General features: G+C 39.6%; 1 long non-coding RNA gene across 10 annotated transcripts; it reads right to left on the bottom strand.

Moving 5' to 3' along the window:
* Window positions 1-2350: 2350 nt before the first annotated feature.
* LOC144323369 (uncharacterized) lies at window positions 2351-52575 on the bottom strand. Of its 10 annotated transcripts, XR_013388788.1 has the most exons (10): window positions 52448-52575; window positions 39926-40051; window positions 39493-39659; window positions 39082-39136; window positions 34107-34176; window positions 29553-30092; window positions 28541-28666; window positions 27583-27719; window positions 7704-7740; window positions 3818-7495 (listed from the first exon to the last, which is right to left on the bottom strand). It is a non-coding gene; the product is annotated as an uncharacterized LOC144323369 (long non-coding RNA). The 10 variants fall into 10 exon arrangements; XR_013388786.1 differs by lacking the exons at window positions 39082-39136; window positions 39493-39659 and adding an exon at window positions 2351-3777 and having other exon boundaries at window positions 7260-7495; window positions 52448-52574; XR_013388789.1 differs by lacking the exons at window positions 39082-39136; window positions 39493-39659 and having other exon boundaries at window positions 29553-29683; window positions 29964-30092.
* Between the last annotated feature and the right edge of the window lie 19514 nt (window positions 52576-72089).

Here is a 72089-nt window from a genome sequence, read left to right on the forward strand (position 1 = left end):
CCTGTGTCAGTTAGCTACTAGAATATGGCATCTCCCATAGCAGCCATTTGGATGAACAAAGGCAGGTCCTCTGAGAACAGAGCTTCTGAGCAGACGAAATCACAGATGTTCATCATCTTTCACTTAATCAAATTCCATTAATGGACATATAAAAGGCTTACAATTTTTAATTACTATAAATAATGCTCAGTGAATACTTTAAACTACTATGAACATTCTCACACATTTTACCTGATAATATACCTGATAATATCCTTATATTCCTAACATCGGGCTCATTTAACTTATTTATTCATTCAATAAATCGTTTTTTGTATCTACTATGTAGCTGGCTCTTTTCTAGGCACTAGGAAAGTAGCCATGAAGAGTTAAAAGGCTTTAGAGAGGAAGAGCTTGGGCAGCTTCTGTGCATATTTTGAAATTAGAGCTTTCAGGATCTGTTAAGGAACTGCACGTGGCATATAAGAGTCAAATCTTTCCCCGAGCAAATGGGGAAGACCAGGAGAGAAGCAAGTTAGAATAGATCTGTTTTGAACATGTTAATTTGAGATTCAATTTAGACTCCCATGCAGTTTTAATTCATGAAAGGATTCAAATATATGGAGACTCAGAGATTGGGGAAATACAGAGGACCAAGCAAAAGAGTCAATGGTGGTCACTGAGGTAGGAAGAAAACCAGGGAATAATGCTAAGGCAGTGAAGAAAATTCAAGAAGCAAGGAGTGATGAAATTATGTTAAATGCTGCTGATAGGAAGAGGGTGGAGAGAGGACCATTGAATGTGAAGAACCTGGCACTTATCAGTGACCCTTGTGGTGTAGTACAGTGGGGAGAAAGGCCGAATTAGAACAGGTTCAAGAGAGAATGAGAAGACTTGGGACAGTCAGTATAGCTAATTCCTTTGCTACGTTTCATTCTCAAGGTGAACAAAAATTGGGGATAGAGCTGAACAAAGAAGCGGGGTTAAAACTTTTTTTAAGATGGTGAAAATATATTTATTTGCTAGCAAGAATAAGTCATTATTAAAGAAAAAGGTTGTGGATAAAGGAGCAGGATGGGACAAGGACTAGAGCAGATCCCTGAGTCAGCAAGACAGAAAAGGGTTCAGTGCATGGGGTGGGGTATATGAGCACAGAGGCAGATGGTGGGAAGATGGGGTGTGGGAGCCGGGGGGGGGGTCACTTCCAATAATTCAGCTTCCCCAGTGAAAAGCAAGCAAGTTCATGGTTGAGAGTGGGGCCCAAGGAGGAGCTGTTGGAGGTAACTGGAGAGAGGGCAAAAAGCACCTGGCTATCTGAGAGTCTGGGGAAATAATGGACTAGACAAATGCAGTATGGCTGCCGGGCAGTCCTCAGATGCCTTTTGCAATTTTATGATCCCGGGCATAAAGTGAGCCCAGCCAGTGCAGTTGCAGGCTTTTCTTCAGCAATGTCCAGCTATGCTGGTGAAGGAGTGAAGCACGAGAGAATAGGATTTTAGAGGACTTGGGTTTTCCAGATGGATATGACAAGGCCAGCAAGAACCAGGAGAGTGGAGTGGGGATGCTAAAGAGAGACTTTAAATGGTGGCTCATGGCCAGCTCTCAGCCCACACACTCTTTAAAGGCCTCCCAAAGTCTAGCTGTGCAAGCGTCCCATCACTGCTAGAACCAACCACCATGAGTTTAGTGGCTTAAACCAATACAAATGTATGACCTTATCGTTCTACAAGCTGGAAGCCTGGCACGGGTCTCACTGGGATAACATCACTGTGTCGGCGACATCATGTCTCTTTATGGAGGCTCAGAGCAAGAGTCTGTTTTCTTACCTTTTCCAGTTTCTGGAGACCTCTTTCCTCCATCTTCAGAACAAGCAACACAGATAAAACCTTCCTCTTCTTCCAACTCCTTCTTCTACTTTTAAGGACCCTGTGATGACATGGGCCCACCTGGGTACTCCCTTTATTGGAAGGTCAGCTGACTAGAAACCTCAACTCCATGTGCAACCACAATCCCCTTTTGCCCTGTAACAGCATATTTATAGGTACTGGACATTAGGATGTGGACATTTGTGGGTTTATCATTCTGCCTCCCAGAATGCATAACGCCAAGGTATCCTGGAGAAGCATCACACTCCAATCTAGTTTGAAAAGGGATCTTCACCACTACCTTGCTAGCTCTAGGCATTGCTGGGTGTTTTGTTTTTTTCATTTTGCTAATTCTTCAGTGGACGATGATATCACATATGGTTTTACTTGTACCTACTTGATTATTATTTTTTAACCTACTCGATTATTAAGGAGTATAAGCATATAGATGAACTTTTATTCTTCTGTGAAGAAAATCTGCCCCCTTTGCACAATTTTTATTTTTATATATTTTTTAAAAGATTTTATTTATTTATTCATGAGAGACAGAGAGAGAGAGAGAGAGAGAGAGAGAGGCACAGACACAGGCAGAAGGAGAAGCAGGCTCCACACAGGGAGCCCGACGTGGGACTCGATCCCATATCTCCAGGATCACACGCTGGGCTGAAGGTGGCGCTAAACTACTGAGCCACCCAGGCTGCCCTGCACAATTTTTAAAGGTCTTTTTTGTTTGCCTTTCTCAGAGTCAAGAGATATTAAATATTTGCCTAGCATATATGCTGTAAATGTGGAGGTTTTTTTACAAGTCATCATCAGTTTCTCAACATTTTTTAATTACCTAGTCAAATCTGTCAAAATTTTTTTGGGAGGGTGGGGTTCTCTGGCTTTTGTGTTCTGTTCAGAAAAATATTCTCTACTGTATGGTTTTTTTCACTTCCCCTGGAAGGATTTTGCTCCATATTTACCATGAAAATTAGATATGTAGCCATTTGTCTAGTGAATTGCTCTAATCCAAGAGGATCAAATGGTTAAAGCCTGGGATAGGTACCCAGGCAAGCCTTCAAGGGGTCAGGAAAATGGGAGCTCTATTTCCCTAGGTAATTACATTCTAAAAAGGATGAAGCCCAGACTTTAAACACATTACCTAGCTTGTAAAAGATGCAGACACCCACCACTTCTGTGCTCCTTTAGAAGACATATTTAAATTCCAGAAGATTAGAGTAAGCACTCAGGACTCTTTCCATACCTTCCAGAAGGAGCAAAGGGTTTTTGTTTCCTCTCTCTCCTTTCAGGAGGGGAGAAGGATGGCTGTCTCTCCTTCTATACACAAATAAGGAAAATCGGTGTAGCTAACTCACTGCGTCCTGCTCTCATAGGAGTCTGACCTGGCTGGCCTGGTTTTCATCACATTACCCCAAGGATAAGGGCTGGGACAAGTGAGCTTTCTCACTTGTCACTACTGCAAGGTAAGTATAAGAAACCTCTCTTTTACCCAGAACATGTCATATGTACATTCAGGCTTAAATTAATAAAGAGAAATATTAAAAACCTAACAGCCCCTCCCAAATTATAAAAATATTCTAACTTCTGGTAACTTGCAGTTTCATTTCACATATTTCAATGTTGATTTTCTTTGTTTTGTTTTGTTTTGTTTTAAGATTTTATTTATTTATTCATGAGAAAGAGAGAGAGAAGCAGAGACACAGGCGGAGGGAGAAGCAGGTTCCATGCAGGGAGCCCGATGTGGGACTCGATCCCAGGACTCCAGGATCACTCCCTGGGCCAAAGGCAGGTGGCTAAACCGCTGAGCCACCAGGGATCCCCCTCAATGTTGATTTTCAATGATTTTCAGTGTTTTATTTGGTGTATAAGAGTGAGACATGGATTCAATTTTTTCCTCACAAATGGCTCTCCAATTGCCAGAAGCTCATTTCTAGAAAAAACAAACAAACAAACAAACAAACAAAAAACAAAAAAACACTTTATACCCTGTGACTTGAAATCTTGGTGGGGTCAGAAGTGAAGACAAAGACATTTTATTCCTATTTTATACTTAGGAAATCCAAAGGCCAAAAGAATTAAATGATTTAAGATTACTAAAAACTACTAGGGAAGCTAGAGCTAAATTTTTGGTCAAAGTTCCCGCTCTCTCTCTCTCTCTCTCCCCCTGTGGGAGAAAAGAAAGTGTTTCTGTAGTTTGTTTCTAGTAACGAGTGGGTCATTGCACCCAGGAAAAATCTATAGGAAAAAAAAAATGAACGGAAGATGATGACGTGGCCTGATATTTCACACTGATCATCCATCTTGGAGCAAAACACACCATCAGTAGCACTTTCTCCTTCCTACAGATTCTCAGAACCAATTCCGAAGTGATTTTGTGCCTTTTTCCTTATCTATATACTGTTTTGCCCAATGGTAAAATCTTAGAAAATCTGTAAATATATAAATAAACCATGATACCTTTTTAAACATTAAAGAAGAAAACTGCTGTCAAAAACCTTGACTTATATATATAAAAAATAAGCAATCAAAAAAAATTAACCTATGAATTATTTTTTTTCTCCCAAGGACCATTATTCAAAACTCCCTAAGAAAAAAGAATTTTCCCCATGACCAACTTCTTAAAGTCACAAACACATTACTGTCTTATTGTTAATCCTTAAAAATGTGTGTAGTAAATCTGATGAGTTTGTTTACATCATTTACTTCAGGATCCCGGGCAGACTTCAATTGAAATGGTTAAAAAAAAAAAAAAAAAAAAAAAGCATCTTGAAAATGACCCTGCCCCAAGCTGAATGCAAAGTTTGTAGGGGCCACCAACTGAGCAGAAACTCAGATATTTGTGTATTTAGAAATACCACAGGCAGCTGAATTCACTGGCCATAGAACTGTGGCTGTGTGAAGATCATCATCTATTTGCACCTCTGTCCTCTGACTTAACTTTAAATCACAAAATGCAGGCATGCCTGGTGAGTTTTTGCTTGCTTTTTCTATTTGTTTAAACAACTTTCAAACCACATAAAAAATATTAAATTTAAAAGAAAAACTGCATATATACCACCACCCTTATAACATCACATTTTTATTTCTTTTTGTTTTTAATTCATTCAACCAATATCATGGAACACATTTTGTTTCGTATTTATGCGTATTCATTTCATAAAATTGTAATTATAGAATAAATAAAATGTTTTGCTCATTTTCATTTAACGTTACTTTGAACATTACATTTTCTGCAGAGTTGTATTTTTTATTTGATCATAAATTCAGTGGTGATTAAGTAGTCCATTTCATTATAAGGTATAATTTGCTTAACTGTTTCCCTTTTGTGTTCATTTACATTGCTCTTAGGTTTTTGCTAATGTAAGAAATATCACAGTATGCATTAAGATATTGGCCCATACAAGTCATTTTTTGAATACTTAATTTAGAATGAATCTTTAGAAAGGCTATCAAAGGATTAAAAGTCATGCACATTTTCATAGCTCTCTTCCAAATTATTTCCCAAGGATAGATAGTAATTTGCAGAGCCACCACCAGAGTATGAGTATACCCATTCCCCTGGTAAATCCCTGACTTTGAATTTTAATATGAACTCTTGAAATTTTCATAAAATTCTTCATCAGCTGAGTTAATCATTTTTAATTACTGGCAGATTTGAATACCTTCCCAAATATTTATTTTCTAAACTTCTTCTTGAGTGAACTGTTGATGCCCTTTTTTCCATGTATCTATTGGAATATGACTGCAGTTCTTTAGTTGTGGGAGCTCTGCACACACCACAGAGCAGTTTCTCATGCATAGCCCTATTGATATCTTGGGCCAATTATTTCTATGGATCTGTCCTGTAATTATAGGATGCTGAGTAGGTCTCTATCAACTAGATGACAGTAGCAGTTTGTGACACTCAAAAATGTCTCCAGAAATCGCCAAATGTCCCCGGAAGGCAATTGCCCTAAGAACACTGTCATAGATCATGACAGGTATCGCTGTCAATTACTAACCAGTCACTACAAGTCTAACACGGCTCCAAGTGTCTGTTCTTATGCACTCATGAGAACTCATGTTCTCATGCACACTCATGCATCCGCATCTCCAACATTGCTACAAGTCGGATACTATTAGCCTCAAGAAAAAGAAACTGAGACACTGATGAATTAAATACCTTGAACATGTTTACACATGGAGAAAAGGCAGGATATGGACCCAATGGTCTGACGTTAAAGCCCCTGCTTTACCCACCCCTCCTGGACCTTCTTCTTTCCCATTATCTACTGCCATTTTTCCATTTTAGCAAATTCTTTTTTTGTTGTTGTTAGTTTGAATTTTATACCCAATTTTACTTAATCAAAATTGTCCATCTTTTTCTCTATGATTTCTTCTATTGCTTTAATTCTCTCAAAAGCATCTATCTCTTTGACATATCTGGGAATTATTCTCTTTAAAAAAAATTTAATGTTTTACTCTCCTATGTTGCATTTTGGCATATACCTCTAAACTTAATTTTTCTCCATATTGCTATCTACTTATTAGAACATTTAATAAAGTTTTCTATAATTTAAACTTGAGCACACATCTACTATTATAAACTAAATTGATTAGAATTTCTACTACATTCACTCAACAGATAATTTTAGCACTGATACACTGTTTATTATTATTATAACATAATCTACTATCTGTTAGGATTGGTCTTTCCCATTATTTTTCATTGTCTTTGAAATATGCCTTGATGTTTTTCTTGCTAATTTCCAATGCAATTTAAAAACCATTTGGTCTAGTTCTGAAAAAAAACGGTTAAAAATTTTGTTTGATGTTAAAGCTATTAACCTGATGAAAAATTGTCATCTTTACAGGATGAGGTCTTATCCAAATGTACTGGATTATTTTACAAAATAAAGAGAATAAATTAATGGTATTCACATAATACATGAACTGAAAATACGTATTATTCTACCCAGAAATTTAACGTCCAAAGTGAGTCAATACATAAATGCCATGACTTCAAAATTTGAGTTCTGAACTCTCATTTGCAAGTTGATATTTTAGACATCAAAATTTTTGTTATGAAGAAACAGCATTATATAAATGTTAATTGACTGGGTTGTTGGGTAGCCCCCCAAAAATAAATAAATAAAACAAAAACTCTCTTATTGTAAGGAAATACCCAAAGAAGACCATTACTCTATGAAAAGGGCACTCACTGAAATGAGTATTTAGAGGTTTCCAGAAATGAAAGTCACATTTTAAGACAGGGGAGCAGCTGGGATTCGGCTTCTATTGGCCCTGAAAACTCCGTGAACACGGCCTTAACCGGACATTTTAGAAACCTTCTCCCTCCAGAATCAAATCAAGGAGCAGAGTCCAATAAGGCTTCTGTTATACTCTCAGACTTTATTACCCCAGGGCACATACCTGGAGGTGTCTGTTATTCATAAGCTTTTTAATTGACTCGTATTGTATCTGTTATTCTCCAACTTCTCACTATTATGATTAGAGTAAATCCTTAAAATGAAGAGAGATTTTTACTGGAGCAACTATATCCCCCTTCACAGCCTGGTGAGAAGGGGCTGAGGGGCAGGTGAAGAACCTCTGGGGGCCGAGTGAAGAGTCGTCTCACAAAGATGGAAAAGTTGATGTGCCTCCTGGACCTGTGGCAAGCAAGAATAATAATACTTCCTAGGGTTGGGGTGAAGAGCAAACTAGTTAATATATGCAAACAACATGTAGAACAGAGCCTGGCACGTTAACTGGATCTTCATAAAGTTAGCTGGAGTTAATTAGGAGTAATTATGATGCCTTGAGGGAAGAAATATCTTCCTAATTCTCCCCCCTAATGTAACTGAAATTTGTACTCACCCTTTAAGCTGACCCAGAGGAACTGTGGCTTCTTAAGCTAGAGGAAAAGAAAGGCAAGATGAAGTCACACGTATTAATGTGCCCAGCTCTGTAGTAGGCACGGATAGTAGCTCATTAATTTTCTAGGTCTTTACCTCCCTAGAGTGCCTCATTTGATCTGATCTCTGAAACTTAGTGGGATCAGTCCTGACTGGCCTTTGATGGGGACTCAGTCTTACAGGAAGGCTATATGGCTTAGTGGTTAAGTGCAGCTGCGTGGTCATCAGTAACTTGCTAAACCTCTCTGTCTAAATTTCTTCATCTGAAAAGTAGGGCTAACAATGGTCCCCACTTTATGGAGCTCTTGTTAGCAGTAAGTGAAACAATATATATGCCTCACCTACAGTCTGTAGCCATTAGGTTAGCTACTATTTTCAATATCATCATTCTTATAATTCCAGGAGTTGGAAATCATTACTTCCATTTTAAGAAAACAGAATAGGCACAGAAAAGTTAGATAAACTAGGTCACACAGCCATTAGGAAGATAAAGCTTGTATTTTATCCTTAGACTGATTTTAGAATCCAGGTTTTGCATTTTTATATTTTTCTTTTCTTTACTTGACATTTCCTTAAGAGAAGACTTGGAGGAAGACATGAGAGCTGTCTGCGGATATTTTAAGGGTAAGCTCGCAGATGGGCAGGACTAGACTTTCCTTGTTGCCTTCAAAATCAGATCTGAATCCCAAGAGTATAGGCTGCAGAGAAGCTCTTTGGGGCTGACTATAAAGAGAAACGTTTTGCCAAGAGGGAAGAAATGCAAAAGCAGAGTGGTCTCTCTAAAGGGCTAGTAAATTCTGCTACTGCCTCAACGTCTTAGCCTCTGGTGGCACGCAGACAGGTTAGATGTCAGCTTGTTGAGGATATCAGAAAAGATTCCTGTAACTATCTCCAGGGCACCCTGACCTCCTGTCCTCAGCACTATTTTGGGGACCAACATTCTACTACATGAATATATCCTCTTTCTTTTGTTACGGGGCAGATGGACTTCTTAGCCAGCCTCTAGAACCAAGGATGAATGAGGCTTCCCTGGCATCTGCAGGAAGAGACCAGCATTTATCCTTTGCTCACCTGGGATTATTTTCACACGCCTCCTACCAGATGACTGACCTATTATATCCAAATGTCTAAAGATCCTCTAGGTCATGCACAGAAGTTTTTTATTTATAGCTCTATCTCATCAGCACAGCTTCAGAACCCTTCCTGTCAGCTACTCTAGCTTTGACAAGATCTTAACTCCAGGGAACTCTCTGGAAGGATTCCACAGCTCGCAGGACCTGTCTACTCCTATACTTGGCTCTCTCTCAGCTCCTGCTCGCAGCAGACTCTGCTGTAGGTGCAGAAAACACTACTGGGGTGGGCAGAGCTGTTTTCAGGGAATGACCATCCCGAACCAAATGGGGCAGGAAGAGAATGACCCAGAGCACAGGTCATTTGCCCCCCAAAGCAACAAATAGTGCTTGAGCCTAGCCTCTCAGAAGGCATTTTATTGTTCACAGAATGTTTCCAGATATTTTCTCTCTTATTCCTCTGTACCTATCTATTATGATTAGATCAGACATATGTAAGAGAAAATTCAACCAACAATAACTTAATCAAAATAGGATAGTATTTTTATCTCAAGTAAATAGAAGCCTGCAAGGCAAGGCTGAACTGGTGGCTCCACTGGTACCAGGAACCCAGGCTCTTCTTTTTCTGCTTCATCATTTACAATGAGTGGTTTCCATCCTCAAGGTGACCTCACAGCAACCTTAGGTCTCAGGAGTTCCGGTTATCATGAGATTGCTCAGGGTAGGAAGAAGAAGAAGGGTCTATCTCCCACTGAGCTACTTTCATTTAGAGATTTCCCATTGGCCACTCTAATCTGCAAAGAAAGCTAGGAAATGTATTTTGAATTTTTTTTTTCTTAATCTGGACACAAATCTAGCCTCATCAGCATACAGATCTATCGCTAAGGAAGTAGGGGAAAATGACAGCTGGGTAGAAAAACAATAACCTTCAATCAAAGAAATTAAGGCTAATTGAGATTAAATGACTTTGCCAAAGTAAAACGACTTGCTTCTTATATAGGTTTGTTGCTATACAACCCCCAGGGACCCAGTGGCATCATATTCTCTGTGAATGGAACCCTCCACACTTTACAGTGCAGTGATGAAGGGCACGACTTGTGCCTTCACATACAGTGACCTGACTCCTCCTCCTGCGCTTGGTGAAGTTTTATGTGTAAGACCTCTCACTGCCACCCCCCCGGAATCTCGCCTTCCCTACCCTAATCAGTGGGAGCTAATATTTATTGCTGCATATTCTCCTGGAGAAGTAAGGTCACTGTCCATCTCATGGAGGCCCTCTTCCTGCCCAGAGGCAGAGAGTCCTCCTCAAGTTTCTGCCTATCTGATCAGGGCCTTCCCTGATTAGGAGTAGAAATGGGAAGAGGATGCCGTCTTTTCACTTCTTCTAGTCGGGGAGTTTGCACTGCAGGCCTATTTTCATCAATATGTAGGAAAGTAAGTATATATTAAACACCAGTTTTTGAGGACCTCACTTGTTTATGAGAAGCTACCCTACTTTAGGCAGTACAGGGCTTTTGCTAATATTAATAAAGTAACACTTTGACTTTTATCCAAGTATGATCCTTGGGTGTATGTTCCATATGTAGAACCTTGAAGGATGGGAGGAAATAACTAAGAATACCACTTTATTACAAATAAAAGGAACTAAGTTTGGAATCATATATATTTTTTTTACTTAACGATTATATTGAACGGCTAACATAATAGAAAACTTTAAAAGTAAATAAATACATCCCCCAAACAGTTGTTATTCTGTCTTTTTTCCCTAAAAGTCAAATTGGGGAAAACAAGGGGGTGGGGGTACACTGGTTAATTAAAAATTTGGGTTTGGTTTATTGGAGGTTTCAGTGTAATAAGTTATAAATGCAATAAGCTGGGATCTCGCTTCCCCGATAGAATAGTGCATGGTATACTTCCCTAAATCTAGATTCCTACTTTCAAAGACATGATCACTACAGTCTGAAGTCAGAAAATGAGACCAGCAGATTGTCCTCGGGCCATCCGGGGGTCTGTCAGTAAACTGAAAGTAACTGAACGAGAGAGGAATCTCCAAGAGAGGCCAGGGGAGTGCCACCAGCCCACCACTACAGAGAATTTCAGAGCTAAGCCACTCACAGAAAGAAAAAAAGAAAAAAGAAAAAAAAAAAAAAAAGCTCAACCACAGGGCGGATGTGATGCTTTTCACACCCAAGTCATTTATTTGAAAAGCAAAGGCAGTAAATTCTTGAAGCCTCCGCTATGTTAGGATTGCTCCAGAGGAAAAGAAAAAAAAAAAAAATCAAGAAACACTGAGCTTCCCTTTCCAGTGTCTTCCTTGCTCACTTTTTCTCATAGGGAAACTCTTTATACCTTATTTCTTTTTGGCAACAGAAACCTATAAAATAAGACAGTTATTTTTAGCCTTTAGGAGTCTGCATTTAATTACGTTCACTGTTACCTCTACTGTGTGAAACCAGAACTCCCAAGGACATGAGTGTAAGTTCCACGTGGACCAATGGCAAGAGTATTAAATGGCCAACCTACCACTAAGGCTTGAGTTCTAGTAGCCTGTTAAATAAATGAAGAATAAGAGGTTCTAAGAAGAATTAGGCTAAGGCCCCTCAAAAGCTAATTTCAAATGAAAAACCAGAAATAGCCAAGTGTTCTTTGGTATGCCAATGCCATCAGGGTTTTACTGTGCCTCTTACCCTACTGCCTAAGAATTACTATGAAAAGTCTTTAAGGTCATCCCAACCCTGGATCTTGTTTAGCAAGAGCAGAAGTTTGCTTACTTAACCAGTCTGAATAAGGCGTTAAACCTACTCAAAATATTTCTATTGAAAGCCGACTCGAATGAGAAGGCACTGGAAAAAGTTGTCCGGACAGGCTGTTTACCTGTCAAACTGTCACTGGACAGTTTTGAAACCATTCAACTCCTGCTGTAACCACACTGATGGGAATGGAAATTCTATACATTCAGTTAAATAATTTGCATACTGGAGCAGTAAGCAAATACTGGAACAGAGGTCCCGAGCTTAGGTCTCTTGCATTTCTCACACTCTTCTCTGAACCTGTCTCACTTATGGTCAATACCTCACAGCTTACTGCTTACTCATGCGGCCTCTACTGTTTGGGCCCCCAAGCCGACTGGAAGCTCCATACATGACAGGGACCATTGTTACAGCTGTCACAGATCCCCCACAATTCCAGAAGTGGCCGTGCTTGCGAGCATTTATTCATCCATTTATTCAACTAATGTGCATTGGGTGCCGACTGTCAGGATCCATTGCACATACAGGCTATGGTCTGTATGAAGTCTCTACTCTTGTAGGGCTGAAATCTGAATGAGATGACAATATTTGTCACTGCTGAAAAAGACCAGCAGTGACAAATATGAGAGTCATGTGAAAGAGGAACTGAGTGGCTACACTGAACTGGGTGGTCAAGACCTCTATGAGGAGGTGACATCTAGATGGGGATCTGGTGAGCTGGGCATGTACAAAGGAACTAGCAGAGGCCCCTCGCGGCCAGGGCATACTGAGAGAGGAGGATGTGATAAGAGAGGAGGTGAGAGAACAGTAGGGAAGACTTTTCAGGGCTTGGGAACACAGACATGTGGATTTTATCCTTAGATGCAGCACAAGGTTTTACCCAAGAAAATTACATGATCTGATTTATTTTTTTAAGGAGAACTTACTATTTTTATGTACACAAAATACACAACAGCACATACCTCACCCAGTCTGATAGCCAGTTCTTTAGCCTTTACCTTTTCCAACTTGGCAACGTGAGCCACAGACTTTGGACCTTGGACATTGCCTCCTCAGTAACAGCAGATCTCATCACATCTGTCACTGTAATCAATGATTACAATTGATTGTAATCAATGATTACAATTGAAGTTCTGATAGCTTCCACCTGCTTATGCAGCGCTCCCTTTTCCTCTGAGTTAGCCTGTGTAAAGGCAGCAGTGGTACAGGTCTCCCTGGGTACTAGGTGCCCCAGCCTGGTCTTTCCCTCGATAATGCAGGAAGGAATCCCCATCTTAGGACACAAGGGAAGGAGGCAGACACCAACTCAATGGGATCCGCAGCATGTGCAGTCCCTACCAGCTGAGCCTTTTGGGTTTCCACCATCCTACCATGGTGGTGACAGTACTATCCCGAGCCCAAAGGACAGGCGGCCTCTTTGGGAGAGACATTCTATTCTCTTTGCCAGCAGTTTTCTACTCAGCCCGGGCCAACAACCTCTGCTTCTTCGTCTTGGTCTGTATCTGTGAGTCCACTTAAGCGGCTGAGTAGCTCTTTGACAGTCCAAGGCCTGGGCGAATTGGCTAATCACAGGAGGCGCTTCTATATTATTTCCATTTTTTACTTAAATTCTAGGTAGTAGAGAGGTCAGGGCAACATTCTTCCCCTCAGCCTTCTTTCCTTTCAGCATCTTCGATGGCTGGAGTGCTGATTTACATTTTTTAAATGCTCTAGCTATTGTGTGTGAGGGAAAGCAAAAAATGAAACAGGGAGAGTAGGTTATTGTAATAATGGAATACGACATGGGTATACATGGGTATAGTCTAGAAGATTATGTTCAAAGGCAGCATTAACAGAGATGGAGAAATACAGATTGAGAAGTTTTAAGGGTATCATCAAGATGATTTTCTGATGCATCAGGCGTGAGGGAATGATGGAAGAAGGAAATCAAGGATTACTAAGATTTGTGGCTTAAGCAAATGAATAAATGACAATGTCTTTTACTGATGGATGAGGAACAGGAGTGTAGGAAGTGAGGCTGGAGGGGGAATCTAGAGTTTCCTTTAGTAGTGAGATGCTAACTGAAGATGTCCAGGATGAAAGTTCAACCAAGCAGTTGAATACAGGATTTTTTTTTAAGTTTTTTTTTAATTTATTCATGAGAGACAGAGAGAGATAGAGATGCAGAGACACAGGCAGAGGGAGAAACAGGCTCCATGCAGGGAGCCTGATGTGGGACTCAATCCTGGAACCCCGGGGTCATGCCCTGAGCCAAAGGCAGACACTCAACTGCTGAGCCACCTAGGCATATTGAATACAGAATTCTTGAAAAAGGTCAAAGTGAAGTTGTATGTTCAGCCCAACCAGGGTACCTAAAACCATGGGACTGGATGAGATCTCACCTAATGGTTAAGTAGAGAAGCATGAAGGACCTGTTTAAAGGCTGAAGTCTCTTCTCGTTTCCGTTATTAATAGATAAACAAGTTAAATAAGAGGCCAAGGCAATGAGTTTTCACAACATCTACATTAAAAGGTAGAGTACGAGTATCCGATTTCCTACTCCTTTTAACAGAAAAGGACACTAATTAATGGGTGGCTGTTTGCTATCTTCATCAAGGCATTCAACATCAGAAACTCTGATCAAAGTCACTAAGTATGAGAAGAATGAAATTGTATATTCATTGGATTTCTGTTTCATTAAACATATGCATATGTTGCTCACAGTTCATAATTGGTCTTGAATAATCACATTATTTTAAATAGAAAACTGAGGGGATCCCTGGGGAGCTCAGCGGTTTAGTGCCTGCCTCCAGCTCAGGGCATGATCCCGGGGTCCTGGGATCGAGTCCCACATCGGGCTCCCTGCATGGAGCCTGCTTCTCCCTCTGTGTCTCTGCCTCTCTCTCTCTCTCTGCCTCTCATGAATAAATAAAATCTTTAAATAAATAGAAAACTGAAATGACATCTGCCTAAGAAAAGCTAGTTCTGTAATTATCTTGACTTATGAAATACAATATTAAAAAGTTCACTGGAATTTTAATGTGGTTCCCTCAAATAAACTCTATTTGTACTAAGTATAAAAATGAAAGGAAGGCTTGAAAGAGTGGGATAATGGAGTCCTTCCTATGTGAGAAAGTAAAATGCTTCTTTTTAAAAAGCTTATTTTCTAATTGCATAATATAACATATTGTAATTATTTAAAAAACAAATATAAAACTAAAGTCCATCTTGATAACACCCCTCAACCTCAAGCCTGTCTAGAAGTCACCATTTCACCAGTTTTGTGTGAATTCCTTGAGTCTTCTGCTTGTGTGTGTGTTTGCACTCGTGTAGGTGTGTATGTGTATACGTGTGCATGTGTGGTAGAGGCAGTTGCTGCCCCACCCAGGTCCCCTTTTCTGCTGTTGCCAGAGCTAATAGGAACTCAGCCTCCCTTTTCTCTGGAGAATTGCCTGTAGCCAACCGATGCTGTGACTACTCCCCGTATCCCTTGCAGATGGAGGCACGTCACATTTGCTCAATAATGGACAGACACGAGGATGTAAGCGGCCTCAAGGTAGGACCCACTTTGGTGCAATCAGTGCTCCAGAGCATCCCTGCAGAATCACACAGTGGTCTCCACACAGGACCACAGTCACCTCCCCGTGTCCTAACCTGCATCGTTCACTCCTGGGAGCATTTTCTCCATGAGTTGCTTGAAGAAGAATCATTTCAGCCTCGGCTTCTACAACTAAAATAGCGTATGTCTATATATCCATATGTGAGTATGAGAGTAACTTTTACATAACGTCAAGATAATATCATTAGTTTTCTGAAGCAATAGTTTTCCTGAAAGGTTGTTGTGTCAATATGCATAGATTTATGGTTATCTTTCAACTGCATTATATTACATTGTGAAAAAAAGATTAACTTAGCAAAAACTTCAAAAATGTTTCAATGTGGTAAGTGAATGTTATCAGTTGCATTTCCTTGATTACCAGTAGTAGAGTCATCTATGTCATCATAGACATAGTCATAGACATAGACATAGTCACAGTCATCAGAGTCATCTATGTTTATACTCCACTTGCAACTCCTCCTCTGTGAATTATTTTCATATTCTTTCATTTAGATTGTCCTTTCCTTATAGATGACTATTGGCTCTTTATAAATTCTGAGTATTTTTCATTTGTCTATGGTATGTTAAAAATACTTCTTCTTACTTATCACAGTTTATTACGGACTTTTTGATATGGCCTTTTGTATTATTCAGAAGTTTGCTAATGTACTAAAAATTATATTTTATTCTTGACTCATTAATATATTTATTTTAAGAGGATCACTGTACCACAAAGACAAAAACACATCCTCCTAGATTTTCTTCTAATATTTTATAATTTTCAGCATTATTTAATTCACCTGAATTTTTTAATGAATGGTATTAGGTATTGATATGAAATTATGTCAATGAAATTATTGAATTTTCTTTTTTTTTTAAAGATTTTATTTATTTATTCATGAGAGACACAGAGACAGGCAGAGGGAGAAGCAGGCTCCTTGCAGGGAGCCCAACATGGGATTCGATGCCGGGTCTCCAGGATCACGCCCTGGGCTGAAGGCGGTGCTAAACCACTGAGGCCCCTGGGCTGCCTCATTGTATTTTCTAAAATGGATAGTTAATTGTCCTTTATATACACAGGCTCATTACTAGACTCTCAATCCTATTCTATTGATATTTTGGTTTTTTTTTTTCCTACTTGAATATCATACTATTTTTACTACCACAGATTTGCTATGTATTTTGATTCCTGGTGGGAACCAAAATATGATCTCCTTTTTTTTGTTCATTTATGTTTCCATATTAATTTTAGAATTAGCTTATGACATTTCTTTTAGGATTTTGTGATTTTCTTGAATTCACAATGTAGTTGGGGTAGAAGTGATATCTTTTCCCACACACAGACACTGTGTATGTTTTTTATGTTTAATAAAAAACAGGTCTTCTTCAGTAATTTTATTAGTTTTTCCATAAATATATATTCATTATTGGGCTTATTCCTAGATATTTTATATTTTTTTTCTGTAACTGCAAATATTTTTTCTAATACATTTTTAATTGGTCATTGCTGGAATTTTTATATGTTGATTCATACCCCTTCTTAATCTCTCCAGTTTATTCTAGTAATGTTTTCACTGGTTCCCTAAGAGTTTCTATATAGACTATCAAACATATATAAATAATAATGTCTTGTATCTTTCTTGGTAACAATTTTGTCCCTTATCTATTTTTACCTTGTATTAGATTGCATAGGTCCTCCAGTACACTATCAACCAGTAACTATGATGCCTGGTATCTTGACATTGTTCTCACTATAACAGAAATGAGTTGAATGTGGTGTCCTTAAGCTTATGCTAATTGTAGGGTTTTAGTGTATTCTCTAAGAATTTTCTTCTGTTTCTAGTTGCTACGGAGTTTTTACTTAGAAAAATTGGATCAGTATTGAAGTTTAACAAATACTTATTTAATATTGATTAGATGGTTTTCCTTTTCTCATCTAGTTAACGTAAGGAATTTCTTTGGTAATTTTTTTCTTTTGATAAAAACGTTAATATAATTATTTATCAGCAATTTTTTTCAAGTCCTTACCATGGCATTTATGGTCTTTAAGTGATTACCCAAAACACTGCATTCCTAAAATGGTAATTATCTAACCCATGTAGATATGTATGTATGGGTCATTACTTGCCTTTTCTTATTTATTGCCTTATAGGAATTTTCCAAATTCCCTCTTGGAATAGGCACGAAGTTTACCACATGAAATGACTTCCCTGCAGGCAAGTGATCTGAAGAGAGCTTAAGTTATTAAGTTAACATTTTTACATAAAAATTTTAGTTTTAAATTTCCCATCAATTTATTAAAAAAAAATCTGTAAATTATATTTGCTTATTTGAGTAATGCTAACAAGTAATAACACCTAGAAGCAGCATAAACATGTTGCTAATCATGCTGAAGACAGCAAGAGAGGATTAATTTCAGGATCACTTAGAAATCTACATTCTTGGGGTGCCTACATGGCTCATCAGTTAAGCACCTGACTTCAGCTCAGGTCATGATTTAGGGTCCTGAGATCAAGCCCCATGTTGGGGCTCCCTCCTCAACAGGGAGCCTGCTTCTCCCTCTCCCTCCGCCATTCCCCTCACTTGTGCTCTCTGGCTCTCTCTCTCTCTGTCAAATAAATAAAATCTTTAAAAAAAAAAAAAAGAAAGAAAGAAAGAAAGAAATCTACATTCCCAGCAGCTTAGCCTCTGGGAATGAGCAATTCTGATATACCTGGTAAACAATTTCCAATTTCATCCAAATGGGTTAGTGTCTACAATATCATTGTTAAGACATATGCCAGCCATACCGGAGTCTTTCTTCATTCCCCATCCACTGTATTGTTTTTCATTTCAGACGTTCTTTCTAAGAAACACCATTTTCTTACATCCTGAAATGCATCCTTTAGATATTTACTTAAGAGTGGTCTATTGGTGGTAAACTCTCTCGGCTTTTCTTTTTCACCTTTAGTATAAAACTATAATTTTGCTTTCTTTCTTGCATCACCTTAAAGATAATACTCCATTTCTCCTGGCTTCCATTGTTGCTCTTGAAAAGTCATCTTTAAGTCCAATTGTTGATAATTTGCAGGTAACTTGTCTTTTCTATTTGCCTTTAAGATATTTACATTAAACACTGGAATGCTCAGGCCCCTTCTCCTGTCACCCCCTTTTATGGATATTTCAGCCAGTCTCATGTCTATAAATACCACTTATGATGACCCCAAAATCATACCTCCAATCGAGACTTCTCTCTAGCTCCACAATGGCATACCCAACTGTCTAATGAACACCTCCTCTTGAAACATCTCAAACATAAAAATGCCTAAATCTGAGCACATGGATTTCACTCCTTTCCCCAAACATGTTCTTCCCTATCTCACTAAATGACAACACTACTTTTCCATTATCTTAAGAAAAAAAGTAATCATTTTCCTTAGACTCCTCCTTCAGTTCTTCAGAAATTTCATCAGCTCTACATTCAAAAATAATTTTTTTAAAGCTGTCCTTTCTTAAGATTTTATTTATTTATTCATGAGAGACACACACAGAGAGAGGCAGAGACACAGCAGAGGGAGAAGTAGGCTCCATGCAGGGAGCCCAACGTGGGACTCAATCCCGGGTCTCCAGGGTCACACCCTGCACCGAAGGCAGGTGCTAAACCGCTGAGCTACCCAGGGATGCCCTCTACATTCAAAATTTATACAAAATTCAATCCCTTCTTGCCACCCACACTGCTCCAAGCAACCACCATGTTTTGCTTGGATCATCACAATAGCTTCCTAGATGTTCTCCCTGCTTTTATACTTGGCCTTCCTCCAATTCATCTATTCTTAACATAGTAACAAGAAAAATGTTGTTACCCTGTTATCTCTGAATCAGATAATAGCACATATCTACTTAAAAGCCTTCAATGGCTTTTCGTTTGTCTCTGAGTAAAAGCAAAGTCATTTCAATGGTCTACACAACACTTACATGATCTGGCCCTCTCTACCTCTCTGATTTTATCTTTATCTCTCTTCCTCTTAATCATTTGGATCTAACCACACTAACTTTCTTGCTATCCCTTCAGCACACAAAGCATATTTATGCCTTGGGGCCTCTGCATATGCATTTGTCTCTCAGATAAATCAAATGACTCACTCACCTCTTCCAGGCCTTTGCTCAATTTTCAGGCTCTCAGGGCCACTTCACCTGATAGCTAAATTTAAGATAACAATGACTACCCCTCCAAGCATTCTCTACCTCCCTTCTCTGCTTAGAGTCTTACATAGCATTTATCACCATCAGATATACTATACCTTTTATTTATTTTGTGTCTAATGCCCTCCCCTACCACACAAACACCAGAATATAAGATCCATGCAGGGAGGGTTTTGCTTTTCTTTCTATCTTTTGATTATTGTATCCTTAATACTATAAAATTGTCTGGCACATGGTAAGTATCCAACTCAGTAAGTATTTGTCCAAGGAATGAATGAATGTTTTGCAGTTTCTCTAAAATGTCTAATTATGTATTTTTAAAACTTAATCTTTTCTTGAATTCTGAATGCAAATATGTATTTTATCAACATTACCAGATGATTTGTATGAATATTAAAACATACATAGCACTTCTCTAAGATGTATGCCTATGAGTATTTAGTCCTGGGCCACAGAATATACATGCTTTATAAAACGATGCTGAACTGCTTTTCAAAGTCATTATGTTGCTTCCTCCAATAAAGTATTAATAAACATTCTAAGAGTATCATCAGACCTCTTCAATTTTGTCAAATTAGTTGTGAAATGGTATTTCATTATACTTCTAACTTGCCTTTTCAGATTACTGATGAGGTTAAGCACACTCTTTTTTCATAGGCTTATTCACCCCTTATGTCAAATACCTACTTTTTTATTGTGTTAATTTACTAAATGAGTAGTTATCTCCTTATCAATTTTAGTGCTTTATACATTTGAGATACTAATGTATTGTTGGTAATACTGTGGTTAGCAGCTGCTCCCCTGTTATAGTCTATCCTTTTACTTTCTTATAGACTCTCTGATGAACAGTTCTTAATTTTAATGTAGTTACACATATCATTCTCATCCTTAATATTTCATGTTTTTATTTTAGAAATTTAAGATTTTAAAAATTCTCCCATATCACACAGTGATAAAAGTTTCTCCTAACATTTTAAATCGATTTTTCATATTTAAGCCCTTAATTCATACAAGAAAAAAACATTATGTATAGTGTGAGCTAGGAATCCAACTTCTTTTGTAAGCAATAGTCCCAGCACCATTTCTTAAGCAACTCTATCTCTCCCCAATGATCTGAAATGCCAACTCTGTAATACCAAGTTTCCATATATTGCTGAATTTGTGGCTGGCCTCTCTTCACTGGCATTGGTCTTTTTGTTTTAGTATACACAAATCCTACACTGTCTTAATTATTATATGTTTATAAGTTATGAACTCTTATAACCCACCTCGCTGTTGTTCTTCAGCAGTGCTGTGATTTTTCTTGGCCCTAATTTTCCATGTTGTTCATTTTAGAATCTATTTGTCAAGGTCCATTGGAAAAAAAAATCTGTGAGATTTCAATTAATATTTTATTGATTCTATAGATTAATTTGGAAAAGATTGGTATCTCTAAAATGGTGAGTCTTCTTATCTATAAATGTTAAAAAACACAGTATATAATATCTCCATTTATTTAGGTCTAATATTTTTCAATATGAAAGTTTATAATTTGGGCAGCCTCAGCGGTCTAGCACCGCCTTCAGCCCAGGGCGTGATCCTGGAGAACCAGGATCAAGTCCCACATTGGGCAGCCTGCATGGAGCCTGCTTCTCCCTCTGCCTGCGTCTCTGCCTCTCTCTTTCTCTCTCTCTCTCCCTCTGTGTGTGTCTCTCATGAATAAATAAAATCTTTAAAAAAAAAAGAAAGTTTATAATTTTCTCACATAGGTTTTATGGATCTTTTTAATGGTCTTCATACCTCTTACTCATCTTTATCTTTCCTGGCCATCAATATCCAACAACTATAAAGTGAGTTTTACCACATTAAACCCGAGGCTCAAAAATCTGTGGTAACTACCTATTGCCTATAGGATCAAATGCAAACTTCACAGACTGGGATTTAACTGGCTCTGTTTACCCAGCCATCATCACAACTTGCTAGGACTCTACATCATTTGTTTACTTATGGTGGAATTAGTGTAGGAATGAAGAGCCCATTTACATAATATAAATAAAATTAGAATCAAGCCTTGACTCCATTACTTACTAACTTATGGCTTAGACAGAGTGATTTAGTTCTTGGGGTCCTCTTTTATAAAACAAGGAAAGTATGGATACTCACAGCATAGGACATTGTAAACAATAAAAGAGACAGTGAATGGAAGTTATGTGGCACTTGTAACTTACTAGAATTGCTATTATTGTGTTAATGTTATTATTGACTAATTAAAAATTAACAGATAATAGCACGTCTTCTCTAAGTAAATAACCATCATCATACCTATATTAAACTATCTTTTGCTTATTAAAGTGTCTTTCTGCTTTTTTTCTTTCCATACATTTTTAAACTTAGAGCAGAATCTGGAAGAGGAAATGGTCATACTCTAGATGGTGTGTCCCCCACACTGGGCTAGTGGTGAAGAGAGGAAACTAGAAATATGTAGGCCTAGGGTTTGGAGACCAAGCTAGCTTATAAATAACTCCTGATATACAGGCAACCAGCATCCCAAAATCATAATTACAAAAGCACACGCATAACAAATGCAGATGCAGTCCAAGCTGATTTCAACATGTAAAGGAAGCCAAGAGTAATCCATTGGTCACCAGAATGCAGGAATCACCTGACAATCATAATGCTAAGAGCCAGGTAAGTGGTGATATTGCTAGGACCTTCTTGAGTGCTTTATCCAGTGTTGAGGGCTGCTAATGGCCAGCCAAGTTGCTAAACTCCCTTCCAAAAAGGGCTGGGTTCAGAGTAGGGCTCCCAAAAAAGGAAATCGGTGTACCATCTTTCTTTAAAGTGACAAGAATTCAGCCATTCAGATCAAACTATCCTAGCAAGGGTAGACAAAAGACTGCAGCTTCTGTAAGTACTAAAGTTTGTTATTCTCTTGCTTAGCATTTGACTATGAAAAAAAAATGATTAGTGAAGCCCCAACACTATTTTCTTTTTAATAATAACTTTAGCCACATAGTAGTAAACTCCCTATTTTGATGATATATGACATGACATATCATGTGAAATTATGTCAGTCTGACAATGGTATGCCTTAGGAAATCCGTCCATTTGTAATAGGAATTCCCACCAGATGCAAAACTTGAATCCTAAGGAAAGAGGACTTGTAAGAGCTAATCAAGCTCCTGGAGTTCTGGATCACCAGTCATAGAAGGAACCTTGAGCCATGTGGCAGGGAGGCAAGGCAGACTAGGATCAAGGAAGAAGCTTCAGTGTGCCGTCTGGGTTCACTTACCATGAGGTCAAGTAAACTTATTACTCAAAGACTATGAAAGTATGCAGGGCTCATCTCTGATACACGGATACACTAGTACAGTGGATACAGGGTCTGCTTAGCAAAATAAAAACATTCTTTTAATAGATAATGATGAAGTCACTGGTTTTGACATTTAAGACAGATACTATTAACAGGGTAAGTGAAAACTTGTAGGTGGATATTTGTTCATTTGCTTTTTCTCTCTATTGCTTAAGATTGTTTAAGAGGACACTGAGCACAATGGAGGATCAGAGGAATGATTTGTAGAGAATCCTGAGGAGGCCAGAGATGGAACTAAGGGCACACAGAAGAGGATGAGCCCTAAACAGAAGGGAAGAAACCCCAATGTCACAAGGGCTAATTAAGCATCACTTTATAAATCATTCTCACCACTAAGACTAGGGACGAAAAGTAGCTGATCAAGAATTGCAGCAGTATTATACAATGATGGCATTCTATCTTGGGTATAGATGGTGATAATTTCTCCTATTTGTCTGGAATTCAGCAGACAAACTCAACCAGAAATGCATTCTTGGTCCTTAGTTGATAACTTAAAACCACGTATGAATAGTGCTGGGGCAACAGGTCAGCCACGTGCAACAGGATGAAACAAGACCACTATTTTACACCAAACACAAAAATTAACTCAAGATCTGAATGTAAGATCTGAAATTATAAATTTCCTACAAGGAAACATGGGCAGTAACCTCCTTGACATTGGTCTTAGTGATGTGTTTGTGAATCTGACTCCAAAGGCAAGGAAAACAAAAACAAACAAACAGCTCATCAAACTAGAAAGTTTCTGCACAGTGATGGCAACTATAAGCAAAACGAAGATGGAACCTACTGAATGAGAGAAGATATTTCCAAATCATATATCTGGTAAGTAGTTAATATCCTGCATATATAAAGAACTTATGCAATTAAAAAATTAAAAAAAAACAACAATAAACAATTAAAAATAGGCAGAAGATCTGAATAGAGATATCTTTAAAGAAGACATACAGATGGCCAACAGACAAATGAGAAGACATTCATCTTCACTAATTATCAGGGAAGTGCAAATCTAAACCATAATGAGGTATCACCTCATACCCGTTAGAATGGCTATAATAAAAAAGACAAGAACTAACAAGTGTTGGAGAGATTGTGGAGAAAAGAGAACCCTCACACACTGTTGATGGGAATGTCAATTGGTGCAGCCTCTATGGAAAACAGTATTCAGATTCCTCACACAGATCTACCATATGATCCAACTATTCCACTTCTGGGTATTTATCTGAAGAATGCATAAATATTAATTCCAAATGGTACATGCAAGCCCTACATTTATCGCAGCATGGTTTACGATAGCCAAGATATGAAAACAACCTAAATGTCCCTGAACAGATGAATGGATAAAGAGGATCTGGTATATATATATATATATATAATGAAATACTATTCATTCTTTAAAAAGAATGAAATCTTGCCATTTGTGACATGAATGGACCTTGAGTATATTATACTAAGTGAAATAAGTCAGATGGAGAAAGACAAATATTGCATATTCTCACTTATATGTGGAATCTAAACAAACAAATAATACAATACAGAAACAAGCTCACGGACACAGAAAACAGGTTGATGGTTACCAGAGGGGAAGCAGATTGGTGGGGAGTGGGCAAAATGGGTGAAGAGGCTCAATTATATGGCAGTGGATGGTAACCAGACTTTTGGTAATGACTATTTTATAATGCACACAGATACCAAATTATGTTATACACTTGAAATTATATAATGTTATATGACAATTTTATCTCAATTTTAAACAACACATACATTTGAAAAACAGATGAGTTTCATAACATTCTTGCTAAAATATCTGTAAACAGAGTCAAAGTCAACGGTCTAACCCCACCACAGAGGTTAGGGATTTTCCTCTGTACCTTACTTTGACCATTTATCAGTAACATGATAACCTCAAGAAAAAAAAAAAAAAAAAGGAGAGTGAGTTTAAAAATCCCACCAGAACTTTGGTTTTCTTCATAGTTTACCTGACCTCCGTATTATTTCAATGACAGCCATTTAGTGACAATAGCCAGGGTGGTGGCTGATAATTTTTCCCTCCTGCAAGTTAAAGCCAAAGCACTGTGGTGGGACCCACTGAGAAGTTTGCTTCCTGTCAGTGCACAGTTTGCTATGAGCAACCCTTGCTCTGGGCTGCCCGGGCCTGTGGTCTGAACTGTGTGACACTAACATTCAATTACGGTAAAAAGTCTATTTAATAACTGACATTTCCAGTAACTTCTTGTGCATTCAATAAGCCTTGAGGCTAATTAGAAAAGTTCCAGAGGATACTAAGAAATACTTTATTGACAAATAATTTACACTCCTTTCCTGATTTATTCTGACCAAAAATATTAAGGATTCTCCTTGTAGTTACTTAAGACATAGCTGGGATAGATGTGGTGGGGCTTTAGTATTTAAACCCTGGGAATTAAGGAACCTAGAACTATTTTTGTTGGGCAGAAAATACTTTGGGCTGCTGAATCCAGGTCTAGAGAAGCATGAGAACACCCTTTAGGTTTCCCATGGTCTAGTGACAAATATACATCCTCTGGTCCTTATATGCACTTTAATCGAACCACAATGGTTCCTAGTAACATTCTGATCTCCAGTCATAGGCATAGCTCAAAACAAAGAGAATTTGAGGAGCTCCCAGTTAAGGTAATCACTAGGATTTGCTTCTTTTGGGAACCAAGGTAAGTTTTTCCACAACCTTATCAGGTTCTAGATATAAGTATTCATCTGGTTAACAAAACAATTAGATATACCTTTCCTGATACTCTGAGTTTTCTTAGAAAGTTTGAATCATTTTTCTTTTCTTTTAAAGATCTTAGGGTGGGGGGAATATCTCTTCTCTTTCAGTTTTGATGGAGTTAGTCAGGGCGTAAAGATTAAATCAGAACTGGCCACAGGAACCCAGGGTTCTTGGTTTCAAAAATCAAGTGTCAAGCTGGAAGACTGGGTGGGAGAAATTTAACACATGCTCATCCACTTTTCTATTCTTCTCCAGAGATATAGAGCTAATAACTTTAAATGAAAACACCCACTAGATGCATAAAATTTTGTGGATAAATCTGTGGAGTTTAAATATTACTTTTGCCTGATAGGTTGGGAATAGCATATTATATTACATCACTTCACAGTTCACTATCAAATATATTGCTTCATTTGATGTGCAAACATTCCTATTAGGTAACCAAGGTACATATTTCCAAATTCATTCACAGATTGGGAAAAAAAAACAAAAAAACAAAAACGAAAGAGTTTAGTGACCCGACCAAGGTTAGGAGTTGGAAACTAAGCAATAAGGAGTGTATCATAAGATTTAGTCTCTTCTGACTATTCCAAAAATGGGAGATGTAATCTTAGGGATTATGTAATTTTTAAAAACTTGAAATATCTTTTCAGTAAACCATCTTTTGTATCAAGAAAAATCTCCAAATCTAACTTCTTAAAAGGACAGGCTAAACTGGTCTATGCTCTACATGGGTACAGCTATCCTCAGTACAACCCCTATACTACACTGAAATTTTCTCAACAAAATCTGTGATGACCTTCTAGTTGCCCAATTCAATAAATCACCTGACTTTACTCACAATTTTCTGACCTAACCTTCAGTTGAACCCATGGTACCATGTTCACATTCACAAAATTTCCTTCTTCTCTTTTTCTCAGCACCATTGTCTCTGTGTTTTCCTAGGCTAGGTATGCTGGAGCAACTGAAAAATCATTGGATTTGGAGTATTATCTGGGTTACAAATCCAGTCCTTCCACCTCCTAGCTTGGGGTCTTGGGAAAATAGACCTTAACAAGCCTTAATAAAAAATAATTAGTATTACCACTACGAAAGGGCAGTTTAGAGATCAGAGATAGCCTATGAAAGCAGGCAGAGCCCAGCCCATTAGAAAGCCCTCAGTGGATGGAGGCACCTCCTCAGACTCTTTTTGTTGAGCTCTTTCAGTGACCACACAGTAATACCAGGGTGCTGATACATTTCACATCTCTGCTCTTTTCACTCTGTATACCAGAGCTGCCCAATGGGACTTTCTCTGAAGACTAAACTTTCTATAGTCTATGTGTGTCTAATACAGTAGCCACAAGCCACAGGCAGTCTTTGAACACTTGAAGCATGGCTAGTACAACTGAGAAGCTGAATTTTTAATTTTATTTATTTTGAACTAATTCAAGATCAAATTTAAATAATCACATGTGACTAGTGGCTCCCATATTGGACAATGCAGCTGTATACTTTTTCCCTTAGTAGCTTCATTCCACTCCATGACTTCGGCCACTACCCCATACACAAAAGAGTTCCAGCTTGCTGTATTTATTTTGGGGGTGGGGAGGCAGAGGGAGAGAGAGAACCTTAAGTAGCTCCATGCCTAGTGTGTAGCCTGAAGTAGGGCTCTATCTCACAACTCTAAGATCATGACCTGAGCCGAAATCAAGAGTCAGACACTTAACTGACTGAGCCACCCAGGTGCCCCGATTGCCAGCTTTCTTCCAGCCTTCCAGCCTTTCTGCCATAACAGGGCATCTCAGAGGCACTTACTATTCATCATGTTCACAATGGAATTCATCAAATCTTCCTTCAAACTTGATCCTCCTCTTGGGTCCCAAATTCAAATCAATAGCACCACAGTCCAGCATCCAGTTCAGTCCAGATAAGTGTTGCAGTCATGAGCCAGGAGTTACTATATGGAGTCCTTTTCTCCACCCAAATTCTATGCCTATCAGCCCATAATCATCTGTACATGTTAAATATCCTTCTCTCTCCATCTGTGCTGTCAGAGGCTTAATACAAGCCCTCATTATTTCTGACTGAGATATTATGATGGAGTTCTAATTAGTTGACTTGTTTCCAGTCACACCCTTCACCCCGCACTCAATCAGCTTGGTTGTGAGAGTGTTCATTCACTCACTTGATCTTGTCTGGAATTTACCCAAAATCTTCCAGTGGTCCGTCACAGATTCACAGTGGTCTGACCCCTGGAAGTTCTCCAGGTTCATGTCCGATTACACATCCCAAAAGGAAAAGAGAGAGAAAGGGGCTGAAAGCCTATTCAAAGAAATAATGGTTAGACACTGGGAACATATAGTTTTACAGGTAAATCCTATCATAATTTTAAGAAAAAGTAACTAGAATACTAATTAAACTATGCCAGAGCACAGAGAAGGAAGAAAAGCTTCTAAATTATTTCTGTAAAAATCAGCAAAGTGAAGCCAAATCTAACAAAACTCCTATAGACAAAAACAAAAACAAAAACAAAAAAACTAGACGCAATATTACTTATGGCTATTAGGCAAAAAAAATAGTGAATGTTGGAAAATATTCTGCAGCACATTAAATAATATACCACAAAAAAGTGATCATTATTATTATAACACTACAGTTCTAAACATCAATGGGTGTAGGAAAGAATGGTTCTACTCCACGACTCCACATATTGATCAAACTGTGGTCACTTCATTGTGGTCCAATCTCAATGAGAGAAATAACTGCATTGTTATTCTATCTGTTCTCAGCCCATTATTATTAAAAAATAACTTTTGGATGGGGTCCCCCGCAGTGGAGTGGCTAAGAGCACTGCTCAGGATTCAGAGACTAACATCACGGTCTGTGTAACCTCTGGCTATTATGTCCCTAATATACTTTCCACTCAAACTCCTGATACAAAGTCCTCCTATCTCCCTTCCATAAGAATTACAGTTTGGTTACTATGGGCAACTTCTCCTCACCTACTATTCACACACAATTGATGATTAGAATGTAAGAGCTGCTATCTTAGCCTGAAACTTCATTTTCTGGATTGAGAAAAGGAAAAGTATAGGTATTTTTAACAGTATGAGAGAAAAGAAGGCATAAACTCTTTTTCTTACCTTCCCCTCAACCTTCCTTATTTCTTTTTGTTTCTCTCTCTACCTCCGTGTTTTTCCTTTTTTCTATCACTCTGACAGGTGATACAAATGTTATCATTTTTCAAGGTCACTTGTGGAATAAAATTTCTAGAGAGAAATCAAACCATGTTTTATGCCTAGACTCAATGAGATCAGCACTGGTAGAAACTCAGTATGCACGTGAGGCTAGCCAAATCTGCTAAAATGATATATAGAGGTTTTTTTACTTATGATCCAAGCTCCCTCCCTCAAAGTCACAGACAGCCTTGGTGCTGTCCAACCTTAGAAAGGACAGACTAAAAGTCTTGTACAAGGAAATTTATAAAACTTCCTACTGGTGTTCCAAGTATAAACATTATATCAAGTGTTCTCTCAGATAGGGATTTATGACAGGATTTTGTTAATCTTGAAATATTATGGTATTTCCATGAGCCTATCACCCTTGCTTGTTGAGCCAAACTGATATTTATGAATTAAATTCTTTAGATTATATTGTAGTTGAAGATCAGACTGGTATATATAAAACTTTAAAATACTTTTTATTGGAAGCAATCTTAAAATGCTAAAGAAATAAGTAGACATTTAAAAAATGTTTATTGAAAGTGGAAGGAACAAGGAACTCATGTTTGTGCCAATAATAATAATGCCTAACATTTATTTAAGCACATTACATAGATTATCTTATTTGATCTCATAGGTCTGATTGGGGTAAAACCTTAGCATCCAAAATTTGCAGGTAAGAAAGCTGAAATTGAGAGAAGTTAAGAAACTCACCTGAAGTCACCCAATTGGGAAGTGATGGGCTGGAATCCAAACCCATGCACACTTATCCGTGGCACAGCTTATGAGCTCAGGTTTGAATTCTTGGGTTGGAGGAGATGCTAATGCCATCTACATCATAGAAGACATGCAGCCTGGCAAGCTTTAGCTTCCTTATCTTTGTCATATCACCCTTAAATGTATCTATGTATGTGCTTACTGATCATGTACGCACCTCCTTCTCCACTGCTGTCCATGGAGCTAATCCTTAAATATGTGCACTTGACCCATCTCCTCCTCTACTTGGTATTTCTCCGTAACCTCCTATACCTTTATCTTCACTGTCTTCTTTTCCAATGACTCTCCCTTGAATTATAAAGTGTGAGTTATAGTCATTTTGAAGGGAAACAGGCTTCTCTCTCTATTGACTGTATAATCTCTTCCATTCTATTTATGGCCACACTTCAAGAAATAATAGCTTGCATTCCTTTTCTCTACTTTTTGACTACCGACCCACTCTCAACTCTTCTTCGGTATCAGCCTTTACAAGTCCTCTAAAATTGTTCTTAATAAAATCTAACATTATCTTCTATTCACTTTCATAGTCCAATAGATTTCAGGCCTTATCTCATGTCTGTAGAAATACCTGACACCATCCTTCCTTCTTGACATCTTCTCATCTCTTTCCTTCAATGACACCTCTCATTCTTCCCTTCTCTGCCTCCTTAGCTGTCCATTCTTCTCAGATGTTAGAGTCTCTAGGGTTCTTTTTTTTCTGAAAAAAAAATTATTGAGGAATAATTGACATACAATATCCTGTTAGTTTCATATGCACAACATAGTGATTCCACATTTATATACATTATGAACTGATCACCACAATAAGTGTAGTTATCATCCATAGCCAAAGTTAATATATTACTGACTGTATTCCCCATGCTGTACATCCCACCCCCTATTATTTATTATTTATCTAGAATTCTATTCTTAAACACCTCTTCCTAATCAACATGTTCTCCAAGGATGACTTCTTTCTCATGGAAAATTTCCAATGGTCTCTGGCCTCACTGCCATAATGTTCCAAGAGCTACTCAAACAACATGGATCAAACTAAATTAATTGTCCCCTGGATCAATTTCTCATACATTCTCTATAGTTTAATTATATAATAATCCTCTATTAGAAGCCAAAAACTGGAGTCAACATTGATTTTTTTTTCTCTTTTACTCCCTAGTCCATATGGGAATTTTGTATGCCTCTTTCTCTCCCCAATGACGCATTTTGCCTCAAGGCTTTATCTGCACTACTGCAAAAGCCCATTGTTTATTTTCCTGAACTTCTATGTCACGCTTCTTAAATCAACTCTGCATGTGATCAGAAGTGATACTTCTAAAACATAAATATTACTGTGTGTAATAGGTTGAATAATGGCATCCCCAAAGTTGTCCACATTCTAATCCCTAATGCCCATAAATATTTTTTGGGTTTTGTTTTGTTGTTGTTGTTGTTTTGTTTTGTTTTGTTTGAGAAAGAGTGTGCACATGAGGGGTGGGGGAAGGGCAGAGGGAGAAGGAGAGAGAATCCTAAGCAGGCTCCATGCTCAGAGCAGAGCTAGACGTGGGACTAGATCTCACAAACCTGAGATCGTGACCTGAGGCAAAATCAAGAGTCAGACACTTAACCAACTCAGTCCCTTAGACCCCCCCTTAAATGTTACTTTATAAGGAAAAAGAGACTTTACAGATGTGACTGAGTTAAAGATGGTGAGATGGGGAGATTATCCTGTATTATCTGCAAGCACACAATGTAATCACAAGAGTCCCAATAAGAAGGAGGTGAAAAGGTCCAAGTGTGTAGTGTGAGATGTGATAGAACCAAAAGGTTAGAGTGATGTAAATAATGGTCATGAACCAAGGAATACAGGCAGACTCTGGAAGCTGAAAAGAGCAAGAAGACAGATTCTTCCCTAGAACTTCCAGAGGAAATGCAGCCCTGCTGACACTTTGATTTTAGCCTAGTGAGACTGATTTTGTACTTCTTACTTCCATAACTGTAAGATAAAAGATTTGTTTTATCTTAAGCCATTAAAATATTTAAAAAATTTTTAAGGTTTATTTGAGAGGAAACACTTATGCATGAGCAAGGGGAGGGGCAGAAGGAGACAGAGAATCTCAAGCAAGCTCCATTCTCAGCATGGAGCCCAAAGCAGGGCTGGATCTCACAACCCATAAGATCACACCCTGAGTTAGGCGCTTAACTGACAGAGCCACTCAGGCATCCCAATAATACCAAGATTTTTAGGAGTGACTGGATGGCTCAGTTGATAAATATACAACTTGATCTAGGGGTTGTAAGTTCAAGTCCTACATCGGGTGCAGATGTTACTTAAAAATAAAATCTTTTAAAAAATGTATATCAAGATTTCTTACAGCAGCCATAGAAAATACATTTAAAAAACTATTTGGAAATTGAGGGATTCTCATTTCCTACAGGATAAATTCCAGGAAGACATTTTTAGCCTTTCTGGTTTTGCCCTCTAGGGAAACTTCTACTGATAGGAACCAAATTTCTTTTCAAAAGTTGATCCACATGGTCTGACAAAGAATTTTGTGCAACTTGTATGTATGAAAGTTTGGGAGGAGACATAATTTAGACACCAAAATGTTAGGGGTTGGTGAATATGAACAATGGCACAGAATACTTCAGTAGCCAAGATGTACTCACTACAATCACATGAGAAAAAAAATATATTTTGCCATTTACTAAGTAATTTTACTGTATCAATTCTTGGACTTTTGGATGTTGTCCCTTTTAACTGAATGTCTTCTCATTTTTTGCCTGAACTCCTTCCTACTTATTCTTCAAGATTCAGCTTAATCATCATCTCTACTGTAAATGGATTTTCACTGACATACCCTGGCACAGTCACTCATTTTCTCTGTGTTCCTAACTGTACATTTAATATGCTCTTTTACCATATCCTTCTCTGAATGCTAATAATGGAATGATCTATTTATGAATCATCCTTCCCATTAGACTACTTGCTTCTATGGTAGTATCCCAACATGGCTCTCAATGAACCTCAAATTCTGGTGTTCCTATCTTTGTGTAGTTCCCTCTCACAATGAGCCTTGGTTGACATATACCAGTGATATGCCATAGCCAGCTTGTGTGAGCTCTCAGGAATCAACTGTGCTCATCTCTTCCCAATTCTGTGTTGAATGGTGTTACCCTGGCTTGAAATCAGCAAAGGTGGAATTATTTACACTAGAAAAATCAGCAAATGTTACAAATTAGTGGAAGTTTTTTGTTTGGTGGGAGAGTCAATTACCCAATATACCTCTGCTTTTGATTCACAGTAACAAATAGAATGCAATGGAAAAGATTTTGTGTAAATGCTTGACTTAATTTCAAAGAGGATTAGAGGCTTCTACACCCACCCCTTGAACACTGATTTTTGCCACCTCATATCAGTTACCTGATAGACGGACATTTGAACAGGTCCATGTGAAGAAGAAGCCTTGAGATTATATAGAAAAAGAGAAAAGCCCACTTATCCTAGCATTCCAAGTAAGTCTCTGGATGGCTCCAGTCACAGCCACCATTTTTTTTTTTAATTTTTATTTATTTATGATAGGCACACACACAGAGAGAGAGAGAGAGAGAGGCAGAGACACAGGCAGAGGGAGAAGCAGGCTCCATGCACCGGGAGCCTGACGTGGGATTCGATCCTCAGTCTCCAGGATCGTGCCCTGGGCCAAAGGCAGGCGCCAAACCACTGCGCCACCCAGGGATCCCTCACAGCCACCATTTCACTACAACCACAAGAGACATCAACAAAGATCAGAAGAACCACCAGGTCACCTATAGAATTATTTAAAAAGATAAATAGTTGCTATTGTTTTAAGCCATCAAATTTGAGAATGAGTGATTAGAACTATTATTAAATTAAATGAACAGTTTCCCATGTCAAGAGCCATATGTCCATCTGTGTATCCACAATATCTAAACAAGTACCCAATGAGTACATGCTGGATAGAGTGGATACTGTCTCCTTTTTTTTTCTTCAGTACTTCCATAAAGTAGTACATACCCATCTATTTCATTACAATGAAGAAATATACCCTTCATAATAATATAATACTATATAATAATAATTAATGAAAGCAAATTAGTTCCTAACAAAGATAGATCCTTCCTGGACAAAACACTATAACTCCTTTCAAAACTCCACTGAAATGGCCTTCTAAAACGGACTAAAATGTCTAGCTTCTCATCTCCTGGTAAGTATCAAAGGTCTCTACTCTTCTACTTGACTTTCTTAAGGGTTTTCCTCCCATGATGACACCAAGGCAAGATTCCTGGAAGGAGGAAATACCTGAGATATCTGAGGTATGTAAAAAGAAAGCCTGTAATTTTGGTCTCAGGTGTGGTAGTAATCTAGTTTCTACTTCTGACTATGTGGTGCATGGCAAATGACAAAATCTTATTTTGAACTCTGAACTTCTATCTTTTTTCCACAATAAAATCTGTTTTTCTTTTACCTATTTAGTATTTTGTAACTTCCTATACTTTCTCCTCCTTTCCTTTGTTCTGGTCTCTTGTTTTTCATCCCTACATATGTTCCCTCTTTTATACGTTGCTATGCTCCCTAGCCCTGTAAATTATCTATTAAAAATTAATCATTTTGCAAAATGCATTACACATATCCCATTAATCCTTTTCTCACGCCCATGTGCTAGGTATTATTATTTGCAATGTATAGATAAGGCTCACAGAGGTACGTAACTGGTTCAAAATCTCAGCCAACAGTAGAGCCAGATGTGCAGCTGGTTCCAAATGTCCTCAGATCTGCACAGCTATAAAACACAAGAAGTGGGAGATTGGGGGAAGGGGTTAAATACAGTTAATGTATACCTTTAAAAAAAAGAAGGAAATTAAAGAAAACAAGCAAATGTATATTTTGCATGAAGAAACACAGAAACTTGTTAAACACTGTACAGATAGACTTACTCAGAAAAGACGTTTTCATTTCCACTTCTAATCTGGGGGTATATAAGGAAACTATTCTCTTTTTCTTAGAACCCTTACTCTGCAGGATCAAAATGAGCAAACGGTGACCACGTAAGTGAGAAAGTAAATTAAGATGTGCTTATAGTTGCATTCTTGTGACTGACATAAAACTCTGTACCACAGCCACTCCTTAGAAACCAGCTCATGGGATCAGACATACAGGCAAGCCCACTTCTAAATTCTGCATCTAGAGACCACAGTGTAGAACATACTTGTGAATTCCTCTGTACCCAACCTAGCTGCCACTTCACCATCGCAAAAGGGAACTGCCAACAGTTTCTGTCAAACTCACTGCTGTGGACTCCACAGCTGGCACAGACCTGGTCTACAGTCATAGGTGTCCAAGTCATACAAATGGTCTGGACTTGATGAAGAGGTGGGGATCAGAACTCTTTGGTAAGCTACGTTACCATCAAATGTTGCGACACAAGAAATGAGCCCAAAAATGTTTCAGGAAGGTACAGTTTTATCTTTGCAATCCATTTTCATGTGGTAGTTAAATATTAAGGCAAAAGCAATGTAAAAAATTACATAAAATTATAAAGCACTTATGAATAATAATGTCCTAAGTACTTGAATACTTATTACATGTCAGGAACTTCATACACCTCATCTCACTCCATCATTGCAATACATCGGTGCAACTGGTACTACTACCCTTTTCCCAGGAGGTAATCGGGCTCTGAGATGTTTAGTGTCTTTCTTAATTGCTAGCTAGTTAAGTGGGAGAATCAGGACATGAACCCTAGTCACTTGGTTAAAGAGGCAGAATGATATGGTGATTTAAGAAGCAGGACTCTGAACCCAGACTGCTACCTAAAAATTCCAGCTCTATCACACACTAGCTATATGACTTTGTTGAAGTTACTGTGCCTCAGTTTCCTCATCTGTAAAATGGGGATCATAATAGCATCTATGACATGATACTATTTTGTTACTGTTCGGATTGGGTTAATATATATAAATGTGTAAATATGTGTTATATAATATACGTAGTATACACAGCACCTGACATACACACTATCAAGCATTGCCAATTATTACTGATTCCCAATCCACTGTTTTATATCTACCACCATGTCCCCTTGTGTGCGTGTGTGTGTGCATGTGTTGGGGTTCTAAAATCTGGAATGGAGGTGGAAGGTAGCACTGAGAGAGAGGAAAGGACTGGAGATGGCAGCAGAGAGCTTCTGGCAGGTATGTTTAGGCTCTGACTCAATCACTGACTCAAAGAAGCTTGATGCAGCTCTTTGAAGGCAGGAGAGTAAGGAAGCCCTAAGTTCTATAGTCCTATTTTGAGACTAAATCAGTATAACATCTTCACCCAACCAAGAAATAGAGATTCCAATGTGAATGGTGTAGCTCTTACCTGAGGCTGTTCAACCCATTCACAGCTGATCAAAATAAAATCTCCAGAAGCTCTGAAAAACCTAATTACAATTCAGGTCATAAAGCTAATAATTTTCTGACCTCCCAAGTTCAAGATCTGCTCTATCTTGAATACTTTACCCACTTATATTTATAGAAATCTTTGTCTATATTGCTTTACTAATTTGTTATATAAAAAGTAGAATTAAGAAAAAGGATTTAACACTTTAAGCATACCATGCATATTGCCAAACTGCTTTCCAGAAAAGCTATGCCAAATTACACTCGTTCAGCCACTCCCATCTACCACTTAGTATCATGACTCAAAAAGGAAAAATCTTTGCTAGTGTTAAAGAAGAAACCTGGTTGATTTAACTTGCATTTCTTTTATTACTACTAATGTCAATTTTTTTTCTATTTGGAAGCTATTTGTATTATTTTTTTAACTATTTTTTTTGTCTTTAGTAAGCTTTTCTGCTGGGAGATTCTATTTTATTTAATAATTTATGCAAGATCTTTTTCTAGGGTAACAACATTGTTTCTTCGTTAGTTTGGTGGAAAATACTTTCCCAGTAATTCATCTGCATGTTAATTTATTTACCTTTTAATTTTTTTAACAGAAGTTTGGAGTCCTTCTCATAGGAATTCAGAAATAATTTTATACATTCCTATATCAAACTGAGGTATTTAAGAAATATACCACTCTTATTTTCTTTATATACAGAAAGGTCAGTTTTATCAGAATACAAGCTCTTCAAAAAAAGAGATCCGACCTATTCACTCACCACTGTGTTCCCAGCACTTATAACTGTTCTTAGCACGTGGCAGGAGTTCTACTTATTGAAGAACTAAGTGCACTGCTATCTTGCAATTTGCATGAAATCAGCAAATCAAACTCCCAAAGACTTTGCAAAAATAAAACAATTATTGCTGACATGCAAAATCTGCAGTGACAATGCCTGGGTTACTGGCTAAAATACATGTCATTATTAGAATATTAGAGTGCATAAAACTTGGGGCTTTTGGGTTTTTTGTATTTCTAATTTTTTCACCACATAAATGAAAATTCTGCATGTTACCTGAGATTTCCCTTATGAAAGTAGTTCAAAAATATACCTCCTCTTCCTCTTGATCTCCACTGTCATCACTTTAGGCTAAGCCTGCATCATCCTAACTTGGACTCTTGCAATGACCTCTCAACTAGTTCTCCACTTCCTCTTTTGATCTCTTTCAATATCTTTTTCTATACAGCTTGGAACATAAGCATCTCAAACCATCAATCTGATTATGACATTCCCTTACTTTCATTGCTTCCCACTGTTTTTAAGATAAAATTTAAAATCCCAAACCCCACACAATCTGGTGTAGCTCCATTTGGGGAAACCCAACCCCACCTGCTCTTGCTGTGCTCAGCCATGCAGTAGTAGCCATTTCAGTTTTCTGAACAGGTCTGACTCATTTCACCTGGGCCTCCCCACTGTCTGCTGCTTCTATCCAGGTGGCTCTTACACCCCCCTGCTTGGCCAGGTCCCAGTCATGTGGTCACTTTCTGAGCATCACCTTCCCCAATGACCCACCATACTCCAAGCTACATTAGGTCTTAGATTCTTCCCATACATGTGCTACATTGTACTTGCGCAGCATTGTTCACAGTCTGTAATTACATATTTACTCCTGGAATTCTTTGCTTTTCCTCTCTCTCTGACATAGGGTTTGGTCTGTTTTGCTCATCATTGTACCACTACTACCTGCCACAGAGTCTGGCACCTATATGACACTCAACAAATACAAGACGAGCAAATGAATGAAGGAGAACAGCTCAAGGCCATCATCTGCCAGGAAGCCTTCCTCACTGATGCGGAGGCTACAGGATACTTCCCTTTTTGAATAGCCAACAGCTTTCTTGTTTATTTTGTCCCAAATGACTTCTTATGTTGTAATACATAATGTTTCTCATTTTCATTTTTCTAAGTCTGCTTATTTTCTCAGCTAGTGTCTCCCCTTCCCCCTCCAACCCTGGCCTCAGAGCTGGTTCTCAAACACCCTTGGCTCACCCTTATAGAGACCTGTTTGCTGTTCTCATTCAAAACACTCCTCCCCTACATATTCGAATGATTCCTTCCCAGTTCATTCAGCCTCAAAGGTCATCTCTTCAGGGAGACTGCCTCTCCAACAACTGATCTTACCTAACTGTTCCTCGCAGCTTTCATCACTACCTCCCATTATGGTACACATTTACACACTTGTCTATTATCTGCCTCATCAGAACACAGAATAAGAGAATTTGTTTAGTTTCTACTGTATACCTGGCATATAGTATTGATTATATACTGGCATATGAATACTTATTAAATGTCTGCTCTGAATACCAGCTCCATCCAGAGTCCAAAGCTTCCTCATTTTCCAGATCAAAATGAGGATGAATAGTTTCAGCTGGCTTCAGAAGCTAACTCAACCTTCACTTCAGGGTCCCATCTCAGGGAAGGGAGTAGTCATTTCTTTACTGATTGTTTCTGATGCAAAGAGGCAACTGATGCAAGGAGAGGAGAAAGTTGATGAAAAAGAAGGTGGAGAATAGAGGAAAAATCAAGTCAAGTGAATGGGAGTCAAAGGGAAAATACTGGAATTGTAAGGATATGAAACTTTTCAACAGCTACACGACAACCAGAAAGTCAAAGTTTGAATTGATCTTCCTTTGATAAATGCAATCTCTCTGTTCTGGCAAATCAGAGATCAAATCAGTGTGGTGCTCATGTATTTGATGAGATATGACATGTAGAGATGTAATTAGAAGAAACTAAACAAATACAAGAGAGAGAGAATTTAGGTCATATAAAAAAGAAGTTAGATGCTAATTTGGGCCAAAATATCTATCAAAGTCTCACAAAAAGAGTGAGAAAATAACAAAATCCTTTGTTAAACATAACTGCTACATTATAAATGGGCTGATCTGTCCAGAGCTCTTGGAAGGATGTTTCTACACTGAAAACTACCCCCAAATCTATAACTTTAGTTTTGTATATAGAATATATAAATAAAGTATAAGGCGTGATAAGGCGTTACTACAATACAGCAGTAAGAACTGTGATAAATTAGAATGAGTAGGTGGTTTTCTGCTGTTTGACTGTTTGACTCAGAAAGCAAGTGCTGGAACAGTTCTTTGTACTTGATCACCTGATATAAGACTGGAATTATGCTTGCAGTTTAATATTCACTTCTTGGGGAGAAAACAGCTATGTCTATAAAAATATCAAGTACAATTTTAGAATCTATGGTTATCTGAAATAAGCTAGCTCCCACCACGAGCCATTTAACTAACTTACATATCCAAAAATGAACTCTTATCAGCAGTAAGGACTTCAGGTTCTCATTTTCTTCCTTGATAAACAAAAAAATCCAGGCAATGAAAAGCTCAAAATAAAACAGAAAAAGTTTTTAAAAACTGAGAAAAAATTTCCTTTGTTTTTTTTTTCATATTTTTTTTATTGGTGTTCAATTTACTAACATACAGAATAACCCCCCGTGCCCGTCACCCAATCACTCCCACCCCCCGCCCTCCTCCCCTTCTACCACCCCTAGTTCGTTTCCCAGAGTTAGCAGTCTTTACGTTATGTCTCCCTTTCTGATATTTCCCACACATTTCTTCTCCCTTCCCTTATATTCCCTTTCACTATTATTTATATTCCCCACATGAATGAGACCATATAATGTTTGTCCTTCTCCGATTGACTTACTTCACTCAGCATAATACCCTCCAGTTCCATCCACGTTGAAGCAAATGGTGGGTATTTGTCATTTCTAATGGCTGAGGAATATTCCATTGTATACATAAACCACATCTTCTTTATCCACTCATCTTTCGATGGACACCGACAGTTGATAGTTACATTACAAATCAAAACTTAGAAAAGGAAAAGAATTATGTATAAAGTCAAACTCATAACTGAAGAAAATGCAAATCATGCAGTAGGAAAATAAACAATGTATTATGTATCACCAGCATCTACACATTTATGTTTTCATCCATCTTTCTCTCTGAATAGCCCAGCCATCATTAGTAAAAAACGATAGTTTACATGAATTATTTTATATACATTCCCAACAAATATTCAATGTAAAGTGGAAAACTCTTTTTTTATGCAACAAACTCAGAGCACATCATTTTACCTCTGTTCTAACTGGAGAAGCCCATGCAGTAGGATTCATAGTCTTTTTCATCACTTTCTGGAGCTCCAAAGTTTTATCACAGACATCTTCTCTCCTATTGCTTCTCCCTTGCTAAAATGAAACTTACTAGACCAAAGAAAGAGAAAAGAATGCAGGAGATCAAAGGGTAAATTTTTTTCTTCGCTGACCTTTTAAAATGAAGCAAAATGAAATTTTGCTTGTGAATAGCATTCATGACCCCCACCCCCCATGATTTAAAAAGTGGAAAGCAGAAGAGTGAAAAAAATTCCAGTGGTAAAGCCTACAAAATGCATTGCTGATTACGTTATCATTTTATTAATTAGATTCTATTCAGCAGAATGCAGCATTTCCACCCCGGAGGTTGATGTCACTGTGAATTCTTGGAAGAGAAAGCAGGATCAGAGTATTTGAAAGATATTTATGGCTCTATCATGATTTTGCGTAAGTTTGGAGGAGAAAAACTCAGACGATTTTATGATCGTCTGGTTATTTTATAATCAATGTTTGAAGATGTTGTTATGCACTGTATTATCCACTTGGGTTACTGTCACAGCCCTGGAAGGCTTAAACAACAGAAATTTATTTCTCAAGCTCTGAAGGCTAGGGAGTCCAACATCAAGGTGCTAGCAAGGTTGGCTTCATTCTGAGGCCTCTTCTCTTTATTTGTAAGTGGTGGCCATCTTTCCATGTGCTCACATGACCTCTTCTTTGTGTGTGCACAGAGACAGAGAGATAGATCCCTGGTATTTCTTCTTATAAGAGCAATAATCCCATGAGACCAGGGTCCTATCCTCATGATCTCATCCAACCCTAATTATCTCCCAAAGATCTCATCTTCAAATACCATTACACTGGGGGTAAGAGCTTCAACATATGAGTTTGGGAGGGGGACATAAATCTTCAATCTGTAACATGCACATGTCATTTTGTTCTTTCAGTCATCAAATAATATACATTCTAAGGATAAAAAAATCCAGGGTCCAAATAATTTAGATGACAAAAAAATATGTATACATAAATGTCAAGTTCAGTTCCATACAATTTAATAAACCTCATTTAAGTGATGAGTATATTCATTTTACAGGTGTCACACTTGAGAACCACAGAACTGAAGTCTTGCTCCAGATCACAGAGCTGAATGATAATAAATAAGATCAGTCTGCTGACTCCAGTACTCTTTTCAATAAACTCACATCATCTCTAACTGGCATGAATACATTTCCACATGTCAGTCAATAGAACATGTCATAACCTTGGGTCATATTATAGTTTGAGACGTAAGCCCTAGGCTGTATACTCCTGACCTCTGGGAGTCTGGTGGCTCACCTTGAGCAGAGAAAGAGGTTGAGAACCTAATCCCTATCCCAAGACACCATAGAGGGTTGCACTGACAGACATCCTCGGTGCAGATGAAGAGGGCTTTGAGCAAGTTCCTTAAAACTTTTTGCAGGCACATAGCTGCTGCTGGAAGGTCCAGACAAGTTTACCTTGAGGAGCATAGAAAACCCATAGTTCCAAAGAACCCAGAAACCCTTTTAAATGGAGATAAACTCCATCAGGGCTAACTGGCCCTGGGAGGAGTTCCTCAGAGCCTCTGATGTGACTGAAGAATGTAAAGGAGCTGATGTGTCCGAAGAATCCCAAGCAATGCTACAGAAGGCACTGGCAAGGCCAGAAATGAGGTAGAGCCACCGCAGCAGATGCCTGGTTGGACGAGCCACCTGAAGACACTTATCTCAATTCTTTTTTTCAGAACACCAGTCTTAATTGCACTTAATTATGGAATTACATGGTCAAAATCTGCATTCCCAGACAGATTATAACGCCACAAGGTCAGGAACAATTTATAATCTTCACATTTTCCCCCAACACCTAGATCAGCATCTAGTCTATAGTAACTGCTCAAAAAATAGTTGTTCAACTAAGGAAAAGGAGTATCTACTAGCTTTGCTAATGTCTTCAGGATAAAGATTAATAAGGCATGGAAGCTAAAAAGAGGAAACAGAAACTTTTAGCTTTCCATTACATTCTTCCTGGAGCAACCTGTCTCAAAATATAATGTTGGAAGCCCTGAAATGAGTGAAAGCTTGAATAATTACAACAATAACAACAAAACTTTAATTTACATGTGTATAGCATTTTATTCTTCCAAATAACATATTATTATTACTTAGTTTTCATGATATTCCCATTTTAAAATGAAGAGGCTGAAAATGAACTTCGGGTAGGTTATAATTTGTCCTGTATCACACAGCTATTGAAGGACAGAGCCAGGATCCTTTTTCTTTTTTTTTTTTTTTTAAGATTTTATTCATTTATTCATGAAAGAGAGACAGAGGCAGAGACACAGGCAGAGGGAGAAGCAGGCTCCATGCAGGGAGCCTGACGTGGGACTCTATCCGGGGTGGGACTCGATCCAGGGTCTCCAGGATCACACCCTGGGCTGAAGGCAGCGCTAAACCCCTGAGCCACCCAGGCTGCCCCAGAGCCAGGATCCAAATCCAGGTCAAACAATCCCTTCTCTGCTATTCTTTCTACTTTAACTACATTAAAATAACAAAAATAGTAGTAAATGCTGATTCTGAAGTAAATGAGGGAAAGAACCATTTTAAAATTAGCAAACTGCTGTCTTCTAGAAATTTTAATTCATCTTTGTGTCAGACAGTCCCCTTATTCTGGGAAAAGAATAAGAAAAAAGAAATACTTGAGGGAGGTTCTGCTGTTATGCAGATAGGAAGCACACATCCACCAACCTTGCTTGGGGAAGACCCAAATGCAGTGAAACATCCCTAATGTCAACGCTACCTTTACTCACTCCATATTTACTGAGTACTTCTGAGTGCTGGTCATCATTCAAAATGGGACACTGTGTACCATATAATGTCACCTGGGAGTGTCTTAACAAATCTTTAGTCCTGCAAATTATGTTTCAGAGAAAGAAGTGTTTCCTCCTAGGTAACCATGCTATCTGCCCCCACCCCCTGCCTTTTTTGAAGATTTTATTTATTTATTCATGAAAGACACGGAGAAGCAGAGACACAGGCAGGGGGAGAAGCAGGCTCCCTGCGGGGAGCTCAGTGTAGAACTAAATCCCAGGACCCTGGGATCACACCCTGAGCCAAAGGCAGATGCTCAACCACTGAGCCACCCTGGCACCCCTCTGTCTGCCCTATTAAACCTATATCCTTTTTGGGCCTATCCTATTTGGGCCTCCGTGCAGAGTGGGATGTGTCAAATCCCACAGCTCTTTGTAAAGAGCTAGGATGCTAGGAAGAAGTGTGTGCTTGAATCTCCCTTCTGTCCTGCTGAAGGAAAGACCGTGGAAAGGACACTGGTGGGGTATGGGACCCTGTGACCCAGGGTAGTGTACAGAATCCAAATGAAACTTTAAGGAAAGCCCAGAAGCTGGGAGGCACTAATGTGTGATCTAGGTGTTCTGATGATTTGGGGGAGCTGAAGGTTAAACCTACACCAAAGGGGTAGGTTTTTCCTTTAAGGAAACGGATACTCCCTATGGACAGACGTTTATTCCAGTACAGAGAGTATAGTCAACATGGTGGCTTCACGCAGAATGTGGGAAAGTCTGCTTCCTGTCTCTGGGGCCTAGGGGAATTTTGCAGGGTTTCCATTGCTTGGGACCTTCCTATAGATGGGGTGATGGGGAGGAACTGGTCTATGTGTTAGGTGGTGGCCAACTGGAAGCTAAGCAATTTTGAGGGCTCTAAGAAAAGCCACAAGTACAAGAGTGGTTATTTAAATTTTACTACTTATGTGTTTGGTCTCAGTTTTATTACAGGGAATTTTGGAAGGGCCTGCCCTAGAGTTCATACACACTGGCAAATGGGAGCACAGGGATCAAGGGGGAGAGTGTGAGGATGGTTCCCAAGAGATGACAGGGTGACCAGAGCAGCCCAGCCCCAAGTGTTGGTGATTGCAGAGGGGGAAAACCAGGGACCTAGAGGAGGGAGGTGGGGAGCAAGTGTCATGGGGAGTGCTCAGTGTAGTCAGAGAACAGTTCAGGCAGGGGGCGCTAATATCTAACATTTGGTCCAAAAAAGAGGGTAGCCCTCCACACTTTAGTAATTTAAGCAGTTAAAATTTTTTAATTAAAAAGATGTCTCTATTTTATTTTATTTATTTTTAGATGTCTCTATTTTAGAATCATATTGATGAAGCCTCAGACATGTGGGTGCAAACCCTCTGCCCCTAACTGCTCTCCCACCTCAGATTGCACAAGGGCAATAGGCCCATGGAAAAAAGATTCCCATAACTCTGAGACAGAATCAGCAAAAGACTTCACAGACAATTAAGTGTCATGTCTGAAATACTAAATTATGCCACTGGAGTAATTCCCTCACCCTCAGCTGTCTCTACTTGCTAACTATTTTCTCTATGGAGCCAGGATTCTCTGATAGACTCTGTCTTAAGGAATCTGGGCCTCCCCAGAGGCAGGGCCCAGTCCCACCCAAGGCAGCCCACCTGCTTCTCCCTCCAGAGCAAGAGGTCACCTTCAGAACATCTTTGAGCAGGAATTAACCACCTGAAGAAATGAAAAGGACTCATCTATTCAGCACATGTAAAAAGATTATAGTCCCTTCTTCACATGCCTAATTTAATCACAATTTAGTGCACATTTTCAGAGTAAATGGACAAACACTCATCTTCTATTTTGTGTATATGTATGTACAGATATCCTGGAAGAGATACAGAACTCACACTTGCAGAATATTAAGCACAGCCCACTAGTTTCTGTTTAAAGGAAACTAACCTTTCATTAGCACTTCATAATTAATAACCTAAACTTATTTTTTTAAAGATTTTATTTATTTATTCATGACAGACGGCGGGGGGGACGCAGAGATACAGGCAGAGGAAGAAGCAGGCTCCATGCAGGGAGCCCGATGCGGGACTCGATCCCAGGTCTCCAGGATCACACCCTGGGCCGAAGGCAGGCGCCAAACCGCTGAGCCACCCAGGGATCCCCTAGAACCTAAACTTAAATCAGACCTGGGTTTCAATCTCATGCTCCACCATGGAGGCCCTAGTATCCTCAGGACGGTTCTTATTCCCAGCCTCAGCTGCTCTGACCACAAAATGGACCTGACAATTAGATCTGCCTCAGGGGGTGATGGTAAGGAGTCAATTATTTAACGTACAGGAAACATCTAGAGACATGCCTGGCACCTGGTAAATACCCGAAATTTTTACTATTTATATAATCAGTATTTCTAAAATGTTGCCGGAATTCAGGTGCTACCTACTGGGGCATCCCAAAGGAAAGGAAGGCACTACTAGGTAGGACTTTGAACGGTACCATAACTGTGCTTCCACTTCATCACTTGCCGCTTCCTTCTACTGCTTTTTTAGTAGCATGCTGGAAAATCAACCACAGTACACTAACACCCACACCCCAGCAGCTCTCTAAATCAGTTGTTCTTAAATGAGTCAGCATACACCCAAGCCATTCATCGGATGTCCACAGGCCGCAGGTTCCCAAACAAACTGCTAACATGTGCTGGGCCGCATGCCACAGAGGCCAGGGGGCGTGGGGACACGGGTCCACACCTCCCCAGCTCCGGGTTCAGGGTTCTTCAGGTGCAGACACGGAGCCTCCATCCGCAAAAAGGCAAGAGTGGCTTAGGAACCTTTCGCCGGGGCGGCCGGGAGGAAGCACCTGCTGCCCACGTTCTGCCTCCAGGTCCCACCAACATTCAGCACCACTAACTTCACGCGATTGGCTGAGCTATATATAAAAAGTCTCAAAAAAAAAAAAAAAAGTCTCTCTCTACTCCTCCGTCTATTTTTCTCCTTCAGTAACTAAACCTAACACTTGTGAAAATGTTTCATTTTGTTTTCCTTGAATAAAACTGAGCTCACTCTTGTTTTCCATGCACAAAGGTTACAGTAACAGGAGCACCTTATCTCCAGTTCCTTAGGAGGAGTCTGGGAAGCTCAGGAAGCAGGGGTGAAGCAAGACTATGCAGCCAAGAGTGATGAAATCAGGTTTCAGAATGAGTTCAGAAAATGTGACTTAAACTAACAAGGCACTTTTGGGATGTTAACGATCTCTGTTGAGGTTTTCCAAAAAAAAATGATTCTACACACCGAGGACAGAAAGACACTGGCTTACCTACATTTAGAAAGACAGAGAGCGAGAGATCCTAGTTGATCATGCTTAAAATGAGCCATCAGTGTAAGTAACGTGCTTGCCAAAACGCGGCAGGCACCGTCCCAGCACTACCACCGCAGCACCGGGTTCCCCGCTTAAGGACCAGACAAACTAGATCTGTCTCTTCTTCCTCACTTCCCGTTCAGCCTACTACTCGCTGAGTTCCGCACCACCTCCACCCCAACCTCTCAAATGGTGACTGCCAAGTCACCAGTGACCACAAATTGGCAAATCAGTGGACTTGTTTCCAGTCTTAAAACCCTCCCCCTTTCGGTATTTGACATGGCTGACCACGCCTCTCTTCCTCTGGCTTCTCTGAGGCTGTTCCATCCTTCCTCCTGACACCCTGGCCACCTGTTAGCCCCCTCCTTTCTGTCCTTCAGTGCTACCTGTAACTGAAGCCTTGGTCCTTGACCCTGTTCTCTACACATACCACCTAGTGACCTCAGCTATTCCCACAACCTCAGGAGGATAAGAAACCTCCCATCTAGCAGTCCAGGCCAGACCCTGAGCACTTGATATATCCCCGCACCCTGGAGAGCCAACCAGGCTCTTCCTACTTCTCCAGGCTTGGTTCTCCTTTTCTTCCTGTCCCTGTACCCTTATCTTACCAAAGAGCACCACCATCCACCCAGTGGCCCAAATCAGAATCCTCAAGATTTTCAGATTCTCCCAATCTCTTACCTACCATATTGAATCAATAATAAAAATCCTGTTCCTTAACTTGTTCTCTATTTACCTCTTCCTCCCCTCCCTTTTGATTTATATGAGAGAGGAGGCTTCTTTTATCAGGCTTCTCTTACGGACTTATCCCCTCAGGCCTAGAAAGATCATCTCTTAGGTTGCCAGCCTCCAACTACATCATTCAAAGTCTCTTCTCCTGAAAATAGCTCTATTTTCTATATAGTACTTTAGAAAAAAAAAAAAAGTGATTAAAATTTTTTTAAAGAATGTAGGACTAATGCAGATAGGGAAAGAATAAGGAATAATTTCTATTCCTTGATCTTAAGGCATCTAGTAGGAACTATCTAATATTAAGAACTTCTCAATAAAAGAATGACCATTATTTATTCATTCTTTCTTTCCACAAATATACACTGACCCTTCATTTTGTGGTAGGTGTTCTTCTGAATGCAAGATGGTCGAGCTGGGATAGGGTGGATGATAGATGATGAAGAACTCAGTAAATGAGGTAATATCATAGTAGTAAGAGTTATGCAGAGTGTAACAAGAGTGACAAGAAGCTACTTTACACTGGAAAGTCAGGCAAGGTCTCTCTAAGGGAATGCTATGTAAACTGAGACCCGAATAGTGAGAAGGAGGCAGCCATGGGAGGACCAGGAGAAAGAGCACTGCATGCCAAGGAAACTGTATCAAGGTCTTGGGCATAAATAGCAGGGCCAGTTGGAGAAAGAAAGAGAAGGCAGCTATAGTTGGAACTTTGTGAGCAAAGGGCACAACTGGGTCACATATCAGATATCCATAAACAGGGGAGTTTTTATTATTACCACTTAAAAGCTAAGGAAATGGAAGTTAAGAAAAATTTACTTCATGCAGTGAGAAAGGAAGACCAGATTTTTCTTTGTGGTATCTCTGATTCCAAAACATGTTGCTTTCACAGAGGGGACAATTCAAATAAACCCAAGATGTGTGACATTCTGGAAAATTTTCACATCAGTCTAGCCCCAAAGTCTGCCCCAATTTCAACCCTTTATCACAGTGATAATTCATTTCCCCTGATCTTTTTATAAACAAGGGAGGCTTTTATGACACCTCATATCAACGAAGTCACTGAAATGTGTGAAACTTGGGATACCCCGGGGTTACAAAAATAAGTCTAGTGTTTGTACGTTTTAAAAAACATATTTGTGTTTTCTGAGTAAAAAAAGTAATATGTGAATGTTTAAATTAAAGCAAATACAGGCGTACATAAGAAAAACAGCCCATGAACCTACTCTTTAAATTGGCTTCTGCCTAGGGTTTATAAATATAGTTTTGTTTTGTTGTATTTATTATTTAAATTCATGTGATTTTAAACATGCTTGAGGGTATTAAGGATAATATAATAACGATACCATTACCCAGGTCAAGGAACATTATCAATACAATGAAGCTTTCTGCATTTCCATCTCCACTGGTACTTCTTCCTTCCCAGCAGAAATAATCACTACTTTTAATTGGATATTTGTTAGTCCACTTGCTCTTTCATTCTTGTGTTCATTTTTTATATACTTTTTCCCAAATGGAAGAAGAGTTGAAGCAAAATAACTGACAAATTGGTGAAGGTCAAATGAGGAGTAGTGGAACAGTGTGAAGCCTGTGGGAGTCCCAGAAGGTGAATAACTGTGTGCCATCTGGAAGGTTCTTTCTCCATGAAGACCAATGGGTATCCACAGAAAAGACAAAATGGTATATTCTGAAACTGTTATACACTGCTCATGAGAATGCAAAGTACAACCAGTTTCTTACAAATGTAAACACACAGCAGGGTATCTGGGTGGTTCAGTCAGTTAAGTGTCTGTCTTCTGCTTAGGACATAATCTCAGGATCCTAGGATTGAGCAGCTCCCTGCTCAGCAAGGAGTCTGCTTCTCCCTCTCCCTCTGCTCCTCCCTTGGCTCATGTACACACTCTCTCTCAAGCTGAAATAAAATCTTTAAAAAAAAATTTAAATACACACCAATCCTATCATCCAACAATCCACTTTTAGGTATCTACTTAGGAAAAATGAAAACTTGTGTTCCCACAAAAGCTGCATGTACATATCTATAACAGCTTTATTCATAAGCTCCCAAAATTGGAAATAACCCAGATTTTTTTTTTAAGATTTTATTTATTTAGTCACAAGAGACACAGACAGAGAGAGAGAGGCAGAGACACAGGCAGAGGGAGAAGCAGGCTCCATGCACGGAGTCCAACACGGGACTCGATCCTGGGTCTCCAGGACCACACTCCGAGCCGAAGGCAGGCTCTAAATCACTGAGCCACCAGGGATCCCCCTCAGATGTTTTTTATTGTAAATGGATAGACTGTGGTACGTGTATTCAGTGAAATGCCATTTAGCTATAAAAAGCAATGAACTATTCATAATGACATAAATAAATCTTAAATGCATTTTGCTAAGTGAAAGAAGCCAGTATGAAAAGGCTACATATAATTCCATTTGTATAATGCTCTGGAACTACAGGGATGGGAAACAAATAAGTGGCCACTGGGCACTGATTCACCAGAGGAGGGGACGACCACAAAGGAACAGCACAGGGAACTGGGACGCTAATGGAACAGAATGCAAATGTGGTAAAGGAAATAGAACTCTATGCATTTGGCAAATATCCATTGAACTGTACATCACTGAATAAATTCTACGTTCCATAAACTAAAACCAATCAGTGAGGAGGTGGGAAAGATGCAATGCAGACTGTGAATATTACAAATGATTAAGATAACCACACAGAAGGAGGATGGAGTAAAAAGCAGCTGATGGAAGTAACTTTGGAAAACACTGTTCTGCTAGATACTCTAACACTCGAAACAAAAAGAATTTAAAGATTGTACTCTGATAAATTTGTTCCTTCCAAGGGTATAGACTTGCAATTCTAAAACTACTTGTATATTAGGTGAATAAAAATACAAACACATTGCAGATAATAGAAGGAAGATTTCTTGGATAAAAAAGAAGTGTCAAGGCTACATTATGACTAACAGTATTATTTTTTATATGTATACAGATAGAAACAGAAACATATACCTATGTGCATGCATAAGTAAGCGTCCCTACTTATATTTGCTACTCCCATTCATTAAAAGAAACTAGAAACAGTGATACTTGGCCTACCAGCAACCAGACCGCGGGTTCTAAATATCATTCTCCTAGAAAAGGGATGTAGCCCTGGCTGACTCCAGTGCTGGGGCAGAAAAAAAAAAAAAAACGTAAATGATACTAAAGCATCTGGGTTGCCAGAAAATAAGGAAATGGTAAAACAAAACCAAGCAAAACAAAAACAAAACAAAACAAAAACAACAACAAAACATATTAAAAGGGCACTGCAGGAGACAACCTGAAATAGCTCCTAATGGCCAAAGTTAGAGCAAAAATAGCAAAATAAATGATGATACTATAGGATCATAAGCCAAACAATAAAATAAGTATCCATGAGTCTATACTGAAATACAACTAAATTAGTAAATAAATGGTGGAGACAGACCAAGTCTTCTGTAGAAAAGAATTTTAATTAATAAAGAATTCATACATATGGAAGGAATAAGGGAAATTAAGCATCATTAGAACATCACACTAATAACTACCAGAGACAACATTCACTGACAGAAGCTAAAGTAAATCACAAAACTACTGCATGATTGTAGTTTTAACACGAATTAAAACCAATACTGACGACGTTTAAAAGTTTTAAGCTGGGGATCCCTGGGTGGCTCAGCGGTTTGGTGCCTGCCTTCGGCCCAGGGTGTGATCCTGGAGACCTGGGATCCAGTCCCACGTCGGGCTCCCTGCATGGAGCCTGCTTCTCCATCTGCCTGTGTCTCTGCCTCTCTCTCTCTGTGTATCTTTCATGAATAAATAAAATCTTAAAAAAAAAAAGAAAGAAAAATAGACAAAAGATAAAGTCAGATGGTTCCCAGAAAAATAATGAAAATAGCATTAACATGACCACAACAACAAGCTCAGTCACACAATAAAAATGCAAATTAAAACTACTGGAAGGGCAGCCTGGGTGGCTCAGCAGTTTAGCGCTGCCTTCCGCCCAGCGTGATCCTGGAGTCCCGGGATCGAGTCCCACGTCAGGCTCCCTGCATGGAGCCTGCTTCTCCCTCTGCCTATGTCTCTCATGAATAAATTTAAAAATTTATTTTAAAAAAAAGATAAGATGTGCACACCAGAGAAAGAAAATATATCTACATGTATTTTGCTTATTTCAAACTGGAGCCAAAGTAAAACCATTCCCACCAACAGACCATCGGGGTGTCGAAGTGCTAAGGGGGAGAACAAGGGAATGTTGGGGCATCACCTCTGGCTGGTGTTTTGTCTTTTTTTTTATTATCTTATTTTGGATTGAGAAAACGGTAACAACAATGAGGCAGTGTGAGCAGAAAAGGAAACCTTGAAAACTCTGTTTCTTACAGACGTGAGAGTGGCGAGGATGCTTTTTACGTGGCACAGAAATCCGTCTCCCAGAAGGCTCACCACAGTCCCAGGAGCCCCCTGCACCCGGGGCCTTAGAGCCGCCTTGGGCCTGAGCTGCTGTCTTTGGAGAAGCTCCCCTTCTGAGCTGGACTCAGCAGAAACAATGAGCTCAAATTTATTTATTTACTTTTTTTTTTAAAGATATTATTTATTTATTCATGAGAGACACAGAGAGAGAGAGAGGCAGAGACACAGGCAGAGGGAGAAGCAGGCTCCCTGCAGGGAGGCCAACCAGGACTTGATCCCGTGACCCCGGGGTCATGCCCTGGGCCCAAGGCAGGCGCTCATCCCCTGGGCCTCCCAGGCGCCCCAATGAGCTCAAATTTAGAAGCGAAACAGGAGTCACGACCTGAGGTGTCCATTCACACATCACCTGCCTCCCAATACTGGGACAATGATCATCTTATTTGAAGTGAGGTCAAACATACCCGCGTGTCTATTTACACGTAGATCCCATGCATGGTTGTCGACTGGCTTGTTGGAAGAGAAGTAGTCCCACCTTCCCATATGGGAATCATGGCTGTTCCGGAAGGACCCCTTACCTTTTAGAGATACAGATTTACACCTAAAATGATAAGAGTCGCTGGGACTCATGCCAAAAGGCGACGAGAGGGAAGATAAAAGAGTGAAATCCATGAAGAGGCGTCGATCCTGGTCGAGGTGAGCGAGCACGCGCCCACGCGTGCCACGTGTCTACTTCCGTCCCCGTTCGAAAGTTTTCGTGATAAAAAAAAAAAAGTTTACAAAGAAATACAGATTTTTTCTTTTTTTTAAACATTTTACACAGAGACACAGAGAGAGGCAGAGACACAGGCAGAGGGAGAAGCGGGATCCATGTCAGAGCGTGAGGTGGGACTCGATCCCACGACTCCAGGGTCACGACCTGGGCGGAACGTGGCACCGAGGGATCCCCGAAATACAGATTTTTCTATAATTCGATATACCTGACACCAAAGACCCCTCAGCTGACAGACACTCCAGAGACAACAGTACCTGTGGAGGAGGAAGGGCAGAGGTAGACGAAACCACGGCGCCACGAGAAAGACTCCCCACCCTCACGAACGCAGCAATGCTACTCCCTCGACGTGAGGCCTGGGAGGAAGACGCACCGAGGGAAACAGCGAGGACCTTACCTCTGAAAAGCAGGAGACGACGTTAGGGGGCGGGAGTCGGGAGCCACGGTGGCCTCACGGCGAGGGTCACGTGACCCCGGCCGCCCGCGCTCAAGATGGCGGCGCGCTGGGCTGCGCCAGGCAGTGCGCGCGCCGCGCTTCCCACTCCGTCACCCACAGCTGGTGCGGAGCCCCGCGGCCGGAGCGGATGCTGCGCGCGCAGCCGTGGGATGACGCGTCGGCCAGGCTAACGTTGTCCCACCACCACCGCCACCACCACGCTGGTCTTGGATAAATGAATACCTGGCGCGCTGTGTTGACTTGGAGGAATGTTCTGGAATTTCTGATGTAGTGTATTGCCCTTAAACTCGCTCCTTTGCTCCGAAAGGATTGCCTCGGGCAGCCCGGGTGGCTCAGCTGTTTAGCGGCGCCTCCGGCCCAGGGCGTGATCCTGGAGACCCCGGATCGGGTCCGGTGTTGGGCTCCCTGCATGGAGCCTGCTTCTCCCTCTGCCTGTGTCTGTCTCTCTCTCTCTGATGAATAAATAAATAAAATCTTAAAAAAAAAAAGAAAACTCACTTGTGAAACGATTGCCTCGTGTAACTTATAATGGGTCTTAATAGGTTCATAGGGAAGCAGAAGTTCCGACAGGCCCTGGAGATGCAAAGTGGAAAGCTCAGGTCTCCCTTGTCCCTCTGGTTTCTACCTGGTTTCACTCCCCCAAGACAATGGTTTTCATTATTGTTGGGTTTTAGTTGTTTTGTTTGTTGGTTGGTTTTTTTTTTTTTTTTTAATAATTCTAAGCAAGTGCTTGTTATTTTGAGTTATCTCATGGATTGGCCGACTTTAAATAGGAGTTTGGACTCCCTTTTTGGGAGTATAGATAAAGACCTTTACCTACCTTCCTTCCCCCTACTGGTTTTTCCTAGTGATGCTTGTTTTTACTTCTTTAACAGTCATATTCCTGTTTTTGACAATATAGATATTTCTTGATCCATCTTTTTTTTTTTTTTGACATTTTATTTATTCATGAGAGACACACATAGAGAAGCAGAGACACAGGTAAAGGGAGAAGCAGGCTCCCTGCAGGGAGCCTAACATGGGACTCTATCCTGGGTCTCCAGGATCACGCCCTGGGCTGCAGGCGGCGCTAAACCGCTGAGCCACCTGGGCTGCCCTCGATCCATCTTTTGACTCGCATTTGTAAAATAAGATCATTTACTTGCCTTGCTTCACATTGCTATCCAACCTGTTACCTACAATTCTGCTTCCTAATGGCTGCGGATTGTAATGTGTACAATGTGTTATATACAAGAAGTGAGTTTTTCAGAGGTTTGTCCACAGATTGGTTCCAATTCATGTTCAAAATATTATAGTTATTGTTGGGCAGCCCAGATGGCTCAGGGTTGAGCATATGCCTTCAGCCCAGGGCGTGACCCAGAGGTTCCAGGATCGAGTCCCTCGTAGGGCTCCCTGCATGGAGCCTGCTTCTCCCTCTGCCTGTGTCTCTGTCTCTCTATCTGTGGCTGTGTCTTTCATGAATAAATGAATGAATGAATGAAAGAATGAATAAAATTGCAGTTATTGTATTATAGTCAACTATTCATCAACAAATAATGGGGTTGAACCCAAAGAGAGATGTAACTCTGTGTCACTAATAATGAGCTGCTTGATGAAACAAGCACAAATTGGTTCTCACTTCTTTCAGCTCTATGGTTACTTCGTTTAATTTTCTTCATATGATTTTTTTTCATATTACATTTTGATTTGTGTTGACAATGAGATGATCTTTCTTTTTACTCTAGTTTCTTAATGTTACTGTTACTAAAAATTGACTTTCTTTCCCGAGCATTCTCTCATAGCCTAGGACTTTCTGTTCATATATGGACTAATTTGTCTCTAGCTTGCTTTACAACTGTGATACTGGATTTTTTTTTTCTTGGTATTCTTGATTAAATCCCCAGTTTATTGGATCCCATGGCTACCTTTTCCCCAGATTTCCATTTTGCTTTGCCAGAGTCTGTCTCAAATAATGTTCTTTTTTTTTTAATTTATTTTTTATTGGTGTTCAATTTACTAACATACAGAATAACCCCCAGTGCCCGTCACCCATTCACTCCCACCCCCCGCCCTCCTCCCCTTCTACCACCCCTAGTTCGTTTCCCAGAGTTAGCAGTCTTTACGTTCTGTCTCCCTTTCTGATATTTCCCACACATTTCTTCCCCCTTCCCTTATATTCCCTTTCACTATTATTTATATTCCCCAAATGAATGAGAACATATAATGTTTGTCCTTCTCCGACTGGCTTACTTCACTCAGCATAATACCCTCCAGTTCCATCCACGTTGAAGCAAATGGTGGGTATTTGTCATTTCTAATAGCTGAGTAATGTTGGTGGGAATGTGAACTGGTGCAGCCACTCTGGAAAACTGTGTGGAGGTTCCTTAAACAGTTAAAAATATACCTGCCCTACGACCCAGCAATTGCACTGTTGGGGATTTACCCCAAAGATACAAATGCAATGAAACGCCGGGACACCTGCACCCCGATGTTTATAGCAGCAATGGCCACGATAGCCAAACTGTGGAAGGAGCCTCGGTGTCCAACGAAAGATGAATGGATAAAGAAGATGTGGTTTATGTATACAATGGAATATTACTCAGCTATTAGAAATGTCAAATAATGTTCTTCAGAAAAGATGTGTAGAAAGTAAATTTTCTGAAATCTGGCATCTTCCAGAATATCACTACTCTGTCTCCACATCGCATTTATTGTTTGACTAGACATACAATTCTATACTTAAAAATTATTTTTCAGAACTTCATGTCTGGTAGTTGGTGAGCAGTCTGGTGCCACTCTGATTCTCATTCCTCTGTAGTGTTTTTTTTTTTTTTTTTTCTTGAAACCTCTGGAAGATCATGCAACCTGTCTTTTATCTCATGTTTCCTGGAATTTCATGTGTGTCTGCATGTAGAATTCCTAAAATTCAAAATGCTGGCAACTCAGTGGGTTATTTTAATGCAAAGCCATATTATTGATCAGATATAGGCAACTGTCTTATATTGTCCCTCTGATGATGGCTTTCTCTCTTATTTCTTTCTTGACTCTTCTGAAAGTGCTATTAAATTTATGTTGGACTTCCCAGATTGCCCTTCAAGTTTTTTTAACTTTGTTTCATCTTTCCCATCTTCTTCATCATTTTGTTTTATGTTATAAGAGATTTCCTTGAAGTTTTCTTCTGGCATTTCTTTGATTTTATTTTTAATTTTAGCTTTTAAATTTATTAAATTTTATAAGTACAATTTTGTAATCTTTGAAAATTTTACAAATATGGTACCTTCTCGGATTGTTCTGAGGGCACTCATTGAAAATGTATAAAGTTCTTTTCTGGTCCCTGGAGTCAGCTCTTCTGTTTGATCACCTTGGTCTTTATTTGTACTCCTGATTTCCTGAAATAACGGGCACTTCTTTGTGCATTTTCAAATTTACAGTTGAGGGGTCAGGTTGATTACTGTAAGTGGCTGGCATGGGTTCCTCTCTAGACCTCAATATGTTATCTACTCAGCCATCTATTCCCTAGAATTTTCCAATTCCAAGTGCTTTGTGTGGGGCCAGGAGTATCCTCCAACTGCCTTTAATTTAGGTGCATAGTCTGAGAGCCGGCCTAAATGCTCCACCAATTTCACATGTCATCCTCATACCAGCATACCATATCCTCTCACAGGAAAAAAATTTGAAAAGAGTATTCTCCAAATTCAACAAGGGGATAAACCCTCTCACTGCATCCATGATGGATGAAGGCTGATATGTGCTATATGCCCTTCAGAGCTTCCAATTATATTTTTTGATTTTTGATCTACTTCACATTCCTGTTCTTTGTATGCGCTGGGGGTGAACGTCTACCACCTACACTGTGGCCTTTCATGTGTTCTGGCTGTGTCCACTTAGCTCTTTCTTATCTCATTGCGATTCTATTTACCTCTTATCATCAGAAATATGTCAGATGCTCACATCTGATGTCTTTCACCATGTCTTTTCAACACCTTATCAGTGTGGTCATGAATGTATTCACTCTTGTTCTGAAAGGGCAAGATGGTAAATGTGGAGGTTGGTCAGAACCAAAAGCCCAAATATCTTTCCACTATCTTCCAAATGTACCAATGAAACTGAATTAGGATAATGGTATCAGATAACTCACAAAAGTATGATCTCACATTATGAATTTTCAGTAGAAGAAAGAGCACACACATATAAAACAGAACCCATCCCATTGTCAAGTAGCCTAAACTACTTCTTAACTGCAGGAAGAAGAGAACAATATGATTTTAACTGGCAAGAGTTCAAAATGAAGATTGCTGAAGCTAATAACTCCACAACAACATTCAGAATATAAAAGAGAAACTGAGAGATTTGTATAGCATATGTACCAATACTAAAATGAAGAAGCTCAGCAGAGACTTAGACTTTGATATCTTTAAAACAGGATCTGGAGCGGATTGTCCCAAGAGTCCTATTAAGTAATCTATTAGATTGAGCAAATATAACAGGCAGACAACAGGGTCCAGAAAATCATGAGGCTGCACTTCAGATGGAAGACAAAGTCACAACATAGCAATGTGGTTTAATAATCAACCAGAGAAATGAGACATGCCATGAAGGAAATAAATAAATGAAAGTAAAGGAGAGTACTTTGAGTGGCTTGTTTTTAGGGAGTGTGATCTAGGAGGGCAAATTCGAAAGGCTGATGTATAAAATAAGATCTAAAGGATAGCAAGAAATCATCTTTGGAACAGACAGAAGGACGAGATTTCCGGACAGAGAAATATCAAAATCAAACACAGATTTCATGCTGTAGGAAGGGGTGATGTGCAAGAATCTGGGGTACAGTGAACAAATGAGAGGACAATAGCAGATGACACTATTGAGACCAAAAGAAGGTCGGAAGTTTGAAGACTGCTGTAAGCCATGGTAAAGAATTTGGACTTTAACTGCAACAGAAATCTAAGTGTTAGACCGGGGGAGTGACAAGATCTGATCTGATCTACAAAGGTCCCTCAGGCTGCTATATATTTTTAAAAATGACTTGTGATACAGCGACTAGGTAGGAAGGGAGTGGGTGTGGAAGCACAGACAACTGGGGTCACGGTCCGGGGAAAAGATGATGGTGGCTTGACTGGAGGGTAGTCATGAAGACAGAAAGAAGTGGACAGACTAACGATGCATTTTGTGAGTAGAAAGAGCCAGACTTGTTAATGAACAGGATAATGGTATTTAGTAAAAAGGAAGCATTAAGAATGATGGCTAGATTTGCATATAGATGAACAGAGAATGGTGCTACTTGCTAAAATGAGGCTAATACAAAAAGTAAAAGATGGTGTAGGTGGGGTGAGTTTGGGTTCAAGGATTCCATTTTGAACATAGCAAATCTGAAATGTCTGTTAGACATCTACATGGAGAAGTGAAGTAAGCCATCAACTTTTGAATCTAGGACTCATAAGAAATATGAACCTAGAGAAATAAATCTAGAGTCATCAACATAGAAGACACAATGGTCAGAAAACAGAATGTTAGACCTTGAAATTAGGAAAACGTTCCAGTTGCTTGCAAGGACAAGGTCAAAGTTATGACCATGGGAGTAAGTGACTGCGGTGGCATGACAGACAAGAATATCAGAAGAGAGGACGTTAAGGAAATGAGGCAGTGAGAAATAAAGAGGATCCCTACCAACCCCTCCTCCAGGCTCAGAGGTACGAGGGCTGTGAGAGAGAAAACAGTCACTTTTGAGACAGTTTCACAGAAGAGATATTTTTCAGCCGGAAGGCAGGTTTCAGGTAGAAAGCAAGAAACACTCATAAAAGAGGCTGAAGATACGGGGGATGTTTTTGATGGTTCACTTCAGGGTCCATAGGGCGCAGAGAAAGGCTTTCAGGAGGTGGGGAAGGATGGGGCACAGGGTAAGAAAGAAAGCAGAGGGGAGCAGTTCCCTGAGGCTTTCAGGGATTAGAGTTTGAGGGTTAAGGATGTACTGAGAAGCCAGAAAAGCATCATTTTTCTCTTTCCTTTTTACCTTTGTACATGCTGCTCTATCTGGCTGCATAACCCCAGCCACAGCAGAATGGAGATGTAATACTTTGTTATTAAACACCCACCACATGAAGAAAAAAAAAAAAAAAAAAAAACCCACCACATGAAGTGTAAAAAAAAAAAAAGCGAAACTTCCTATTGAGTCATTAGCTGCCAGTCTAGAGTCCTCCAAAATTTAACAAGGTGGGATTCTTCAATCTCAGCTTTTAAAGCCACTTTACTTGGCTGCCCCTCATGAAGTCTATCCTTCGCTTGTTTTGAACACTCTCTTCTCTTCTCTGAGCTCTCTCTATTATTCATTTCCCTCCCTTCCTTTCCAAAGAGGGGATGGAGAGAGTCATTGAAGGAGCTTCTGTACTACAATCAGACTTCTCCTACTGCCAAAATAGATGTTTGTCTTAGTCTGTTTGGATGACTGTAGCAAACTACATAGACTAGGTGGTATATGAACAACACAAGTTTCTTTCTCACAGTTCTGGAGGCTGGGAAGACCAAGATCAAGCACCATCAGATTCAGTGTCTGGTGAGAACCTGCTTCCTGTTTCATAGAGAACCGTCCTTTTGCTATAATCTCACATGTCAGAAGGTGTGAGGGGCCTCTCAGAGGTCTTTTTTATGAGGGCTCGGATCCAGTCATAAGGGCTCTAAACTTATAACCTAATTACCACCCAATGGCCCTCCCTCCAAATACCATCAACACTGCAGGTTAGGATTTCAACATAGGAGTTTTGGAGGGACACAAGCATTCAGCCTATAACCACTTCCTCTTTGATGTGCACTCTTGAAAGTTATCATACTACAAGAATCTCCATCTCTATCCTCACCTTGAATTGCTATGAAAATGCCCTTTCGTTATCCTGAATTTGGGATGTGCCAAATTTCAGGAGGAGAGGAGACAAAATCTATAGTCCTGCAACTGGAAGGTTATTCCTCTTCTGTCTCACCTCATTAGCTCTTCCAGTGGCACATCTTCCACGGGCATCTCCATCAGACCTTACTGTGATCTTGCAATTATGTTGTTTGTCTGCTTTTACATTAGATTAGATTAGGAGTTCTTTCAGGGCACAGATGGTCTTTTAGAAGTATCCATATCACCAGTGCATATGGCAATGCTTGGTTATGTAGGTGCTCTAGAAATTTTTGTTGAATACATAAAACTAGTTTATTTCCAGAGAAGTTGAAATCCAGTTGCAGGATTATGGTGGCAGAAATTGAATTTAAGAGTGTTTTTTTTTTTTTTTTAAGATTCATTTATTTATTAGAGAGAGAGAGAGAGAGAGAGCAAGAGCTGGAGGGACAATGGAGAAGAGGAAAGAATCTCAAACAGACTCCACTCAGAGGCCAATGCGGGGCTTGATCTCACAACCCTGAGTCTGGGACGTGAGCAGAAACCAAGAGTCGGACACTTAACCAACTGTGCCACCCCGAGGTATGTGCTGAAGAGATAATACTTTGATTAACATCAAACCTTTTTTTTTTTTTTCAAGAACTATATTAGGAAGAGAAAGTTAGTGATAAATGACTATTTTACAAGAAAGAATTGCTTAGGGAAGAAATATGAGGTCCATTATTTCATAAAAGAAAACTTGAATAACTGTTTTTATCGTATGGCATCTCTGTCATTCTGACAGGTCTTTGTCAAATATTTTACCAGAAACTGAGTCATACAGGGTCTTATCAGCACCACCCTGTCTTCTAGTGAGAGGGAAGGAAAAGATTCCTTAGGAGAAAAAAAAGGTTTGCAGACACTGTGAGATCTCAATGATTTGTGAATTAAAGAGGCTACTATTAAAATGTGGCTCTAAAAAAATAAGATAAAATAAAATGCAGCTCTCCTAGAGCAGTGTTACTCTGTCCGTGACACTTGAACTGTCACTTTGTAGGAACCTTACATTTACACATTTGCTTGTCTGCTTTTCCATTAAATTGGGAGTACCTTCAGGGCAGGAATGACCTCTCACAAGCATCAATAACCCAATGCATATAACAGTGCTTGGTTATGGAAGTGCTCTGTAAACTTTGTTGAATAGATGAAAACCTAGTTCATTTTTTAGGGGCCTAAATCTAGTTGTAGGGTATGGTGGCAGTATTTGGATTTGATTGAATTCAATTGTGAAGTTCATAAAGGGTTATATCTTGCTGGTGGAACTGCCCTGGGCTATAGGCCTCTTAAGATTGTCTTTTCCTCAAATGAATCCTCCTACAGTGTTTACCTTAATCCTGTTTGTTACACAAAGGCACATTTGTTGAATATCTTCCTTATACAGTACAAGAAATGTATGAGAGTTGTTCCTGTCCCACAAAACTTGATAATTTGTTTAGGAGATAAAATACAGAGTAGCACAGATAGCATAAAATCCAATGCATCGTAGACCGTGCATCTCATTTAAAATGCTTCCCGTAGAGAGTGTGCAGCTTTACACATAAGCAGACTGATTCTGTGACTGGTGCCTTGTATATAATGGGATGTGTAAAAATGCCCCCACTCCCTGAAGCTACAGGCCCTGAAGCTCCTCCCTTAGAATTTTATTATTTTAGAATGCCATTGACACTCAGGAATATTCCTTGAAAACATTAACATCCTTAGACTAAGACACTCAAAGACCTGCATTTAATCCAGCTTCTTAGGGAAAAAAAAAAGGGGGGGCCTCTCAGACTTCTTCCCACCCGGTCATCAGGTGGGAGCATTACAGAACCAGTAAAAGGTGTGATAGGGGAAACAAGAAGGCTGCACGCTAGATATGAGGTCTTGTAGATGGAGGAGAGCAGGTCCAAGTAAAACCTGGAACTGAGGAACCCTTGATAAACAAAGGGCTTTGAGGTCAGAACAGGCCAAGGTGTCAGGAAGGAGACTCACAAAGACAAAGTGAGTGGGCACAGGATACTTGTTTCCTGCTCCCCAAGGCATTTTCTTCCCTGCCCCCCTAGTTTTACCATTCTTCTGAGTCCAAGCCCATGAAGCCCTGCTTAAGACCCTTAAGACTCAGTTACCCAAGGTTTCTGCTGTCCCTCAACTCCCCCAAGAAGACTTACTTGTGTTTATGATTCCTATTCCTCTGCATGGATTGCGTCAATACCCTCCTGCTGCTGGGGTTCCCGCAATACCTGTCCACGCGGCTTCCCCTCGTCACGTCAGAGGCCATGCCAAGGAGCTGCAGGCCCCAGGAGTGCAGGGGCAGATGGGGCGGGTTATGCAAAGGTCGTATCACAGCAGAATAAATAGTTACGGGCCCTACTTTCCTGACTCTGGCCCTGTAGACCGTCTCTGCTCACAGCTGCTGTCTGGGCTAAGGGCTAAGGGCTTCTTTGCGATGCAAGGAGACTCACTTCATCTTCGTTAAGTGTGTTTCCAGGATTTGCTGCCCAGACACAGGCCCTCAGCCAGTGCCAGAATCTTCTAGCTCCTGGCTAATTTCCCTTTTTCTCCTGCAGTGTGTCCTAGTGGAGAGTGTGATTTCTGGATCCAGGCTCCCAGTGGTTGAGCCTTGGCTCCGCTACTTCCCAGCTGAGGGGTCTTGGGCCTCAGTTTCCTCATCTGCAAAAAGGGAACAGTAATAATACCCCTCTCAGAGCTACATGTGAAGAGCTACCTGTGAAGAGGTTGGCACCATTTCTGGCCCACATGCTCAAATAGTAAACACAAAGTAAATGTTTGCTACCGTTATTACCTCCTCGATTACTCCAATTAATCACCCAGCCAACAAGCACTAATGAAAAAGCTCCTCTGTGCCTACCAGCAGGCCGGGAATAAAACACTCCACTAAAATGAAAAATGGTAATGATAAAATTGTGACTTTCAGTCATGAGGGCTTATTTTGTGTCAGGCACTGTGCTCAAAAGTTCTAGTGACTTGCGTTCTCTTCTCCGCTCTTCCAAACCAACAAGGAGGTGGAGGAGTGGGATGTCCTCTTAGCATCTCATTTTGCAGACTCTGCACAGTCCCACTTGCTCCCCTGAACTGCAGTCTTTCCAGACCTGGGAGCAATCCATTTCACCCAGTGGCATTGTCTTGGCCCTGCCTTACGCCATCTAGCCCTCCTACATTTAGTCTCGAATCTTCTACCAGACTGCCTTCCTGTCTCCCCTACCACTCCCATCTAATAAATCTAAATACGGCCTCTCATTTCACTTCTGAGAAGCCGTTTCCTGTCATCTCTTCAAAGACTACCTCTTTCCCACTGACGGTCTCTAATGAGGAGCAGAAAGCAAACATGTAGCCCTCCTTGTCAGCAGAATCAGGAGACTGCTCTTCCTCCAGCCACACCTGAAGTCCCTGCATTGCCAGGAGCAAGTCCCTTCATGTTTTACTGTTTTGGAGGTGTTACTGGTTTGCTGAGCGGTATGAAAATTAGTTTTTGACACCAATGTCCTGGTCTAGTCTTCAAGATAGGAAAAAGATGAAAATAAATATGTTTCCACATTTTGGGGTAGAAACCCCAGTCTGTGGTTTCCCTGGCACTGTCATGCCATTCAGAACCTCAAGCCATTCAGCCTCCTAGGCTGCACTTTTCCTCATTTGCTAACCTGGTCTTCAAAAAACAAAGAGCAAAAAACCCTGGTTTCCTTCATAGCGCTTGATTTTGATTTTACTGAAACTTGTGTGGTTAAAAACATTCTTATACTAATAGCTATGTGACCTTTAAGATATTTGGCAGGAAAAAAAATCTCATAAAAGTAGAGCCTTGTTTCCCAACTCAGGGTCTTCTCACTTCAGAAATGGAGACCCAAGAAGCTACCTTTTCCTTGTCTGCGTCCTGAAGCTGCTCCTCATGCCTCTTGTGTCCTCTTGCCAATTCTAGAAGGGCTCTGGGTCCCTATCCCATCACGGAAATGGTAGTGATGGGTCAATAACAAATTGTCTGGCTTTTCCTGTGCCCTGCAATGTGAGCTCCTGGGAAATGGGCAGGAAACAGCAACCCTGGAGCAGCAGCCACAGACTCAACTGTAAAAGCTGAGACAGAAGTTAAACCAGAACTACATGAGACAGTTTATCACTTTTGGATATACACACTGGTTAAAAATGTAATAACTTGAAGTCCTTGGAAAAATGCCAAGTCCCAGGTGTTGCGACCACTGTTCGAAAGTTGTATGGACATTTTGAGAGATTACAGTTGTTCATGGTGTGATTCCTTTGTGTTGCCACCTTCTCTGTACCTGCTCTGCTTTTCTGATTCATCCACAGTGGTTGTGAGTCAGGAATTAAAATTAAGCAGAAAACACACTGAGGGAAACAGTCATTGCCTTTAACTATATTTTGATAAGCCATCTTCCCAGATGTTACTTCATAAATTGATGAGGGTCATATTGTCCTGTTGTCATAATACCTGGGCACACTTGCCACACTTGCAGACTCATTGGGTTCTGGGGTCTGGCCCCTTCAGTATGCCCACTTCAACCCCAGTGTGGTAGCCTAAAGAAATTGACAGTGGGGATTTCCTAACTCCTGAACCAGAGTTTCCAGCATGTCATTTTCCAATTATGCAGCATTTTCTACTTGGGTCATAGTGCCTTGACTGAATGACAAAAACAAAAATAGCTAAGACTCAGTTACCCAAGATTTCTGGTGTCCCTCAGCTCACCCAAGAAGAGTTACTTGTGATCATGATTCCTATTCCTCTGATGTTTTCAATGTCTTGTACCTTCACTGTATATTACTTGGTGCAAAGTACTGTCAGTGAATGAAAAAAACTGAAGGGAAAATATTTGAAATGATCTTATCCAACCTATTGGGAGATTAATTATATACCATGATTAGAAACAAGAGAAACACAAAGCTGCAAAATTATGGCTTCACACGTGTACAGATCTAGAAGGCTCTCTAAAATTCAATTAGTTCAATGCTCCTAGGGCTAAATGACTAGTACCAACCTACCCCTGCCAAGGTAACTTTGGAGATGTACAGGGGTAACTTTGACTGTCACAATGATTCTAGAGGTTTTACTGGCATTCCACAGGTGAAGAAGCCAAGGATGTTAGAAGTCTTGCAATGCATGGAACAGTTCTGTGCAATGAAGAATTGCCCCATTTCCCATGCAACTTACATACATTATCTTCCCTAATTTGCACAATGATCCCATAGATACTACTTTAATCCCCATCTGACAAACTTTATCAGACTTTATCCTTCCTAATTGCTTGTTACTCTCTACCTCTAGAATTAATTATCCTGTTTCAATATATTCAGACAGTACTTCTCTTTCAATTCCTTTGGCCTGCTCACATCCCTGGGAGGCACATAAAGACCCTCTCTAGAGACCTTCGCTACAACATCAAAGATAACTTACCACGTAAGGTAGTGAGCAATCATTCTGGACACCCATAGGCTCCCAGAAAGGCTCAAAGATTAATTACTCGTGCTATTTTCAAACAGAATGGAAAACATTTATAAAATCTGAGAAAATCCCTTGAAAGTTCATGTAAAGCTCATATTGTGTGAAGATAGTTGAGCCATTATCCTATTGGGATATACTGAGGACACCTTTATGATGCTCTAGGAACATTGTTTCCACTTCCCGCTTCTTTTTAAGTCAGGAGGTAAAATCTCATGAGATACAAATGATTCTTTATTTTTCCTCCACCAAAATAAATCATTTCTATTTTCTTTACTGCAGGTATATGTGAATAGTAGGCTATGCTTAATAGGCTTTCTGTTCTTGGCAAACGGTAGGATGTAAGTAATAATAATAAACAAATAAGTAATAGGCCTGAAGGTAAATAGTTTTCCTAAGAGGATATATATTAGGACAAATACTAAGCTCTATTTGGTTTAAACAAGAAATATTGCAGTCTTTGAATGAATTCCAATGGAAGAATTTTCTCCTTTCCTGGGCTTTTGGAAGCAGCACAGTATCAAGGTGTTTAATGACCCCCCATGGTCAAGTATCAATGATGTAAAAACTACATAAACTTAAGAAAGAGAAATAAGAATGGAATCTGCTTTCCCACATAATTTTAATGACTAATCATTGTAACTAAACTGCACTGGGCAATTGCTATATTAGCAATTAGTGAAAATCTCCCATTGAATTGATTTGTCCTCTATTTACCCCTCTCATGAGGTGCAAACTTGATTGGACACTCACCTTAGAAACAAACGAGTTTGCTTTTCCCTTGAGTCAGCTTACTTCACTTCCCCATGTTTGAAGTCTGTTCTGCTGAGGCTTCTTTTGTCATCTGCTCTTCAAAGCAAAAGACAACTCTTACCTCACCAATCTGAGATAAAGTAGGACCACCCACATGATCACACAACCTGCTCCTCTTTATTTATTTAACATTAAAAAAAAATGTTTCCATAATATTATATTGGCTCATTTTTGCTGCACTTGAAGGCCTAAATTATAGATCATTAGGTGCTAGGTCTCTATTAGATAGATGCCTTACTCACCAATAGATACTAGATAGATAGATAGATAGATAGATAGATAGATAGATAGATAGATAGATATTAGGTAGATACTTACTCACCAATAGATAGATGCCTTAAGTTTTAGAAAGATTTCCAGCCGTCTACGCAAAATCCTCAGAACACCTGAGCACCATTTGTAAAGACTCAGAAGTAATAGGTTTGCATGCCCAGGCAATCCAGGCCCCAGTGAATATGCTAATAACTAGTGCTTCCTGAAGTCAACAAGCTCACCTTCATAATGCTAATGATGTGCAAATGAAAATGGTAAGTGTATGTGTATCTGCTAGTGGGTGTCCCCAAGCAGGATGGATGATAAGAGACAGACTTATAAACATTGCTTTGAATTCTACCAAAAACATACTCCAGCCCATGAAAACCTCTCCAAGCATAAGAATAAGCATATTTCTATCCATAATTCTGCTCTTGTTTGTTATCCTTTGATTTTTCTATCTAGACTAATAAATGTCTTGATGCATCCGTAGCAGTATGTGTAAATTATATGGACATAGAGAAATTTGTTTCCATTAATCATTATTTTTCCCAGGGTCAAAGAGCAAATACATTATTCCTATTCTTACACGTTCGCATATTGTACTATTCTTTAACTGCTCCAGTGACAAGGAGTAAGAAGAATGTCAACCATATTTGTTTAAATATGAAACGAAATCATATACTAGGGTTTATGAGACATCAACAGATTTTTCTAGAATGAAATAGAGTGGGTTTCCCAGAATCCTTTGTGAAAATCAAGAACAACATCCCTCTGAAAGGTGTTATTTGTTTGATTCTAGGGGATGTATGGTTACTCTGCTCAAATAGAAGTTGGCTGACCTGTAGGTAAAAGCTGTTCTGGTCCAATGATTTTCTCAGGTTCTTAGTTATCCCAGAGCTCACCACTTTTCCACCACCATTTTATTTCTAGTTTTCCCTTCTCCTTCCAGCTCAGGCAGTCCTTGGTTGGTCTCAGGGTTGGGGTAAGCCTTGTTCTTCTAATTCATGATGTTTTCTCTATAGAGTTGTTTGCCTACATCATAAAGGTTTTTTCTTTTTTTAACTTTTTAACATCCTAGGCTTTTGAAACTCAAGTAGACACTGGTTTTTCTCCATTTTTCCATGGTTACATCACGTCTCTGTGACAAGAAGCACAGAATGGTCTTTTTCATCGGGAGGGAACATTCGAGGTCAGACAAATACAGAGAAAACAATCAAGTTAAAGATTCAAAACAATTATACAATACATTCTTGTAATATGAAACACAAAACCTTTTTAAAGGCATCTTTTATCAGTAAGAGCTGGCAAGTTTTAAAGAATTAGACTTTGTTTCAGCCTCAAAGAAACAAAAAATTTTAAAAACCTGCTATATTTCCTCATCTCCTATAGTTCATGAGTCTTAGCCCCCAAAATATTACAGGGCTCCTTCCAGGAATTGTGTTAGCATCCCACTACCTCATTTTTATACAGGACTTTGTACTTGACAGTCACAAACATTACATCATTTGATTCTCCGATATCTTTTGAGTTAGGGTCACACAGCTGATGCCTGATGGTGCCAGATCTTCAAAAATACTTGGTATTTCTGAAAATTGAGTGCTCCGAGAAGAGTCATAACCTCAATCATATAGAGTTTTTATCCCAGTATGGCTACTGATTTCACACACTTGTCTTTACAATTCATGTTTCTTTTGCCATTTAAAGACCACTGACAGTCCCCTATCTTGGCCTTTCCCTGCTTCCAGTATGTTCAGTCTCAGCCCATGCATACCCTGGGGCCTGAGCCAATACTGATACAGGCAGGACATAATCGTCTTGTTATTTTTACAGCCACAGGACCTTAGCGGGAATCTGATGCAATGGAAAAGCTCTGACACTCTTTCAAACTCCCAAGCCCAAGACACCCTGCCCGCCTTCGTCTTCCTGAATTGTTGCAGTGCGCTTGACCAGATAGATACTCAGGTCAGCATCTCATCCTCTCACCCTTGTGCCAGCCTCCCTGCTCAGGACTAGATGCTACCATGGAGACCCAGGTCAACCGTCAGGGGCCCAGCCCTTTACAGACAGATCTCTAAAAATCACACTCAGTACATCTGCCTCTAGGTTTGAATTACGATATAGACACCCCTCCCTTTCCCTCAAACCACCATGTCACAGCCTCTCGCTGACTTCCACAATGCTCTGCACCCAAGTCTCTGAAGCAAAGTCAGCTTTAACAAGCCTTGTATACCCCAGTCCCACTCCTCCCTGACGACACTCAGACATGAGGCCTGACAGAACTTACATATCAGCCTAAGTGATAATACATGATGCCAATGAGAACACAACTAAAACAAAGTCAACAGCTTCTGATTGCTTTCTTTGACTACTTGCTTTCTTTCTTTTTTCTTCTTCTTCTAGAAGTAAAAATCTTTTCAGATCAAGGAAAACTAGAGAGAACCCGTTACCCTGGGAAAGCTGATAACAGTGATTCACTGATAGTCAACAGAAGTAGCAATAATAATAATATATACTATAGACACAGCATCGTCTCTCTTCTAGGCACATTACATTCAGTTTTTAAAATGTAATCCTCACAAGGGCCTTATAATCCCCATTTGACAAATGAAAGAAATGAGTCTTGAATACAATAAATGACATTCCTAAAGTTTCACACCTGATGAAATCTAGATCTAATGGAATCCTGCACAAAGGCTCTCAACTACAGTACACAGTCAGTAGTTGCTTATTGATATTATTTTATGCCAGCCTATTACACATCCCAGGGGGTGGCCATACCCAGGATGCCCCTGGTTCTCTGATAATGGTTCTCTGATAATGACTTTACATCTGCCCCTCGGATGCTGATGGCACTTTCACCTTTGATCCCTTATCACAATATGCCTAAAGAATCCTTGTCATGAGGCTGCCAGATTCTTATTCTAGGTAAAGATAGCAGGATAAGAAATTCTTACCATTGTCTTTTATCTTATGAGCATGACAGGGTTCAGGATATGCCATCCCAAAATATGGCTCCTCCATGTATTGAATATTTCAAGCCGAAGGAATTTGAGAAATTTGTACAGAATTTGGGAAATTTCTATACCTTCTCTTTTTTACATTTTTAATTTTTTAAAAATATTTTATTTATTTATTCATCAGAGACACAGAGAGAGAGAGAGGCAGAGACATAAGCAGAGGGAGAAGCAGGCTCCGTGCAGGGAGCCCAACGTGGGACTCAATCCCAGGTGTCCAGGATCATGCCCTGGGCTGAAGGTGGCGCTAAACCACTGAGCTACTGGGGCTGCCCGATTTTTAATTTTTTTTAAACTGAGTACAGTTGACACATGATGTTGCATTAGTTTCAGGTGTACAATTTAGTGATTTGACAAGTTGCTACATCAGGTTTTGTTCCACCACAAGTATAGCTGCCAACTGTCCCATTACATCACTATTACAATATCATTGACTGTATTCCTTATGTACTTCTTTTTAACTTATGTCATTTAAAATCAATTAGTTAATATATACTGTATCATTAGTTTCTAATGTAGAGTTCAGTGATTGATCAGTTGTGTAGAACACCCATTACTCATTACAGCACCTGCCCTCCTTAATGCCCATCACCCAGTTACCTCATTCCCCTGCCCTCCTCCCCTCTTCCAACCTTCAGTTCATCTCCTATAGTTACGAGTCTCTTATGGTTTGTCTCCCTCTCTAATTTCATCTTCTTTTATTTTGCCCTCCCTTCCCATATGATCCTCTGCTTTGTTTCTTAAATTCCACATGAGTGAAACCATGTGATAATTGTCTTTCTCTGATTGACTTATTTCACTTAGCAAAACACCCTCCAGTTCCATCCATGTAGATGTAAATAGTAAGATTTTATCTTTTTAATTATATTCCATTGAGTGATATTCCATTGTATATATATACATACCACATCTTCTTTATTCATCTGTCCATGGACATCTGGGCTCTTTCCATAGTCTGGCTCTTGTGGACATCGCTGCTATAAACACTGGGGTGCAGGTGCCCCTTTGGATCACAATGTTTGTGTCCTTTGGGTAAATACCTGGTAATGTAATGCAATTGCTGAGTCATAGGGCAGCTCTATTTTTAGCTTCTTGAGGAACCTCCACACTGTTCTCCAGAGTGGCTGCACCTGTTTGCATTCCCCGCAACAGTGTACAAGGGTTCCCCTTTCTCTGCATCCTCGCCAGCATCTGTTGTTTCCTGACTTGTTAATTTTAGCCATTCTGACAGGTGTGAGGTGGGATCTCATTGTGGTTTTGATTTGTGTTTCCCTGATGCCAAGTGATATGGAGCATTTTTTCATGTGTCTGTAGGCCGTTTGTATGTCTTCTTTGGAGAAATATCTGTTCATGTCTTCTGCCCATTTCTTGACTGATTATTTTGAGGAGGCAGGTGTTGAATTTGGTAAGTTCTTTATAGATCTTGGATACTAGCCCTTTATCTGATAAGATCCTGGGTCTCCAGGATCAGGCCCTGGGCTGGAGGTGGCACTAAACCACTGAGCCATCCGGGCTCCCCAAAGCTTTTTATCTTGGTGAAGTCTCAATAGTTCATTTTTGCCTTTGTTTCCCTTGCCTTTGGAGACATGTCTAGCAAGAAGTTGCTGCAGCCAAGGTCAAAGAGGTTGCTGCCTCTGTTGTCCTCTAGGATTTTGATGGATTCCTGTCTCACATTTAGGTCTTTTTTTAAAATTTTTTAAATTTATTTATGATAGTCACACAGAGAGAGAGAGAGGCAGAGACATAGGCAGAGGGAAAAGCAGGGTCCATGCACAGGGAGCCCGACGTGGGATTCGATTCCGGGTCTCCAGGATCGCGCCCTGGGCTAAAGGCAGGCGCTAAACTGCTGCGCCACCCAGGGATCCCTCACATTTAGGTCTTTCATCCATTTTGAGTTTATCTTTGTGTCTGCTGTAAGAAAATGATCTAAAAAAATGAAAGAAAGAAAGAAAGAAAGAAAGAAAGAAAGAAAGAAAGAAAGAAAGAAAGAAAGAGAAAGAAAGAAAGAAAGAAAGAAAGAAAGAAAGAAAGAAAGAAAGAAAGAAAGAAAGGAAGGAAGGAAGGAAGGAAGGAAGGAAGGAAATGGTCTAGTTTCATTCTTCTGCATGTGGCTGTCCAATTTTCCCAACACCATTTATTGAAGACATTGTCTTTTTTCCATTGGATATTCTTTCCTGTTTTGTCAAAGATTAGTTGACCATAAAGTTGAGGTTCCATTTCTAGTTTTCTATTCTGTTCTATTGATCTATGTCTGCTTTTGTGCCAGTACCATACTGTCTTGATGATTGCAGCTTTGTAATATAGTTTGAAATCTAGAATTGTGATGCCGCTATCTTTGGTTTTCTTTCTCAATATTCCTTTGGCTGTTTGGGGTCTTTCTAGGTTCCATATAAATTTTAGGATTATTTGTTCCAGTTCTGTGAAAAATGTCGATGGTATTTTGATAGGGATTGCATTGAATGCGTAGCTTGCTCTGGGTAGCATAAACATTTTAACAATATTTGTTCTTCCATGAACATAGAATGTTTTTCCATTTCTTTGTGCCTTCCTCAACTTCTTTCATAAACGTTCTGGAGTTTTCAGAGTACAGATCTTTTACTTCTTTGGTTAGCTTGATTCCTAGGTATCTTATGGTTTTTTGTGCAGTTGTAAACGAGACCGATTCCTTAATTTCTCTTTCTTCTATCTCATTGTTGGTGTATAGAAATGAAACTGAGGGATGCCTGGGTAGCTCAGTGGTTGAGCATCTGCCTTTAGCTCAGGGTGTGAACCCAGGATTCTGGGATTGAGTCCCGCATCAGCCTCCCCAGAGGGAGCCTGCTTCTCCCTCTGCCTATGTCTCTGCCTCTCTCTCTGTGTCTCTCATGAATAAATAAATAAAATCTTAAAAATAAAAAAATAAATGCAATTTATTTCTGTCTTTATGCACTTTTTTTATTTACCTGACTTACTCATTCCATGACTGGAGGCCTGTATGTTCTCTCCCCTTCACCCATTTTGCCCACCATGCCCACTTCTGGCAATCATCAATTTGTTCTCTGTATTTGTAGTTCTGATTCCATTTTTGAGGTTTTTATTCATTTTTTTTTTTTTTAGATTTCATTTATGAGTAGAGTCCTATGGTATATGTCTTTCTCAGTCTGACTTATTGACAGAGTAGAGTCCTAT

This window comes from Canis aureus, chromosome 11 (assembly GCF_053574225.1).
Source record: "Canis aureus isolate CA01 chromosome 11, VMU_Caureus_v.1.0, whole genome shotgun sequence".
Taxonomy (NCBI): domain Eukaryota; kingdom Metazoa; phylum Chordata; class Mammalia; order Carnivora; family Canidae; genus Canis; species Canis aureus.